At 37.1% G+C, this 72,089-nt stretch overlaps 4 protein-coding genes across 4 annotated transcripts; 2 read left to right on the plus strand and 2 right to left on the minus strand.

Moving 5' to 3' along the window:
- Positions 1-30,837: 30,837 nt before the first annotated feature.
- LOC149933493 (uncharacterized) lies at positions 30,838-33,234 on the plus strand. Its single transcript, XM_090157304.1, has one exon. It carries the CDS (start codon positions 30,838-30,840, stop codon positions 33,232-33,234), a length of 2,397 nt encoding a protein of 798 aa, XP_090013430.1.
- Positions 33,235-33,246: 12 nt separating this feature from the next.
- On the plus strand, positions 33,247-36,337 carry LOC149933494 (uncharacterized). The gene is made up of 3 exons (XM_090157305.1): positions 33,247-34,200; positions 34,275-34,356; positions 34,425-36,337. The coding sequence occupies exons 1-3, from the start codon at positions 33,247-33,249 to the stop codon at positions 36,335-36,337; spliced, it is 2,949 nt and encodes a 982-aa protein (XP_090013431.1).
- Positions 36,338-53,264: 16,927 nt separating this feature from the next.
- LOC149933495 (uncharacterized) lies at positions 53,265-55,181 on the minus strand. Its single transcript, XM_090157306.1, has one exon. It carries the CDS (start codon positions 55,179-55,181, stop codon positions 53,265-53,267), a length of 1,917 nt encoding a protein of 638 aa, XP_090013432.1.
- Positions 55,182-55,651: 470 nt separating this feature from the next.
- Positions 55,652-57,946, minus strand: LOC149933496 (uncharacterized). The gene has a single exon (XM_090157307.1). It carries the CDS (start codon positions 57,944-57,946, stop codon positions 55,652-55,654), a length of 2,295 nt encoding a protein of 764 aa, XP_090013433.1.
- Positions 57,947-72,089: the final 14,143 nt, after the last annotated feature.

The following is a 72,089-nucleotide window of genomic DNA, read 5'->3' on the forward strand; positions in this document are numbered from 1 at the left end:
AATTACTATTTGAATTTGCCCAATATTATATCAAATAACCCAATATTATTGGAATTTACTCAAATTGTCCGGATGTAAACCAAATTATTTGAATTTTTCTAATATTATTTGAATTTATTAAAAATAATAACACTTTACGACGACGGATACTTTAGGGTGGTAATTTTATTTTAAAAACATTTACAATATTTTGAAGAACACTTTGCGAGCCCTTTTCAAGCACTAGTTCCTACAAATTTAATTGCATAAATTATTATTAATACCTGATAAATTTTCATTCCTCTTATCTGTATATCATTTTTAAAAAATCTTTCTTTAATTAAAAGAAAGCTATAAAAACCATGGAAAATAAAACGTAGATTTTGGTAGAGTTTCTATAAAAAATTGGGGAAAATTAAAAACTAAAAATTAAAAACAATCTAAAAAAGGTTTTTTTAGACGCCTGGATAGTCTCGAAAATGATTATAGTCTCGTATGTTATTAACACCGAAATATTGTACCAGGTGTACTAGTCTTGTAGGGAATTTACTTTTAAACCCAAGTCGCTATTCCTAACCTAAAGGAAACCCGGCGACCAAACCTACATTCACTTCAACTACGTGGTCCTCCCTCTTGCGTAACTTTACTGGTGGGGTTAGCGAGGTTGCATAGGGTGTCTAGGGGTATGCTTATAATTAAATTGAGGATTGCCATGTGGTAGATTTACAAATATTAGAAGTTAACGTTTAATTAGGGAGAATAAAATAAAACAAGCAATTACAGTCATTAGAATAGGTTAAACAAATAAAAAAAACAGTATAATACTTTGACAATAACCAAAGCAAATCGCAACATCATTAAACTAAGATTGTCTGAGCGCCGTAGCCACTCTGAGGAATAATTAAATACTTATATGATTGGTCCGTGTTGGAGGTCCATACTTATTGGCGTCCTTATCCGCACCTCTTGGTTCCATATGGGATACGCGCACATTCACTACGATTTGGCCATTCCGACCATGAACTTATCTAGCCCCGCGAGACCGTTTTACGTTTTCCGCACTTCGCGGTCGGGGTTGTTCATCACTCTCTTTTATTTTCTGAACTTCCGGCTTTGGGGGCTCAGTTATCCTCACCTTTCGAGACAAGGTCTGACCCAGCCGGGAACTCTCTTGAAAATCCAACAACTCCCTGGTTTTGTTCCGAACCAGGTCACGTGATTCGTGATGTTGGTCACCTTTCACCCAATCGGTGACCTAGTTTCCAGATTCACTGGATGGATTCCTCCAATCTCGACCATAGCGTCCTGGCGCCCATTGTGATAACTTTGTTCCCACCGTCAGTGAAACACAAAGTGTCCGCCGTTGCGTTCCTCATAAATCTTTGGTTAGAATATTGTCAAATCTGGCGCCAACAAGACGCCAGCCATACATTACACTATAAATATGACACTTTAAGAAATACTGTACAATAGATAAATTCTCCGAACTCGGTAATTGGCAACCCTCAATTCGGACCGACAATAAAATAGTGGAGCTGGGGAAAAAGAGAGACAGGGTACGCGAAGGGGTTAAATCAAGAAGTCGGGGACTCGCTAATCCCAAAAGCGAGAGAACTGTAAAGAGAGAAAACAACGGAGAGGGGAACTAAGGATACCTTTGGCCACAAGGATTCCCAGGACACCCCCTTCCCGTGACCCGCGCGTCACCTTTGACAGGCGAGAGCGGTCCACTTTGAAGAAGGCAGAGAGCTTCTCACGAACCCCCCCGGCAACGATGACCAGCATCGTGAGCCGAGACGACCCAGAAAAACCCCATCTATCAATAAGAAGAACGCAGGGTTGAATTCGAAATGACGTGGGAAAGTAAAATTTTGAAAACTTTTAAATGGTGTGAAAAATATCTGGGGAACAACTAACAAAATTATATTTAAAGAATTGGTTGCTACAGTCTCGAATATGAATAACCATGAAATTTGTTAGCGTCGAAACTGACTAGTCTCGAAAGCTTAATGTGCGGTACTGGAATAGACTCGGTACTGAATCCCCTCCCCTCCCCCCGGAATCCCAAGACTCTATACATTGGCGCCTAACGGCGCCACGCACTCACTTCTCTCGAGGGCGGGGGGCCTTACCGTCGCCCCCAAGCCCCGTTCTTTAAATCATCATGGGTGCATATATAAACCCCACCTACTGACATTCATTTCCAAAAAAATAATTTTAACAGCAATAGCCATCAGTTGGAGTTAAATCAGTTTCAAAACTATTCCGATTCGAGTGAAATCAGTTTCGAAACTAGTTCGTTTCGAGTGAAATCAGTTTCGAAACTATTTCGTTTCGAGTGAAATCAGTTTCAAAACTATTCCGATTCGAGTGAAATCAGTTTTGAAACCATTCCGATTCGAGTGAAATCAGTTTCGAAACTAGTTCGTTTCGAGTGAAATCAGTTTCGAAACTATTTCGTTTCGAGTGAAATCAGTTTCAAAACTATTCCGATTCGAGTGAAATCAGTTTTGAAACCATTCCGATTCGAGTGAAATCAGTTTCGAAACCATTCCGATTCGAGTGAAATCAGTTTCGAAACCATTCCGATTCGAGTGAAATCAGTTTCGAAACTATTCCGATTCGAGTTAAATCAGTTTCGAAACTATTCTGATTTGAGTCTGTACAGTTTCAAGTGAAATCGGATTCGAGAGAAGTCGGATTCGAGAGAAGTCAGATTCGAGTTAAGTCAGATTCGAGTTAAGTCAGGTTCGAGTTAAGTCAGGTTCGAGTTAAGTCAGGTTCGAGTCTATTCCAGTACCGCACATTGAGCTTTCGAGACTAGTCAGTTTCGCGCTAATCAGTTTCATGGTTAAAAGTACACTTTAAAATATTTCGGTGCTATTCACATTCGAGACTATTCAGCGGCCCCGTTTTCTTAAGGCGCAGCATAATTTTTACCAATATTTAGTCTTATACTTCAAATTACGACGCATTTATTCAATTTAGCTCAAGCCCATGCAAAATAGATTTCATTCCCCTTATTAGTGCAATGTCATCCAAAAATGTAAAACTTACTTTTTTCATTTAAAAAATTATATTTGAATTGATAATTTTCCAATGTTATTTTAGGTTGAATTTTTTTCATTTTAAGATGTCAGAAACATTTTTGGTTGCCATGGCAAAACGGACCCCCAGCGTAACTTTTCCCTTAAGCTTTTTTCATGTTACATCTAGGTGTACATCTAACCATCCCCCAACTTTGAACAAAATTGGTGAGAACCACCTCGGGTCATCTCCTTGTCAGTTACAATATGATTTACTTCTTTATGGGCGCAGCTTATTAATTTCTTGAATCTAAATAATATCATTCAAAACTAAACCGTCTCGAAATCACCACGGTTATTTTTTTAGTCCAACTCGAACAATTTTTGTCTGGCTGCAGAGGACAGCCTTTGAAAAAAAATTGCCTTCAGCAGATTTTCTTCGCGGAAAATATATTTCAACTTAAACCATAGGAAAAGTCTTCCTAATTAAAAGTTTTCAAGAAATTATTTTAGGGAACATTTTCTGAAATTTCTTTAATGATTAAAATTTCATGCAAAGACGCTCCCTGGTTTGAAGAAATATTTAAGGAAACAGTTATGAGGAACCTAATGATGTTTCTAAGATAATTTAAAAATCTGTTTAAAACATCTTAACTAGTTTTAAAATTTACGTAATGCTGTTCCAAAAATCATCAAATCAAGAAATAATTGAAAAATTCATTATAACGATCTTTAGAATATGAATCTTTATATCGTTCAATAGCAACAATAATTCTTAAGCCAATATAAAACAATACTTTCCTAATAATTAACCTCATCAACAGTAGGGCTTTTTATAACGTAAATTGGCAAACTTGTTTTATTGTTTGTTTTCAAGCACTGTCTTTTAATTTAATAAGTCTTCGAAAATCTAAAAAATACAACTAAAATAAACGAGCCTTAACAATGGTGAGATTGACTTTTAGAATGTTGAGTTTACCAACCCTTGTTTAGTTTAAAGACTAATACAAATTATTTTATCGTGCAGTAATTGTTTCCACTCACAACAGCTACAATTATCACTCTGAGATTTTATACCTTGCTTATACAGGGTCTTTTTTTTTGCTCGGAAAAGTGTTTTTTTTCAAAAACTATTCATAGTACCGATTTCAAATTTAGAAGGTCAATTCTCTATACCGGGGGACATCAGTTTGAGAAATTTGAGCGTTTTCGGTAATGTTTTTCACCAATTTTGAAAAATTATTTTTCGACCACTAGGTGCGAGATAAAAAATTTCTATTATAAAGTTGTAGGCCGTCATCGAAAACCCTTAAAAATTGTTCACTCGACGAAAAACAATTTATTTATCAGTGAAAATTCGAGCTTGAAAAATTTACAAGTTGGTGAAGCCAAATTACGATTGTTTGAAACGATAATTGAAAAGGGAACAAGTCTAATACAAACGTAGTAGAGTTTTCACACTTGAAAAATGTACACGTTTGGTTTTTAAATGCAGATATTTTATTCACATAAATTTTTACAAAACATTTTCAATAATATCACCATTGGCTGCAACACAGGTTTGTGCGCGGACAATTAAGTTCTCAAACGCTTTCTCTACCATTTCTGGTGTGACGTCTCGGCAAGCACTGATTATTCGTCTAATGAGTTCCTCCCTAGTTTCAATGGGCGTGGCGTATACCTTTGCTTTAACGAATCCCCAGAGAAAATAATCCAGCGGTGTTAGGTCAGGTGACCTTGCTGGCCAATGCACTGGACCATTTCTCCCTATCCACCTTTCAGGAAACTCGTTGTTGAGGTGCTCAGTTACTTGCCGGGGAAAATGCGGAGGGGCGCCATCTTGCTGAAACCACAACTGACGTCTTTCAGCCAATGGAAGGTCGTCGATTGCGTCACTCAGTTCGTTCTGTAGAAAATGTAAATACCTTTGGCCGTTGAGGTTCGTCGGCAGGAAAAAGGGACCAATCAAACGGTTTCCAACAAGTCCAACCCAAACATTGACCCGTTCAAATTGAACCTGGTGATGATATTCAAAACCCCAATGTGGGTTGATGTCAGACCAAAGATGGCTGTTTTGATGATTAAAGGGCCCATCTCTAGAAAATGACGCTTCGTCGGGGAACAAAACATGGCGCAAAAATTGTCTATCTTCTTGGACAGCATTTAGTAACCAGTTGCTAAATTCATAACGTCTTTGATGGTCTCCGTCAATTAGTCCTTGGTGGAGCGTAGCTCTGTATGGGTGATAGCGATTCTTACGAAGAATTTTCCACACACGGTTTGCAGAACAACCCAAATCAGCAGCGGCGTTAGCGCAACTGTGACGAGGATATGCCACAAAGTACGCGAGTACATTGTTCTCGAAGTCTAAATCCGGTTGACCCAATCCGCGAAACCTAGGTTGCAAGTTACCAAATTGATTGAAATCGTGAATTGCTCGTCTTACTGTATTTACAGATGGTGCTCCATTTGGATGTCTTTCTGCGAAGATTTCAGTCACTCTTCTAAGGTTTTGCGCTGCTTCTCCATAGTAAATGGCAACTATCTCGGTACGCTCAGCTACTGAATAACGAGGCATTGTTCGAAATATTATCAAACACTGATAATAATCTCCCAAAGTTTTCCTTTAAATACCCAATGCATGTTTAGGATTGACCTATAGCCTCGTGTTTTTTAAATCCGGTCGTTTTTTTAACCAAAGTTTCAACTGGATTAGGTAATTCGGTTTCAATTATCGTTTCAAACAATCGTAATTTGGCTTCACCAACTTGTAAATTTTTCAAGCTCGAATTTTCACTGATAAATAAATTGTTTTTCGTCGAGTGAACAATTTTTAAGGGTTTTCGATGACGGCCTACAACTTTATAATAGAAATTTTTTATCTCGCACCTAGTGGTCGAAAAATAATTTTTCAAAATTGGTGAAAAACATTACCGAAAACGCTCAAATTTCTCAAACTGATGTCCCCCGGTATAGAGAATTGACCTTCCAAATTTGAAATCGGTACTATAAATAGTTTTTGAAAAAAAACACTTTTCCGAGCAAAAAAAAAGACCCTGTATAATTGATGTTCGGTAAGCCATTTCAGTCATGTTTGTTATGAATGCTTTTGACCTGTGTTATCCTTTTACTAAACAATTTCCATTAAATGTTGATTTCAAAATGGTGCTAAAAATAATTTCACTTTACCAGCTTTTTGTTTTTAAAAAAAACATTCAAGAGGAAAAGAACAATCTTACATCAACTTCATACATTCAAGCAACCTTGAATCCAATAAGTAATATTTTGACTGTACTAATCTGCGTATCATCGATTTAGACTATCAAAAAATCACCTCTCTTGAGAAGAAACTTTCGTAAAATCCCACTCAAAGCTACAAACAAAAATAATTAAAAAAGGGAAACAACACAAATCACTTTACGTATAAGAACTCTAGTCTTTACCACAACGAAAAATTATTCGAACTTCTAGACATTCAATCTTTTATGAAAACAAATAATATTTATTTGGCAACATTGCTTTATTCCTGAGACACGATAAAAAAGTGATGTTCTTCGAAACCTGTTGCTCGAGTCCAAGTTTTACTTTAACAAAATACATTTTATTTTAACGAAATTTGGGGCAAGATCTTTTTAACGGCAGTTTTTTTTAAATCGACCTAACTGGGGATTTCCTGGTTTCTACTCATATTTTTTACCCATCTCTTCTCAATATCGTATCCGCTTGGCAAGAACTTCTTCGAATCGTGTCGAGGGGCGAACTTCTTCGAACTGGCTAGGCTCATTATAATAATAATAAAATGAAGTCCTTTGGATTGATAATTGATGTATGAAAGCCAAAGATTGTTTCTTGTTTGTGGGATTATTGTCCGTGGAAAACATTATAAAAAACGCACGAACTGGAAACATTCATAAATAGTCTGATCAGACCATATTTCAAAAACGTTATATTAGAAATATTCGGATTCTATTTATCCAAAAGAAATTGGTTTATTTTTAAATTTCACAAATATATTAAAATAAATTACGGTTTTGATTTGATTTTTTTAACAGGTACGTAGCCCAAAATGTTATAGCGCACGATAAAAAAATTCAAATATGTTATTGCGTATCATTTGGTCATAAGGCCATGAAAAATCCGCCTATTTTGTTTAAGGATACATGAATATCTATCTTTATTAATTACACGATTCAAAGATTTTATTGAATACACTTTTTTTGAAATTCCTTGTGCGGTCCCCATCCAGTACTGCATTGCAAAATTTAAGACATAACTTATTGTTTTAGACTGTTTCCAACATTTTAATGTTTTTAAATTGCCCATATTAATCAAAAGTCAAACAATACTGATATTGTTTTCATTTTATGCCTTATTCCTTTAACAGAGCACTTTCTATGTAAAATTATTTTTAGTTAACGCAATCGTTATGGAGCAGAACAGTTGGTAAGAAAACCTCTGCTTACAACAGACCGACCGTCAATCCATTGTTTGAATTGTTTACGAGAAAAGGAACATTAGCACCGGCAGAAATTTTTAAACCGCGGGCAATCTACGGAAAAAGTCTAAGAGGGACAACCTCCCTATATTTATCTCATTATAGGAGTTTTGTTTGTTTGGATCTTTTTGGGGGTCAGAGATATTGAACAATGGACATGAAAGTCCTCGCCTAGAAAAATTTAAATCACTCAATTTATATTATTATCACGTACCTTATCTTTTGCAGGAAACAAATTCTATCGAAGAAAAATCGATTTTGAACATTGCATTAAAACGTAACGCCGTAATACAATTTTTCAAAATATTGGATCTTCTGAATACTGACGCCCTGAGCGGCTCGGCAGCTCTACTTTTTGACAGATATATGATCATTACCTACATATTGAAAATTAATAAAAGTAACTTTTACATCAGCGATTACAGTTACCGAGTTTTACAATTTGCACTTTCGATTCATCGGAATGTTGACATTTCTGTTATTGAGAAAATAAATTTAAGGTGAGAAAGGTTTTGGCTTCTAAATGAAAGCATTTAAATTACCAGTTTCCAAGGTTTCCGCAATAAATATGAATTTAATCATAAATAGCTATTATTATTTAATAACGGAATCGATTTTCGAGCCACAGCTTAAAGTGAGTATCTAGTTCGAAATGTTTTAATTTTTCTGCTACTAGATTTTTTAAGGCCTTAAGTGAACTAGCACTATTTAAATTAAAAAAGCTCATGTTAGCAGATTAATTTTAAATGTTAAATTATTTCGTTCAGAAATAGCAGAAGGTTCTTAAGACCATTTGATATTCTAATTCCAATTCCTTTTTTGGGATATTTGACGTCACATTCATTAACTTATTTCTTAATTCCTCGGCTGTTATTCCACTACAACCATTTTAATTATTTTAAAATTTTCGACGCCTCTTGCCATATCGGATATTTTATGGAATTTTAATCAACAGAGTGTGAAGCTTCACTTTGATTTGTGCGTTCTAAGATCACGTAAAGTGTAACCACTGACACTGAATCTTACATAATTCTTCAACAATTAGGTCTAGTTGGGTCAGTGAGGTAGCAATCGAAAGCCTTTATCCAGCCCTCAGAAGCCCTTAAATTTGTGAAAACAGAGCCCAAAAAGATAGTCATATTCACCATTTTCCCATTTAATGATTTATGCTGATCATTTCTGAACTACTTTTTCAGTTGCATTAACAAATTTTATTTTAAATCGTAAATCTGGTCAATTCGCGGGACCACACAACCAGCATACCCACAATTGTCATATTTCACTTTCGATCCAATTTAATATTCAGAATGCAAGCGCCATCTGTCTCCAAATATTTGATCTTGGACTTTGGAAACATTCTACAAAAAGCGTTGGATACGTTCGGCGGTTTTTTTAGGGCACCGCGCGTTTGTAGGATGTACATTTTAAAACTGATTTTTCACTGATTGAATGACAAGGTGATTGTTATCGTTGATAATGCACTGGATTGTTGAGAAAATGCCCTGATTTATATAAATGGACATAGTGATTAAGTTATTGTTGATATTTTACTAATTATTCCTTTTGCTGTCAAAGAGTCTTTATCAAGTTCATTATTTCCAAAATAATGATAACTCGAGAAATTCCGTTTGTCTAATAATTGTTTTAAATTAAACGTGTTCGTGTTCGCTACCTGAAAATTCGGTTTGTCTAAACATTAATTTAAATTAACCTAAGCGCGTTTCGTTACCTTATTTCCAAAACCAAGTAACTCGGAAAAAATGCAGTTTGTTTAAAAATTATTTTAAATGAAGTGTTCGTGTTTCGCTACTTTATTTCTAAAACCAGGTAATTCGAAAAACTCGGTTTGTCTAAAAATTAAATTGAAATTTACGTGTGTGGGTTTCGGTACTTTATTTCCAAAAGCAAGTTTACTCGAACAATTTGATTTTTCTACAAATATAAATAAATGAACGTGTTCGCGTTTCAATTCCTTATTTCCAAAACCAGCTTATTCGAAAAAATGCATTTCCGATCAAATCCCTTTTGGGTTTATTAAGTTAATCACAAGATGATTGGAAATTTGTTAAAATTTATTATTTAAACTATATTTAATACATCGGGGGGATTTTGTGTACTTATATGTCCGTGACATGTTGTTTAAAACTCAGGACTCCGTTTAGGCACCTTAGTTTTAGCGGAACGTGATAATCTGTGAAACTGAAAAGAGCGTAGTTTTTTGCAGTGTGACAATTTCGAATGCTTTGAAAATTTACAGACAATTTTGGCCAATTTGGTACATACAAGGAGAGTACCCGAGGTGTTCACTACCGATTTCGTTAAAAGTCGGGCGTAATGTAGACCTAGATGAGATATTAAATTTCCCAAAAGGAGACGTTGCACTACCCATTCGATTTGCCATAGCAACCGAAAATAATATATTTTTTTATTAACCCAAAAATTGTTACAATTTTACCAGATAAATGTTACAATTTAAACAAACTTGACGAAATTTACCTAAATGTGGTCAAAATTACCCATTTCATAATTTTCAAAATTAAAAAAATTCGTAACTATGACCCTGTAAAAACGAGAAAATCCCATGCTTGTTTGAATGGAGATTTTTTTGGTTGTAAGTGGTCAAAAACATTTTCGGTTGCCATGGCAAATGTAATGTGTAGTGCAACGTCTCCTTTTGGGAAATTTAATATCTCACATTACGCCCGATTTTGAACAAAATCGGCAATAAACACCTAGGTTACTCTCCTTGTTAGTGTAAATGCAAAGAATATTGACTCGAATTAGAAAGCTTAATTTTTGAAGTGCCCATAGTACTCTTCCCCCTTAAAGCATGGAACTATTTCAGCTCAGCTAAAACCTTTGTTTGTGATGTTCCAGTGGCAAGAATATGTCCCACGTTTAAAGGCAGAAGTTGTTTAAGCTTTCTTTGTCGATATAGTTTTTTTAGCTATTCATTAAAATTCAAAATTGCCGGAATATTCCCGTGCGTTAATTAATCTTATTCATATAACAGAGCAGGTTAAAGTTCAATTCGTAAGACCCGGCCCCACGACTTCAGACGTTTTGGTTAAAAATTTATATGATAAAAGGGTTTATGTATCACATTTCTATTTATAGAATTCTACTATTTCAACAATCAGGAATTACAAATTTCGTGACACAACAAATAAAATCAAAGGGAAAACAATTTCTCTCTCATGAACAGCCTTTGATAGTTTATGAGCCATTATTGATCGTCCACGAATCACCTGCATTGGTCTTTTTGTCGTTCGGATTCACTGCAGCTTTTGTTTCTTTTGCAATTGAAAACTTTCTTAAGATTTGTAGATAAAATTGCTTTTATATTTTCTTAATATATATCTCGCAGCATATGTAACATTAGTGACGGTCAAAAGTCAGCTTATAGTTTAAAAACGATTTTTGTTTCATGAAATCACTACAAAGTGCAAATTACAAGTTCGAATGTCATTCGCTTAAAGGGTTCATCAGAAAAAAAATAGCTGTTAAAGCTCTAGAAAACTGCTTTTCCAATAAACCACACTAAAAAAGGAAACGAATTAGTTGTATGACTGTTAAATTATTCTGCTTTGTCGTAACATTTTTAGACAACCCTAATGAAGGCAGCTAGGTATTTTCTAAGACGTGTGTGAGTTATTTTGAGTAAACTTGCATTTTATCAATTTTCAATAGCTTTTTTAAAAATACACTACAACTTATATGCTAGTCTAAATAGTTAGCTGTGACATTTATCGCTTAAACGTTATATTTTTTTTATATACGCTATTTTTATAGAAGTATTTAAATTTCCCTTTTTTTCCCGAAATAAACGATAAAGAGACAGTAATCAGAATTTTTTTAATACTGCTTGTGCTATTTTACGTTTTGGCGTTTGGTTGAAATCTAGAGATTGCGTAGCTAGAGAGTGTTAATGGATTGTCCAATTAAGGAACGCGCGAGGATTATTGTGTTTGATTTACTTTAATTTCCGACCGAAAACGTTGATGATACATATATCGTCACCGAATTTGAACTGACTAGAAAGCCGTGAACTGTGTTTCCCTTATTGCATAATTATGTAGATTCAAATTTAAAAACCTCTTTTTATGGAAAGAAGAGTTTTAAGTTTCATTTCTTGATTATTAACAATTAACATAATAATTTTAATTTACTAAAACTAAATTATGTAATAAGTAAGTTAATATTCTTATCACTTGATAATTCTTATATGACTTTTGACAATTTTCTTTTGGAGGTAGCTTTTAGTTGTTAAACCGCAGATCTATTGAAAATGGGGGAAAACTATATATATACTGTAGCATTGTTTTCCAATAACTTTTTATCTTGAAATTATAAGCAACATGACGCTAAAAATTATTTTTTAGACTTCAACTTCTTTATTTACTGAATTTCTAAAAAGGTTAAAATTTAAAAATTTGCCTTATTGAAATAAACGATTTTACCTGAAAATATTATTCCAAATGACATTTTTAATTAAGTCGACAAACTGTTTAATATGGCCCGAACCAAGCAATAACTTAGTAGTCGGTTTATTTTCAGTTCCTAGCTTAGTGGCCTGCCATCTATTTGTGACCCTCACAAATTATTTACATTTAGTTCACCATCTATTTGTACCCCTTAAAAGTAAATATCACTTTATTCGTCATATATTTGTACCCCTTAAAAGTAAATATCACTTTATTCGTCATATATTTGTACCCCTTAAAAGTAAATATCATTTTATTCGCTATATATTTGTACCCCTTAAAAGTAAATATCACTTTATTCGCCATCTATTTATGACCCCCACAAATTTTTTACATTTAGTTCACCATCTATTTGTACCAATTAAAAGTAAATATCACTTTATTCGTCATCTATTTGTGACCCCCACAAATTATTTACATTTAGTTCACCATCTATTTGTACCAATTAAAAGTAAATATCACTTTGGGGCTGTTCACAAATTACGTAACGCGGTAGGGGGGAGGAGGGGTTTGTGCAAGCGTTACGAATTGTTACGTGGGGGGGGGAGGGAGGGTTCACTAAAATGTTACGTAACACATCTTATTTTTCATATCGTAGAATAAAATTTTCATCACTTTCAGAAACAGTCACAATAGACCCATAACAAAAGAGGGGCCGCAGACCTGGCTTAAGTGAGACCTCTGGATGGAACATCCTGTTTGTGACGTTTTAAACCACGTGACCGCCATTGAAATATACAGGCGGAAGTAAGGAAACGGATGGTCCGTCCAAATGCTGAGTGGCCAGGTAAAAATGTTAATTTTCGGCCCCCAACTTTCATCATGGGTCTATTATTAAAAACATAAGCATTTTCATTGGTTTACCCACGTTTAAAAGAATTTCAAATGACCTTGATGTACAGTTTCGCCTATTTTCCCACGCTCGGGATGGACAAAGGTGCGAGAACGATTAGTAAAATTTTGTACCTGGTCTTATTGTACTTTATCACCAGCATATTAGTTGTTTCGTACTATAATAATATAAGGGGGTCGAGATTTGTTACGTAATTTAAGAAGAGGGGTCTTTCGATTTGTTACTTTTTGTTACGAGTGGGAGGGGGGAGTCCAAAAAGTGGTTTTTCTGCGTTACGTAATTTGTGAACAGCCCCTTTATTCGTTATCTATTTGTTATTTTTACAAATAAATAACAAGTTAAATAATCATAAATAACTTTATTTTGTTAGAATTATTTATTATATTAATTATTTGAAAATTAAAAACTTTTTATTATATAAAAATTACCTTTATTTCCAATAAATTTTGTTTTTATCAGACATTAAATTATATCTTTAACCTCTTTTAATAATGATGAATTAACAAACAATAATGGTGCTACTATTTTCAATTTGTCATTTATTAAATCCAATTAAATAGTTGTAATACAATAATTATTAAAAACACTCATTACAATACACAATCAATTTTTAGTATTTTGTGACCATTTATGGTATAATTTTGTCTATATAGAGTTATGTTAAAATAAATAAAAATATTTTGTTGGTTTTGATTATTTATTTCATAAGCTAATAAATGCTTATAATTTTGCAAAAATTATCCCTTGTTAATGTGAAGGTTAAAGGCAGATCGTTTTCAGATGAAGAAACCGATATTCTGGTTACAAAGATGTAGGAACGAAATTTTCAGAACTTCAACAACATAAAGGTATAAACGTATCTTAATCGTCTAATCAATTCAGAAAAGCATGCCGGGGATAATTTAGAACGCTATCGCGATAGCTGAAAATAACGGACGCAGTCAACGTCATTGGCTCTCAAGACAGAGAGAAATAAGTGGAATGCGTTAAAATCCAATGTCCGAATCGTTTACCGGCCGCGCTCTCGGCGATAAAACACGGCAAATTATGTCAAAACAACGGGAAGAGGTGGTAAAACGTTAAAATATAGAAAACCAGTAAAACACTGCCCGTGTGAACCAGTCTTTACGAATTTTTGCGTCTATCACGTGACGGCATAACGCTCGCTGATTGGTCGAGCCCGACGTTCCCGAGCAAACGCGCCTCAAAAACGGTCCTCTGTTTTCTCGTTTACCGGCAACACTCGCGACGGTAAAATCCGGCAAATTATGTCCGATTGTAGAGTTGTGTTCCTGTGTGCCAGAACAACGAAAAAAGCTGATAAAACTAGAAAATAGAAAAAACCAGGAAAACACTGCCCGTGTGAACCAGCCCTAACGGTTCGTTTCACCACGAACCAGTAGAAAGATGGACTACGTTAGATTTTAACCTCTTTATTCATCCTAGTAATTGTGGGAGTCACAAGCGAAAGGTGTTACCGTCTGTGGATTGCTATAATCAGACTGATATCTTGGCTCAATCCCCAGACGGTAACAACCAAGTTTCTCTCTGCTTCCCCCTTTTCCCCCATCCCCTTCGCTGCTAACTTATCTCAATCCGCAGAGAGTAATCGCAAGATTCTCAATGCTTCCCTCTTTTATACCTCCCTCCCCAATCCGCAGACGGTAACAGCAAGATTCTCTCTGCTTTCCCCCTTTCCCCTCCGCTGCTATCTCATCTCAATCCGCAGATGGTTATCGCAAGATTCTCCCTTCACTTCCCAGACTTCCCTCTTTCCCCAATCCGCAGACGGTAACAGCAACATTCTCTCCCTTCACCTTCCAGACTTCCTCCCTACCTAATCCGCAGAATTTGTTATCGCTTCCATTCGCCATAATTTTCATTCATCCCCAATCTCCAAGATTTTTTCGGCTTCCTCCTCTCCCCCCTCCCCAATCGCCAGAATTTGTTATCCCTTGCAATTGCCAGAATTAGTTTTCCTCGCGAAGATTTTTGGAGGATGAATTTTACCCATTTGCTTTCCCCAATCGCCAGAATTTGTTATCGCTTCCATTCTCCATTATTTTTTCCCCTATCGCTCGTCAATCTCTATATTTTCCTAGTGAGGGTTCCCTCCCCGAAATACTTTATGTACCCAAAATTGGACCGCAAGTTTTTTTTCTGTTTAGGGAAATCTCTATGGGAGTTTAACATTACAATAAAGCTAGTAGATCCAGTTTAGGGTACTTTTGGTCTGAAATAGGTTACATGGTGACTTTGGTCCATTTTTGGGTACTTTTCGTCCATTTTTGGATACATCAGAAAGCAGAATAAAAACGAAGAGCCGTAATTTTACCACTCTTCCCCCACCTCAATATCTATAATCCCAAGCAATGCTTTTTCCTTGTTATAATGATCTTCCAATTCCGTCTATAATTTAGTGATTCCCCTACAATTACTTAATTTATGTGTTCTAACTTTTTAAGTATAATACGTTAAAATACATTTATCATATAAATATTTTATCGACGGATTTTAATTAAGACTAATTTCCTAAGCCTAATACTATATAATACATTGTTCTCTAGAATATGATTAATAAGGACAAGTTATTTAAATTTAATTTTGTTATTTTAGAATTTTGTTTACATAATTACTTAGAGCTCGGTGTCGGTAAACTTTTAACCGTAACTAAGACACAAACGAATTTTTTCGAAAAATATTTCTTTGAATAAAAATGTTGTTAATATTTTTCGATCCCTTTTATTCGTATAATTTGATTAATACGTATATTTTTTTAAATAAAGTTATCTTTAGATGTAAATATTAGCAAATATGTTCAATAGTTTTTTTCTTAGTTCAACTATTATCCAATAATCTAAAATTCACCTAAGGTTTTTTTTTTTCAACTAAAAAATTAAATTATTCTATCACTTTTTGGCCAAAACTTTATTTGATTATCTTCCGTGAGTTTTTCATTATTTATAGTTGGTAATATTTAAAAAATTCATATTTATCAATTACCGGAAAAAAATTCTTTAGACTTTTGGTTTCTTAAAAAAACGATTTTTAAAACTTATGCGCAAGGTAGTTGAAATAAATATTTCACGTTTAATTGTTGCGATTAACCATGGCTGAAACGTATGGGGCGCCAAACCGGAAAAAAACTAAATAACTCTTCTAGGAATATTTAAACACTTCTAGGAATATTTAAACACTTCTAGGAATATTTAAACACTTCTAGGAATATTTAAACACTTCTAGGAATATTTTCAAACTTCTAGGAATATTTTCAAACTTCTAGGAATATTTTCAAACTTCTAGGAATATTTTCAAACTTCTAGGAATATTTTCAAACTTCTAGGAATATTTTCAAACTTCTAGGAATATTTTCAAACTTCTAGGAATATTTTCAAACTTCTAGGAATATTTTCAAACTTCTAGGAATATTTTCAAACTTCTAGGAATATTTTCAAACTTCTAGGAATATTTTCAAACTTCTAGGAATATTTTCAAACTTCTAGGAATATTTTCAAACTTCTAGGAATATTTTCAAACTTCTAGGAATATTTTCAAACTTCTAGGAATATTTTCAAACTTCTAGGAATATTTTCAAACTTCTAGGAATATTTTCAAACTTCTAGGAATATTTTCAAACTTCTAGGAATATTTTCAAACTTCTAGGAATATTTTCAAACTTCTAGGAATATTTTCAAACTTCTAGGAATATTTTCAAACTTCTAGGAATATTTTCAAACTTCTAGGAATATTTTCAAACTTCTAGGAATATTTTCAAACTTCTAGGAATATTTTCAAACTTCTAGGAATATTTTCAAACTTCTAGGAATATTTTCAAACTTCTAGGAATATTTTCAAACTTCTAGGAATATTTTCAAACTTCTAGGAATATTTTCAAACTTCTAGGAATATTTTCAAACTTCTAGGAATATTTTCAAACTTCTAGGAATATTTTCAAACTTCTAGGAATATTTTCAAACTTCTAGGAATATTTTCAAACTTCTAGGAATATTTTCAAACTTCTAGGAATATTTTCAAACTTCTAGGAATATTTTCAAACTTCTAGGAATATTTTCAAACTTCTAGGAATATTTTCAAACTTCTAGGAATATTTTCAAACTTCTAGGAATATTTTCAAACTTCTAGGAATATTTTCAAACTTCTAGGAATATTTTCAAACTTCTAGGAATATTTTCAAACTTCTAGGAATATTTTCAAACTTCTAGGAATATTTTAAAACTTCTAGGAATATTTTAAAACTTCTAGGAATATTTTCAAACTTCTAGGAATATTTTCAAACTTCTAGGAATATTTTCAAACTTCTAGGAATATTTTCAAACTTCTAGGAATATTTTCAAACTTCTAGGAATATTTTCAAACTTCTAGGAATATTTTCAAACTTCTAGGAATATTTTCAAACTTCTAGGAATATTTTCAAACTTCTAGGAATATTTTCAAACTTCTAGGAATATTTTCAAACTTCTAGGAATATTTTCAAACTTCTAGGAATATTTTCAAACTTCTAGGAATATTTTCAAACTTCTAGGAATATTTTCAAACTTCTAGGAATATTTTCAAACTTCTAGGAATATTTTCAAACTTCTAGGAATATTTTCAAACTTCTAGGAATATTTTCAAACTTCTAGGAATATTTTCAAACTTCTAGGAATATTTTCAAACTTCTAGGAATATTTTCAAACTTCTAGGAATATTTTCAAACTTCTAGGAATATTTTCAAACTTCTAGGAATATTTTCAAACTTCTAGGAATATTTTCAAACTTCTAGGAATATTTTCAAACTTCTAGGAATATTTTCAAACTTCTAGGAATATTTTCAAACTTCTAGGAATATTTTCAAACTTCTAGGAATATTTTCAAACTTCTAGGAATATTTTCAAACTTCTAGGAATATTTTCAAACTTCTAGGAATATTTTCAAACTTCTAGGAATATTTTCAAACTTCTAGGAATATTTTCAAACTTCTAGGAATATTTTCAAACTTCTAGGAATATTTTCAAACTTCTAGGAATATTTTCAAACTTCTAGGAATATTTTCAAACTTCTAGGAATATTTTCAAACTTCTAGGAATATTTTCAAACTTCTAGGAATATTTTCAAACTTCTAGGAATATTTTCAAACTTCTAGGAATATTTTCAAACTTCTAGGAATATTTTCAAACTTCTAGGAATATTTTCAAACTTCTAGGAATATTTTCAAACTTCTAGGAATATTTTCAAACTTCTAGGAATATTTTCAAACTTCTAGGAATATTTTCAAACTTCTAGGAATATTTTCAAACTTCTAGGAATATTTTCAAACTTCTAGGAATATTTTCAAACTTCTAGGAATATTTTCAAACTTCTAGGAATATTTTCAAACTTCTAGGAATATTTTCAAACTTCTAGGAATATTTTCAAACTTCTAGGAATATTTTCAAACTTCTAGGAATATTTTAAAGCGTTTCCTAGTTATTTTAAGAGAGACGTTTCCTACATATTTTACGGACATAGAATATTTTTCGGCAAAACGCGGGACAAAAAGCAGCGCTTGTAGTTTCCAATCGGAGAGTTGAGTGTGAACACTGTAAAGGCGAACTATGATGGTACTTGTACCGTTGATGGGATGGTTCTTGTACCGTTAATGGGATGGTTCTTTTACCGTTAATGGGATGGTTCTTGTACCGTTAATGGGATGGTTCTTGTACCGTTAATGGGATGGTTCTTGTACCGTTGATGGGATGGTTCTTGTACCGTTAATGGGATGGTTCTTGTACCGTTAATGGGATGGTTCTTGTACCGTTAATGGGGTGGTTCTTGTACCGTTAATGGGGTGGTTCTTGTACCATTGATGGGATGGTTCTTGTACCATTGATGGGATGGTTCTTGTACCGTTGATGGGATGGTTCTTGTACCGTTGATGGGATGGTTCTTGTACCGTTGATGGGATGGTTCTTGTACCGTTAATGGGGTGGTTCTTGTACCGTTAATGGGGTGGTTCTTGTACCGTTAATGGGGTGGTTCTTGTACCGTTAATGGGGTGGTTCTTGTACCGTTAATGGGGTGGTTCTTGTACCGTTAATGGGGTGGTTCTTGTACCGTTAATGGGGTGGTTCTTGTACCGTTAATGGGGTGGTTCTTGTACCGTTAATGGGGTGGTTCTTGTACCGTTAATGGGGTGGTTCTTGTACCGTTAATGGGGTGGTTCTTGTACCATTGATGGGGTGGTTCTTGTACCGTTGATGGGGTGGTTCTTGTACCGTTGATGGGATGGTTCTTGTACCGTTGATGGGATGGTTCTTGTACCGTTGATGGGATGGTTCTTGTACCGTTGATGGGATGGTTCTTGTACCGTTGATGGGATGGTTCTTGTACCGTTGATGGGATGGTTCTTGTACCGTTGATGGGATGGTTCTTGTACCGTTGATGGGATGGTTCTTGTACCGTTGATGGGATGGTTCTTGTACCGTTGATGGGATGGTTCTTGTACCGTTAATGGGGTGGTTCTTGTACCGTTAATGGGGTGGTTCTTGTACCGTTAATGGGGTGGTTCTTGTACCGTTAATGGGGTGGTTCTTGTACCGTTGATGGGATGGTTCTTGTACCGTTGATGGGATGGTTCTTGTACCGTTGATGGGATGGTTCTTGTACCGTTGATGGGATGGTTCTTGTACCGTTGATGGGATGGTTCTTGTACCGTTGATGGGATGGTTCTTGTACCGTTGATGGGATGGTTCTTGTACCGTTGATGGGATGGTTCTTGTACCATTGATGGGATGGTTCTTGTACCGTTGATGGGATGGTTCTTGTACCGTTGATGGGATGGTTCTTGTACCGTTAATGGGGTGGTTCTTGTACCGTTGATGGGGTGGTTCTTGTACCGTTGATGGGATGGTTCTTGTACCGTTAATGGGATGGTTCTTTTACCGTTAATGGGATGGTTCTTGTACCGTTAATGGGATGGTTCTTGTACCGTTAATGGGATGGTTCTTGTACCGTTGATGGGATGGTTCTTGTACCGTTAATGGGGTGGTTCTTGTACCGTTAATGGGGTGGTTCTTGTACCGTTAATGGGGTGGTTCTTGTACCGTTAATGGGGTGGTTCTTGTACCGTTAATGGGGTGGTTCTTGTACCATTGATGGGATGGTTCTTGTACCGTTGATGGGATGGTTCTTGTACCGTTGATGGGATGGTTCTTGTACCGTTGATGGGATGGTTCTTGTACCGTTAATGGGGTGGTTCTTGTACCGTTAATGGGGTGGTTCTTGTACCGTTGATGGGATGGTTCTTGTACCGTTGATGGGATGGTTCTTGTACCGTTGATGGGATGGTTCTTGTACCGTTGATGGGATGGTTCTTGTACCGTTGATGGGATGGTTCTTGTACCGTTGATGGGATGGTTCTTGTACCGTTAATGGGGTGGTTCTTGTACCGTTAATGGGGTGGTTCTTGTACCGTTAATGGGGTGGTTCTTGTACCGTTAATGGGGTGGTTCTTGTACCGTTAATGGGGTGGTTCTTGTACCGTTAATGGGGTGGTTCTTGTACCGTTAATGGGGTGGTTCTTGTACCGTTAATGGGGTGGTTCTTGTACCGTTAATGGGGTGGTTCTTGTACCGTTAATGGGGTGGTTCTTGTACCGTTAATGGGGTGGTTCTTGTACCGTTAATGGGGTGGTTCTTGTACCGTTAATGGGGTGGTTCTTGTACCGTTGATGGGATGGTTCTTGTACCGTTGATGGGGTGGTTCTTGTACCGTTGATGGGATGGTTCTTGTACCGTTGATGGGATGGTTCTTGTACCGTTGATGGGATGGTTCTTGTACCGTTGATGGGATGGTTCTTGTACCGTTGATGGGATGGTTCTTGTACCGTTGATGGGATGGTTCTTGTACCATTGATGGGATGGTTCTTGTACCGTTGATGGGATGGTTCTTGTACCGTTGATGGGATGGTTCTTGTACCGTTGATGGGATGGTTCTTGTACCGTTGATGGGATGGTTCTTGTACCGTTAATGGGGTGGTTCTTGTACCGTTAATGGGGTGGTTCTTGTACCGTTAATGGGGTGGTTCTTGTACCGTTAATGGGGTGGTTCTTGTACCGTTAATGGGGTGGTTCTTGTACCGTTAATGGGGTGGTTCTTGTACCGTTAATGGGGTGGTTCTTGTACCGTTAATGGGGTGGTTCTTGTACCGTTAATGGGGTGGTTCTTGTACCGTTGATGGGATGGTTCTTGTACCGTTGATGGGGTGGTTCTTGTACCGTTGATGGGATGGTTCTTGTACCGTTGATGGGATGGTTCTTGTACCGTTGATGGGATGGTTCTTGTACCGTTGATGGGATGGTTCTTGTACCGTTGATGGGATGGTTCTTGTACCGTTGATGGGATGGTTCTTGTACCGTTGATGGGGTGGTTCTTGTACCGTTGATGGGATGGTTCTTGTACCATTGATGGGATGGTTCTTGTACCGTTGATGGGATGGTTCTTGTACCGTTGATGGGATGGTTCTTGTACCGTTGATGGGATGGTTCTTGTACCGTTAATGGGGTGGTTCTTGTACCGTTAATGGGGTGGTTCTTGTACCGTTAATGGGGTGGTTCTTGTACCGTTAATGGGGTGGTTCTTGTACCGTTAATGGGGTGGTTCTTGTACCGTTAATGGGGTGGTTCTTGTACCGTTAATGGGGTGGTTCTTGTACCGTTAATGGGGTGGTTCTTGTACCGTTAATGGGGTGGTTCTTGTACCGTTGATGGGATGGTTCTTGTACCGTTGATGGGGTGGTTCTTGTACCGTTGATGGGGTGGTTCTTGTACCGTTGATGGGATGGTTCTTGTACCGTTGATGGGATGGTTCTTGTACCGTTGATGGGATGGTTCTTGTACCGTTGATGGGATGGTTCTTGTACCGTTGATGGGATGGTTCTTGTACCGTTGATGGGATGGTTCTTGTACCGTTGATGGGATGGTTCTTGTACCGTTGATGGGATGGTTCTTGTACCGTTGATGGGATGGTTCTTGTACCGTTGATGGGATGGTTCTTGTACCGTTGATGGGGTGGTTCTTGTACCGTTAATGGGGTGGTTCTTGTACCGTTAATGGGGTGGTTCTTGTACCGTTAATGGGGTGGTTCTTGTACCGTTAATGGGGTGGTTCTTGTACCGTTGATGGGATGGTTCTTGTACCGTTGATGGGATGGTTCTTGTACCGTTGATGGGATGGTTCTTGTACCGTTGATGGGATGGTTCTTGTACCGTTGATGGGATGGTTCTTGTACCGTTGATGGGATGGTTCTTGTACCGTTGATGGGATGGTTCTTGTACCGTTGATGGGATGGTTCTTGTACCGTTGATGGGATGGTTCTTGTACCGTTGATGGGATGGTTCTTGTACCGTTGATGGGATGGTTCTTGTACCGTTAATGGGGTGGTTCTTGTACCGTTGATGGGATGGTTCTTGTACCGTTAATGGGATGGTTCTTTTACCGTTAATGGGATGGTTCTTGTACCGTTAATGGGATGGTTCTTGTACCGTTAATGGGATGGTTCTTGTACCGTTAATGGGATGGTTCTTGTACCGTTAATGGGATGGTTCTTGTACCGTTGATGGGATGGTTCTTGTACCGTTAATGGGGTGGTTCTTGTACCGTTAATGGGGTGGTTCTTGTACCGTTAATGGGGTGGTTCTTGTACCGTTAATGGGGTGGTTCTTGTACCGTTGATGGGGTGGTTCTTGTACCGTTGATGGGATGGTTCTTGTACCGTTGATGGGATGGTTCTTGTACCGTTGATGGGATGGTTCTTGTACCGTTGATGGGGTGGTTCTTGTACCGTTAATGGGGTGGTTCTTGTACCGTTAATGGGGTGGTTCTTGTACCGTTAATGGGGTGGTTCTTGTACCGTTAATGGGGTGGTTCTTGTACCGTTAATGGGGTGGTTCTTGTACCGTTAATGGGGTGGTTCTTGTACCGTTAATGGGGTGGTTCTTGTACCGTTGATGGGATGGTTCTTGTACCGTTGATGGGGTGGTTCTTGTACCGTTGATGGGATGGTTCTTGTACCGTTGATGGGATGGTTCTTGTACCGTTGATGGGATGGTTCTTGTACCGTTGATGGGATGGTTCTTGTACCGTTGATGGGATGGTTCTTGTACCGTTGATGGGATGGTTCTTGTACCGTTGATGGGATGGTTCTTGTACCGTTGATGGGATGGTTCTTGTACCGTTGATGGGATGGTTCTTGTACCGTTAATGGGATGGTTCTTGTACCGTTAATGGGGTGGTTCTTGTACCGTTAATGGGGTGGTTCTTGTACCGTTAATGGGGTGGTTCTTGTACCGTTAATGGGGTGGTTCTTGTACCGTTAATGGGGTGGTTCTTGTACCGTTAATGGGGTGGTTCTTGTACCGTTAATGGGGTGGTTCTTGTACCGTTAATGGGGTGGTTCTTGTACCGTTAATGGGGTGGTTCTTGTACCGTTAATGGGGTGGTTCTTGTACCGTTAATGGGGTGGTTCTTGTACCGTTAATGGGGTGGTTCTTGTACCGTTAATGGGGTGGTTCTTGTACCGTTAATGGGGTGGTTCTTGTACCGTTAATGGGGTGGTTCTTGTACCGTTAATGGGGTGGTTCTTGTACCGTTAATGGGGTGGTTCTTGTACCGTTGATGGGATGGTTCTTGTACCGTTGATGGGATGGTTCTTGTACCGTTGATGGGATGGTTCTTGTACCGTTGATGGGATGGTTTTTGCACCGTTGATGGGATGGTTTTTGTACCGTTGATGGGATGGTTCTTGTACCGTTGATGGGATGGTTCTTGTACCGTTGATGGGATGGTTCTTGTACCGTTAATAGGATGGTACTTGTACCATTGATGGGATGGTACTTGTACCATTGCAGGGATGGTTCTTGTACCGTTGATGGAGAGGTACTTGTACCGTTGATGATAAGCCTCCACTGAAAGATCTAGTGTCCGAATATGCATCCTTCAATAAGCGATCTGATTTACGGGTATCCTCTGGAAAACCTGGTCTCCTAATTCCTAATTGAACTCGGATGCTTGAGCTCTTCGTGTTCTCGCCTCAAGAAAATTTATGGTCAACGGTACAAGTACCATCCCATCATAGCTAGCCTTTACAGTGTTCACACTCAACTCTCCGATTGGAAACTACAAGCGCTGCTTTCTCTCCCGCGTTTTGCCGAAAAATATATTATGTCCGTAAAATATGTAGGAAACGTCTCTCTTAAAATAACTAGGAAACGCTTTAAAATATATAGGATTTTTAAAATTGATAGGTAATTTTAAAATATTCCTAGAGTTTGAAAATATTCCTAGAATTGTTAAAATATTCCTAGAATTGTTAAAATATTCCTAGAATTGTTAAAATATTCCTAAACATGTTATTTAGTTTTTCTGGTTTGGCGCCCCATATATAAGCCAATAAATAATATAACAATAATTACCAGCGGCAACTTTTAGGAGTGTATACAGTAGCGTAACTAGGAACTCTGGGGCCCCCCTTGAAAAACGACTCGGGGCCATTTTAAAAAGCATCAATTTCAATCATAAACGTTTGGGGGCCCCCCGCGCCGCGAGGTCTGCGGGGGCGCTATTTACGCCACTGAGTGTATATCGTATAGCTTTGCTGTGTGCAACCGACACCTGTTTTCTTTGAAGGACTATGAACAACTCCTTTCTACGGGTAACTTATTTGTCTACGATAACGTCTGCTACTGTTGACATTATCTATACGCACACTATGGAAGTTAAGCGTAGAAAAAATTAACTTGGGAGAAAATGAGTAAACTTGTAAGACTATAACTCCTATATTTATTCACCCTACACATTTACTAGTCCTTACTTATGTTGTCTATTAAGGAAGTAAAATTTCCATAGCTTACTAAAAGGATATTATTTCAGAAGTGGAGAAAGAAACGTAATTAGCCTTTTCAGTTTAGTGGCAAATGCGAGAAGCTCATGAAATGCTGGTTTTTCTATAAAGCGTCTGCTTAGCAGACGAAAATCCAGCAGTTTATGAGCTTCTTGCATTTGCCACTACGTGGCTCTATGTAAACTGAAAAGGCTGATTATTGAAAGTGCGATACTTGTACCCGGGTGCTTGTAAGGACTGGTCACTCAATCGCGTTGTGGGGGCATTGAGGACCAAAAATGCCCATCTCACTGAAACGTCGCCCCGTATTTTAGTAAACTGCGCTCTGGCCAGATGTCTGTAGACTTCCGCGGCTCAGATTAGAAATAGAATTTTATGACCAACTTTATCCATTTTGTTAAAATAAAATGTATTTCACCGTTTCATTAGTCAGCATTGACACTTCAGTTTATTTCGTGATTTATCTATCCATCCTTTTCGGAATTAAGTGTAAGATACTAGCAGCACCAGATGAAAACAAAGTTATATTATTTGCTAAACCATGGTTTTTATTATAAAAAATAGTTAAAGTAGTTCACTATTATCCATGGGTAGACTAATACGAGTTTTCCATTAGTGTTTTATAACATTTTAGTCGGGGGGTACATCACAACTGGAACAACAAATATGATTGAAAAAAACAATTTGCTTTTTTTCGGTAAATATTTAATTCGTAAATATTTCGAAGAGTTATAATTTGATCTTATTTATCTTAAAAAAACAAGTGTGTACAAATTTATTTAAATAAAAGTTCATATCGGCTTCATGATAAAAAAATACATTCGGGGAAAGTAAGGCGACGGTGAATTTATTGCGATCAAGATAATGTTTTTTTTTCAAACTATATAATTAGTTGATAAACAAACTCGAGATTTTACCGTTAAATTATCTGGAAGTTTTCCGATTAATCATGGTTAACTGAATTTACCGGTTGAAACGATCAGAAAAATCCGAGTCCTATTTAAATTACTTAAAATTGGTTCTACGACTAGTCCGACATTTAACCCGTTTAAATCGTAATCTATCTATAGTAATTAATTCGATCTTCGAAAGGGATATAAACAATTTTATTTAAAGGGATGAAACTACCTTCTACAAGCGCAACTTGTATAAATAATTTAATTAAAAGATCTACCTTACGTATTTGTAGCGTCTAACAGCAGTATCATCTGTCAGATGAGGGACAGTCACAAACGTCGTCTTCAGGTACAGGTGAGATGCATTTGTCGATGACAGTAGTTGCCCTTGGCGTACGTGGAATGTCCCATTCTTGTGAGAGGTACTTTTTTCCGAGGGTGAATTATCCATCGACGGACAGTTTGGGAAGAATATGGCATGTTTAAGTTCTGATTCCCAGTGTTCTAAGATTCCGTGGCACTTGTAACATCGTACTTCATCTCCACGTTGAATATAGTAGAATCCAGCCGCCGCTAATTTTTCTTTGGTGACGTGTGGGTTTTTCAAGTCGATACGCTTCGATATCCATAGCTGTTCTAGACAAAATATTTTTTATAGTTTCAAATAATACATTCTCTAATCCAACATGCTAAGCCTAATTTTCTCAATATGGTTTTAACTGGTTACTTTCTACGCTAAAATTTATCAATTTAACCGCTTTTTCAATATGCAAATTGTTTTAAAAATGTCTAAAAATATGAAGTATATAACAAAAAATAGTAACTTACTTTCTACTTTCTACCCTACACGACCTAATTTAGGCCTAATTTTCTATGTCTAATACGTTAAAATACATTTCCAATATATAAAACAACGCCTAAAAATTTCATTTTAAATATAGTAAAATATGAAAATATAAACTTATTTTTTCTGCTCTACAGTCGGAAATCCTTAAGCCTATGCCTTAAAATAGAGTCGACGAACGGCTAAAAGCGAAGCAAAAAGCTGCGTGACCTTCCCCGACAATTCCCTAGGGCTGAAAGAACGCTATATTACGTGTAGATAAGGCTATTGAGATTAAAACCTCTAGCTATATCGAAACTGCTACTAAAACCAAAACTAAGAATTGATTTCCATTGGTTAATGACAACACTGACGTCATATGTGGAAAAACCAATTGACGCTATATCAGAATGACCCCTAACGTAATTTTTCCGAACTAATAATCGTGTGCAAAAAACCCATTGGGCTATATCAGGATGCCCCGTAACGAGATTTTCCCGAATTAATAATTTTCACGTGTCAAATATATTTAAATAGGCTTAAACAGCAACTGAAGGTTGTTTCCTATTGGTCGAGATTAATCCATCACGTGATCAAAACGACAACTAACCCTCAAATTCTGCGCACTTAACATTAAACCGTCTCGTGATCAAAGCTGCAAGTAAAGGTTGATTCCCATTGGTTAGCGACTACAGTAACGTAATTTCACAAGTTAAATATCTAAAGGGGTGCCCCACATTGTTTCACGTAATATAATTAACCCACATGAATATCTAAAACGATAAACCCATTTTTCTAGAAAACCAAGCCATCTCAATACAGTAAGGCTATGACTAACTAAAGTTACTAAACTAAAATATGGTAGTGGTCTGCATTAATTATAGTAGTTTTTATAAATTTATTTGTTATTATGTTTCACCCTAGGACTAATTTTCCCTAATGTGCAATACGCTATGCCTAGTTTATCTTACTCACATCTTCTATATGATAATTATTTTATTGATTTGCCTAAAACAAAATACTAAAATTCATTTTTTAACCCTAATTCAGATTCCTACCAGGTAGGCCGAAATTTACCGATTTTGTTCAAACTCGGGGGATTGGTAGACCTTCATGTAACTGGAAAATTCCTAAAGGGATTTTATTCAATGGGCCACGGTTTTGCCATGGCAACCAAAAATGTTTTGACAACATAAAATTGAAATTATCCCATTGAAAATAACATGGGATTTTGACCGATTCCCGCCCTGTGAAAAAAAAAATAAAAAATTGATCAAAACAAACAATTATTTAAATAAATACCACTTTTATTCAAATAAATGCTTGGTTGCGTAAAAAAACATAATTTAATAAGTTAAAATGATATTATTTTTACCAACGTTTTTTAAATAAATCGGAAAATTTGTGGATAATGAATAAACAATTCCGAGCACTAATTTTTATAAATTTTGGTATTTTAAATTTTTTCAATTTTGTAAAATGTTTTATTTATTTACGGATTATTTCAAAGTTTAGATGGCGCCATGGTTCTCAATACAGTATCATGTCCATGGTGGTATGCAATAAAGAACGCAAAATGTATTTAAAGGCTAATTATAGAAGTTTAATAATTAGTATTTTTTTCGATCGCGTTGGTTATTTTTTCTCTGATCTGCTAGTTTCTGCTTCTGTCTTAAGTATTTATAAATATTTTCCTATCCATAAACCATTTCCTAACTGGTGGACTTTGTTAAGACAAAAATTGTACTTATAATACTCTGAAATACATTTTCCAATACGTAAAAAATTAAACCTAGGCCTAAAAGCCATTAAAGTGTAAATAGCTAAAACAAAATTTCTAAGCCTAACACCCGAAAGTTCATTTTGTTTAAAATAAAGGTTTTTTTTTAATACGCTAAAATACATTTCACATTACGTAAAATTTATCCTAGGCCTAAAAGCCAGTAAAGTGTAAATAACTAAGTCTAAATTTCTAAGCCTAACACCTTAAAGTTTATTTTCCATAAACCATTTCCTAACTGCTCGGTTCTGTTAAGAATAAAATTTTATTTTCTAATACGCTGAAATACACTTTCTATTACGTAAAAATTTAAACTAGGCCTAAGAAACCAGCAAAGTATAAATTGCTAAGACTAAATTTCTAAACCTTACTTCTTAAAGTACATTTTCCATAAACCATATCCTAACAGGAGAGCATTTTGTTAAGAGTAATTTTCTTTAATATCATAAAATACATTTCCCAACACTTAAAATTTAAACTAGGACTACAAACCATCAAAGTGTGAATAGCTAAGACTTAATTTTTAAGCCTAATAATGAGTATATCAATTATACAATTATCTATTCATAAGAGCTAGAGACTGTATTACAATGAAAAAAAAACAAAAATTAATTTAAGGAAACTCAAACAATCGACTGGCATTCCTTTTCTGTTTTAAATCAACAATTTTATTATTCTTTCTTATAATTTTTTTACAACCATTTGTTTTTATATATGTAACCTGAGGTCGGCTATAATATGGACATATACCTAAAAACATCGGGAATTAAACAAAAACACCTTTTAAATTAGAATATTTATATTCACTCGTCCTAAATTTTGCAAATTTTATATTAACATATTTCATAATTAATATTTACATGAATAATTATTTTTTATATAAAATCATACAATTCTATCAGAACTTAAACTGGAACATTCTGGCATGTTATTTCCAAATACACAAACTACATTTGGGTGCTAACATTTATACTCACACAATTATATTTCGTACTAACAATTTCACCATCTTTTAAACATTCAAATACTGTCAAGTGCTCGTCGCATATTTTTGTACTTCTCAAGGTGTTAAAGAAAAAGTGGTTCACACCAGAGCAAACCTTTTTCAATTGAAAAAGCATTTCACTCCCTGAAACTGTCACTTGCTGACAATGTGTAAAATTGGGCTTACGGGATTTCAAGTAATTTAGCATCCCCGATTTTCCTTCAATTCCATCTTTCCCTATTACAAATATTATTTTTCGGTCTGAGAGAATTAAATGTTCCACTAAACTTTTCTGCCATGGTCTAAGTTCTATATCATTGTTTATTCGTTTAAGGGTTTTCATCTGTTACACCCAAGCACTTGTTAAATTTCCAAAGAGATGCGATGGTAGTCCAGATCGAGCAACGGCTTCTGCGCGGACTCGTTGTTTATCAATTTCCACTTCTACTTTGCCTAAGTTTACTTTGCGAGGGTTTAGACTGCAACGTCTAATATGTCGACTCAGTTGTGATTTAAACGATTTATTGCACGTTGAACACGTTGTACGTTAACATTTATGGGTTTTTAATCTTTAGCTGCGTATTCGTTTCTCGCAACTTGGACACTGAATATATTTGTTTGGACCTATTTGCAATATATTCAAAGGAGACAAACACGTACGTTTTACACGAACCGAATCTATTCATAAACTGTTCTCCATTTTTCGGGGGTTCTGTAAAATAGTTAGAACGCGTCCCCTCTTTTACCCCCTTAGTATTTAATTCAAAGTTAATAATATGTGCGTGTTTAAATTTATTGTATAGTGTAATTTGTGATGTAAAATATAAAATTGATAAAAATGTAAAACTTCCCTTTCCTGTAAATAATTGGTGTATAATTTGTTATTCAATTCATTTCATTTATTTTGTTTCCATTTGGCGTATGTTTAATATGTATCTGTATTGTATCAATATATTTTGCTGTTTAATTTGTATTTTGAATTTATTCGTGGGAAAATTGGTTTCCTTTATGGTAATTGCGAAATCAAGGCTACTGTATGGGAGCCACCAGTTGATAAATATTGTGAAACGGGTAGGGCCGCGGAAATTGGGCAGAGGGTTAAGCCCGCCAGCTCTTTTTCCTCTTGTCGCCATTGTATTTGGAGAGAACGGGGAAACCGAGAAATGGAAAGTTTCCAAAATATTGAAAGGAGAAAGCCCGTGTTGTACGGGGTTTTTCCGAACATAAGACTAATTTTAGCGGTCAAGGAAGAGACCAGTCGGTCTTAAGTCAGTTAGGAATAACTCTCAACAAAAATCGGTCGCCATAGAGACCACCTCTCCAGTTAGCGAGAAATTTACTTTCATTTACGCGAAGTATAGCGTTTTGGATTTGTAATAAAGTTGTTTTTGTTTAATCATGTCCTCGTCATTAAATAAGTTTAGTCGCGCATAGTATTAAGTAATTTCAGATGTTTTTCAGTCGGCATCTGGAATAAATAGTAGCTCTCCCAACTTAGAAACCCCCTTTACCACCCGATAACGTCGATAACCTTTTCTTTATGGTGCCGAAACCCGGGAGAAGGGACAGTGAGCAGTTAATCGATCGGGTATGAACTATTGTGTTTTAAACTAAAAAAAAAGAAATAAAACTCTTCAAAATGACGGGAAATGACACTAACGAAAATGCGGGAACCGGAACCGTTGCAGACGAAATAGTTTTATCGAAACCATTGTCGAAGCAAAGACAAGGTGAATTAAATCGGTTAGCGGGAGTACGAAAGACTACTCGCAAAAACACGGAACGGATTTTGCGGGATTTGAACGATCTAATCAGGTCGGCAAGATTATCGGAAGATGATCTCGAAGACACCTTAGCATTATTGGCGCTAAAAGAAGCTGATCTTCAACGATTGGACCAGGACATCATGGGTTTATTCAACGACGCAACGGCAGCGGAAATCGAGATGGAGACCACCGCAGTTCAGAAGATACAAGAGGATATCACTTTAGCGAGGACCAAGGCAGAACGGACTCTACGCAGGCTAAGAGCGGCAGGCGCCGCGTCCACCGTGTCCGACCACTCGACAACGGGAGGTGACCTCAACTCAGTGATCAACGCGTCCTTTCTCCAATCGAGACTTCCAACCTTAACTATCAAACCTTTCAACGGTGACGTAACTAAATGGCCAGGATTTATCAGCCAATTCAAGTCCGCAGTCGCCAATAAGAACATTCCGAAGGTAGATAAGTTTGATTACCTAGTATCGTATTTAGAGGGTGACCCAAAGAATTTATTAAGTGAAATGACCGCGTCAGATGAAAATTACGATGTAGCGTTAGGTATTTTAGAAGATAGATATAACCGTACCGACTTAGTTACTCATAAACTCTTTAAAAGACTAGAAAAATTGCAACCCGTTGAGGACTCTAATAACTTTCACGCATTGCGTAAATTCTATGATAGTGTTGAAATAAATGTTAGAAGCCTAAAGGCGATAGGAGTGAATGTAACAAACAATAGTGATTCTATTTGTTCTAATTTAGTAAGTTGTCTTCCAAATGATATCATACTTAAATATAGTATGAGCCGTGGCAAATCCGCAAACTGGGATATAGAAGAATTTATTAAGTTCTTAAGAATAGAAGTAGAAGGTCGTGAAACCTGTCATTTATTGGGTAATAATTCTAATGTAAAGAAAGAACGCGAACCTGATAATTCCAGACAAAGGTCTAGTTATTTTGATAGAAATGAAAATGTCAGTGGTGCGCGTCGCAAAGCGTACCCGTCAACAACCTCCACGCTCACGACCCAAGTAGGGGAGCGGAAATTGTTTTGTGTTTTTTGTAAAGCAGACGCGCATGCTACCTCCTATTGTGATAAATTCACTTTGGATGAGAAAAGAAAAATTGCGCGAGATTCCCGCAGGTGTTTCGCGTGCCTTAGATTAAACCACGAAGCTCGTGATTGCGGTCAGCGATCGCAAGCGTGTAAACTATGTCGAAAAAAACATAACATAGCTATGTGCTATCAAAACAAATGCCATAAGATCGAGAATAATCAAATCGCGAGCGCGGGAAGTAGTGAAGTTAAAGTCGCGGAAAATCCGACCGATCAAACCGCCGGTAAAGTTGTTACTCAGGTCGATTGTGAGAAGACCGTGTTATTACAAACGGCCCAAGCGTTCGTCACAAATCCCGCCTACGAAGAACCACGAGAACGAGTCCGTTGTTTGTTGGATACAGGCAGTCAAGCCTCCTTTATCAAAGAAAATATCGCGCGTCGTTTGAAATTACCAGTAATCGGCGAAAAGACCATCTCCATTCACAACTTTGGAAACGAACGTCCCGAAGAAGTCCGTAGACAGATCGTGCGCTTAACCCTCACAAACGCCAAAGATCCAAACGTCAAAGTTCCAATATCAGCAATTGTCGTCCCGTATCTCTGCAACGCAATCACCACGGTCAACTGCGTAGAAATAGAAAGTTTCGCCCAGTCAAGAGGCATCCAGTTAGCCGAAGAAGCCGCCGCAGGATCTACCCGAAGCTCGAGTATCGGGATCCTCATTGGAGGGGATTTCTACTGGGAAATCGTAAGCGGAAAGACTGAGCGATTTGGAAAGTCAACTGAAAGTTCGTTCGTAGCCATCGAAACGAAGCTCGGTTGGGCGATACAAGGCCCCGCCCCAGCGTACAACGGAGTTAGCAGTAACATAGTAAACGTCTTTAAAATAAGCGTAGAAGATATGAAAATTTCCGAGAAGCTTCAAGCGTTCTGGGAACTGGATACAATCGGAATCAGAAGCGACCAAGAGAAAGACGTAACTGAAGATGACGTCATAGAAGAGTTTAAAAACAACATCGTATTTAAGAATCACAGATATTACGTAAGATTTCCATGGAACACCCCGAAAGAGAGTTTGGCCAACAATTTGGTTATAGCAACCACAAGAATGCGCAGTTTAGCGCGACGGTTTAATTCGGATCCAATTCTCTACGAGGAATATAAGAAAATCATCGATGAGCAGATGATGCTGGGGATAGTTGAGAAAGTTTAAAATGAAACCGAAATGCCAGCGGGAACCTATTATCTCCCGCATCAGCCCGTACGACGAGAGTCCAGCGCTACGACAAAACTTCGTATTGTTTACGACGCCTCAGCCAAAGCTAAAGGCGAACTTTCTCTTAACGAATGCTTATCCAGTGGTCCGAATCTGAATCCTGATTTGCTCAAGCTTCTCCTAAGATTCCGCAATCATAGAGTGGCCATTGTATCCGACATAGAAAAGGCCTTTCTCCAGGTTGGTCTTCTGGAGGAAGAAAAACACAGCGTCAGGTTCCTTTGGGCTGAAGAAGATCCGTCAGGAAGAGTATTGGAAAACAAGTTTCAAGTACTACAGATGGCCAGAGTACCCTTTGGGGTCACGAGCTCTCCATTTCTATTGGCAGTGACAATAAAGGCGCATATTCGTAAATACGTCGCATCGGACAAAGGGGCAGTAGAATCTCTAGACGAGAACCTGTACGTAGATGATTTCCTGGGGGGAGACGATACACCGGAAAGGGCGTACGAGCTATCCAAGAGAATCTCGACCATATTGGAAGGAGCGAGCATGAACCTCCGCAAATGGCAAACTAATTCGCCAGAACTACGCGAGATGTGGGGATTGGAATCCGAACAGTCAGGAGCGGAAGTTGTCAAGTTTGAAGGTCAGGCCGCCGCAACCAGCCAAAAGATTCTCGGGTTGCTTTGGGATCCCGAGAAAGATACTTTCTCATTTGATTTACGCAAACTACTAGAAGTTCTTCAAGACACGAAGAAAACAAAACGTTACGTACTCAGTGCGTTTTCACGTATTTACGATCCAGTTGGCATCATTTCACCCTACACCGTTAGGGCCAAATTTATCTTCCAGCAGCTCTGGGAGCAGAAAAAACCATCACTTAATTGGGACTCAGAACTGCCCAAGAAATTGGCGGATCAATTCGAGCAATGGCTAATGGAGATGCCGGAATTGCGAAAAGTGGAGCTACCTAGATGCTACTTTTCAGAAGATAAAATAAAAAGCCGTCAATTGCATTGTTTTTGCGATGCCAGCGCAAAGGCATTTGCGACCATCGTATACGTCAGATATATAACACAGTCAAGGAAAATAGGAGTAGCATTCGTATCGTCCAAAGTAAGAGTCGCTCCTATTAAGAAAAAAACTATCTCTGCCTCGTCTCGAATTGATGGGATGCCTTTTAGGCGCTCGACTCGTCAACAACGTCAAAGATCTTTTCAAAGACGGAAATATCGAATTATTTCTTTGGACGGACTCGTCCATCGCTCTAAGCTGGGTCAAGAAAGAGCCTAGTATTCGAAGACCATTTGTCAAAAATAGGTCTGTAGAGATCAGGGAGTTAACTAGTCCAGATAATTGGTTTCATTGCCCAGGAGTCGAAAATCCGGCGGACATACCGACCAGAGGCACGAGAGCGCGGGACCTAGTAAATAATCCGATGTGGTTTGGAGGACCGAGATGGCTAAGCGAGGAACCAGCAAGTTGGCCGCCAGAAAGGTCAGTAACGCCGGACAAAGACGAAGAGCCGGAAGAAAATTGCAAAACCGTCTCAGCTGTAATCTGCGAAGACCCACCACGCGTCGGTAAACTAATGAACGCTCGGAATTACAGCTCAGTGAACAAGCTGTTCCGTGTAACAGCGCTCGTTCGAAGATTCACCCACAAATGCAGGAAGATAGAAACGGAAACCGAAGCGATTACAGCTCAGGAAATGAGCAACGCCGAAATTCTATGGTTACAGAGCGCCCAAAGTCAAGATTACCCAAGAGAATTAGAGGGCTTAAAGAAGGACGGAAAAGTATTCAATTCCTCTCAAATACTTACACTAAAGCCACAATTAAATCAAGACGGCCTCTTATGCGTGGGAGGAAGGTTGGATAAGTCAAATTTGACGGAAGAAGAGAAGCATCCGGTCATCCTAAATAAAAATAACCATTTATCAACATTGTTACTGGAGAGGTGCCACCAGCAAGTTATGCACTCCGGTGTGCAGAACACCATTACGCAATCAAGAAGCAGATATTGGATCATAGCCGCTAGACAATTAGCCAACGTCGTTATAAATCGTTGCACCATCTGCAGAAAGTTCAGAGCCAAGCCTTGCGAAGTTCCAGAAGCACCACTCCCAAAAGAAAGATTGGAAGCCGCATCGGCGTTTCAGAACGTAGGATTAGATTTCGCCGGGCCTATTCACGTTAAGATGGGCAAGGAACTAGAGAAAGCCTACATCCTTCTATGTACCTGCTCAGTAACGCGAGCCGTACACCTTGAAATGGTGCCTTCGCTTTCCACTTACGAATTCATGATGGCGTTCAGAAGATTAATTTCCAGACGCTCTGTCCCCAGCGTCGTCTACACCGACAATGCTCTGACATTTAAACGTGCGGACAAAGACTCGCAACTGTTATGGAAGAGCATTGACAATAAAGAAGTACGCCAATTTTTCGGAGAAAAGGGCATAGCCTGGAAATATATAGCCGATCGAGGGGCATGGTGGAGCGGACACTGGGAACGCCTAGTTAGATCTACTAAGACAATTTTGAAAAAGATCCTAGGTAGTGTCACGTTAAAATACCAAGAAATGGAAACCATTTTAACCGAGACAGAAGCGGTGATCAATTCTCGGCCGATTAGCTACACATACAGTGACCCTAACGAGCCCTACCCGCTTACACCCGCGCATTTTATCGTGGGCAAAAGGATAACGGAACTACCACCTCTAAGAATCGCTGAAGCTCATATTCCCAACAATCAGAGAGATATAGAAGAAAGACTTCGCCATCGAATAAGCGTCGGCGAGCGTTTGTGGCGCAGGTGGAAACAGGAATACCTGATGGAGCTCCGAACGGCCCATCACGTGCGCGTTCTAAGAAATGTAACGTTTTTAAAAGAAAATAGTGTCGTGCTTATCAACGATGCAAAACTTCCCAAACATATGTGGAAACTCGGAGTTGTTGTAGAACTACAGCCGGGTCGCGACGGAATCGTCCGCTCGTGTTTATTACGGGTAGCTAACGGAAACGTGATCCGCCGACCAGTTCAGTTGTTGTCGTTACTAGAGGTACCTGGTGAGGACGCGGTTCCTCATGAAAAATAATGTTTCCCATTATTTTGGGGGGAATGTAAAATAGTTAGAACGCGTCCCCTCTTTTACCCCCTTAGTATTTAATTCAAAGTTAATAATATGTGCGTGTTTAAATTTATTGTATAGTGTAATTTGTGATGTAAAATATAAAATTGATAAAAATGTAAAACTTCCCTTTCCTGTAAATAATTGGTGTATAATTTGTTATTCAATTCATTTCATTTATTTTGTTTCCATTTGGCGTATGTTTAATATGTATCTGTATTGTATCAATATATTTTGCTGTTTAATTTGTATTTTGAATTTATTCGTGGGAAAATTGGTTTCCTTTATGGTAATTGCGAAATCAAGGCTACTGTATGGGAGCCACCAGTTGATAAATATTGTGAAACGGGTAGGGCCGCGGAAATTGGGCAGAGGGTTAAGCCCGCCAGCTCTTTTTCCTCTTGTCGCCATTGTATTTGGAGAGAACGGGGAAACCGAGAAATGGAAAGTTTCCAAAATATTGAAAGGAGAAAGCCCGTGTTGTACGGGGTTTTTCCGAACATAAGACTAATTTTAGCGGTCAAGGAAGAGACCAGTCGGTCTTAAGTCAGTTAGGAATAACTCTCAACAAAAATCGGTCGCCATAGAGACCACCTCTCCAGTTAGCGAGAAATTTACTTTCATTTACGCGAAGTATAGCGTTTTGGATTTGTAATAAAGTTGTTTTTGTTTAATCATGTCCTCGTCATTAAATAAGTTTAGTCGCGCATAGTATTAAGTAATTTCAGATGTTTTTCAGTCGGCATCTGGAATAAATAGTAGCTCTCCCAACTTAGAAACCCCCTTTATTATATTATCTACTCTGTTCAGATTTACTCTTTTACCTTAAAAGCATAGTAAACGAGTTTCAATAATCAGAGTCAACATAACTTGGCAGTGAAATAAACGTTGGCACGTGTTTAATTCTTGTCTCGCTCAAAGTACCACCTTGGCCAACCGAGACAAAATAAAAACACTCGATAAAATTACAGAAACTGTCCGTACTAGTGGTACTCGAACATTTCTGTATATTATCGATAGGTGGCGGTGCGACTATTGAAACTTGCAAATTACTGAAAACAGACCAGTTGTGGACGTAATTACTGCAGTCAAGAACTTGTCTGCTTTATTTAATTATGGTTTTAAGGTAAAAGATTAAATTTAAACAAAGTAGATGATATATTTCGATCTTAACAATATATTTGATACAATGCGATCCTAATATTAGCCATTCTCTTTGAAATGTTTTATGGTTGTACAAAGGATTTTAACTCAGTAAAACACTTAGGACGCGCAAGGTCTAGCATTTTACTTCAGAGCACATCACTTGTCGATAAATAAGTCCAGTTTATGACGTTTATGGGAATATAATTACAGATCTTGCCCGTTATTTGATTTCACTACTTTTATGGCCTAGAGTAATATAGGACGTGACGTTTTTGTTTAAAGGACCTTGCAATTTTTAACCCAATGGTTTTTGGGTGGATTTTACGCCTTTTTGTTTATAACAATAGAAGTTAAGTTATTATAATACCTTTAAACGTAACATAGCAGAAATAATATTTATAAACAAAATTGGAAAGTGAACTTTCAATATATTTGATACAATGCGATTCTAATATTAGCCATTCTCTTTGAAATGTTTTATGGTTGTACAAAGGATTTTAACTCAGTAAAACACTTAGGACGCGCAAGGTCTAGCATTTTACTTCAGAGCACATCACTTGTCGATAAATAAGTCCAGTTTATGACGTTTATGGGAATATAATTACAGATCTTGCCCGTTATTTGATTTCACTACTTTTATGGCCTAGAGTAATATAGGACGTGACGTTTTTGTTTAAAGGACCTTGCAATTTTTAACCCAATGGTTTTTGGGTGGATTTTACGCCTTTTTGTTTATAACAATAGAAGTTAAGTTATTATAATACCTTTAAACGTAACATAGCAGAAATAATATTTATAAACAAAATTGGAAAGTGAACTTTCACCTTTTTGGAATATTGAGAACTGCCTAGCTCTTTCGCCAACATTGTGAACGTTTAGATATTGTTTACTTAAATTTTTGTGCTCTTTAATTCATTTTTTAATGTTAAAAAATAAGCTTGTACGATTCGTATTAAACTTTACACGTTTTGTACTGTGTTTATTACTCATTGGAATCTTTACCGCCCTCTGCCGGCACACTTCGAACTCACTGCACCTCTTTCACTTAGAAACAACCTATAAATCAGTAGCATTCGAATGTTTAATGTATTTCCGTAGGGCAAGATCTGTAATTATATTCCCATAAACGTCATAAACTTCACTTATTTATCAACAAGCCCTATGGCGGACAAACCCACCCTGACACTCGCAAGACTATTGTTGTCGAACTCAGCGCCCCTTTTTACCTACAATCCACCTATAAATATGTTGCATACATGGTTTCCAAGTATATCCGTCATAGCGGGCATTTTAACCTTTAAGACTATTTTTTCGAACACAGCGCCACGTTTTCACCTAGAATCAACCCTCAAACCTTTTGCATTATTTTTCTTAAATCGCTGGTCGCTCCGGTTTAGTACTTCTTATATGTTTATTACTCCATGGTTTCGTTACCGACTCACTGAACTTACATTTGTCGCCGTAGCTCAAGAACTATACAAGATATGAACTTCTCCTTTGGAGGGCCACAATGGGAGCCTAAGTTGAAACTGTATACCAAATTTCATTTAAATCAGTTGAGTAGTTTGTGCTCTAGAGTGGTCTGCGAGGAGAAGAAAAATTAAGCCTTACTTTGCCCCATTACTACGAAACGTCGCATCACCCCTGTTCGATGGAATTCGTATATGTTTGTCGCGTGCCTGTAACCTTTCAAACGATACATCACTTGTTTTGATACGACCTATAGTTTTTGAGATACGAGGGGGTACAATCGGCTTCATTCTGACTCGAGATAATATAGCAAGTGCTCGGGTAGGTGCTGTAACGAAAAATATGAGCCCCTTTGAACTCCTTTAAGAACTGGTGTTTATTAGCTTTTGGTGGCATTGATTCTGGGAATTCCTAGTTTCTTCCGGGTGTGCGCGCTGGTAGCGTAGCCCTGGAGGAAATGAGGGGATTCCCGGAATCAACGTCAATTGTGCGTCCCGCGAGGCTCAGGACCCGCTGGCCAGAGTCCTTCCCTCGAGTTTCGCTTTTAGGGAATTCTCGCTTCTCTTTTCGGGGATTAGTGGGTTATTCCTTCCAGTAACTTTGGAAATATTTTACAATATCCGCCCCCCCCCCCCTTAAACCAAAAATGAGGGTTGCCAAACCTTTTGTGTATCAATGTTTTATTTTTAAAATATATATCCTGTGTGTGAACCGTGCGCGAAAATTGTGTTGCGAAAACGTATGGTGGTGGGATTTTCCTCGAAAAAATCCCAATGACAAAGCTGGACTCTAGAAAAAAGAAAGATAGAGCGAGAAGACTGAATACTCAGCTACGAGCAAGGGTAAAGCGCGAATGGTCATAGATTCCCTCGTGACTCTGGAAAGAACGCGACACACTGCCTGATACCCAGGGTCGTGAAAATCTAGTCCGAGTTATAATGTTTTAACTTTAAAAATCGGAGATTGTGCTAATCGGAAATGGTGCTAATTCAGTGCCCTATCGGAAATCTTCGGGTTCCGATAACTCTCTTCAGGACGCCATGGTCGTCGCCATCAGATAGGAGCCTAGGACTCGTACTCTCGAAGAATGGATCGCCATCGCTTCAGCGCTTCGCTTGAATAACATATAAGTATCAAAAACAATTACTTAAGCTTTCTAACGGAACCACGTGGGCCGTTATTTTGTACTCCACCATACGTGGACATATGGAATGCTTGTAAAGCGTGATTATCTTTAACGCGGGCTTTGCCCTCCTAATAATTCTAGTGTGGTCAAAATTCATTTTACCCTTTCGGGAACAAATTTAGATTTGGAGTTACTTAATTTCCTTAATTAATGTTATTTTTAAGATGTCAGTTTTGGTTTCATTTTGTTTCATTAAATTTTTAAATTATTTTGGCAACCCTATAACCTCTGGTTTTTCTCATCATTTTTAATCCGTTAATTCAAATTCCCAATGACAAAGTTTTCCTTTAATTTTAATACCGCTAACCCCGAAAGTTAAGCGAGCAAGCCCGGAACCATTATGTTCAATGTGGAGGTTAAGATATGCGAATAAGCTTATTGAGCCTAACGTGCTCTCTTTTACGTACCCGTCCTATTGGGCCTAATGCCCAGCTTTTACGAACCGAATAGGCTTATCCGTGATGTTAAAGAATTATTAAAAATTCCTCTACAGTGCTCTACTCTATACCCGGACCTTGCACAGGGACTACCGTCCCTTTTGATTAAATACCGAATTTGTTATTGACTAAATCCGTTCTTGATCTAATTAGATTAATCGAATGAGAATTGGATCCAGTTGGGATCCGGTCTTGATCCAATGAGATTTGGATCCAGTTGGCATTCAAAGATATTTGGATCCCGTCTGGATCCAATTAGTTTTGGAATAGCTTTTGGTCCAAAGAGACTTATATCCGGTCGGGATCCAATAAGATTCGGATCCAAAGAGATTTGGATACTGACTGGGACCAGCAGTATAAGTGCGGAATCTGGGTGGTAATCAATACTTTGAAAAATAGATAATCTTAGTGGCATGAATTTTATTTAATTCACATTAACAGTAGATACTACACTTTTCACTTCGCTGTGAGAGTAATTTACAGTGATGCACATTTGCCAATTAATCATAGCCATAAGGACGAGAACAAAGCTATCTTTGTGGAAAATTTGTTGCATAAATAACAAATCATGCTAAGAAACGATAAGGTACTATAATGAAAAGCTACTTTTTAGGCCAAAGACCTAGGAAACCTACGATATCTGCCAAACGTCGTCTACTTTGGTCTAAAATAAAGAAACTGATAAAAAAGATGCACGTGCATCACGTGCTCCAAGTGCTCAAAACGCGGTAAACGAAAATAATTGAGGTAAATATAACATAAAAATTAACAAAACAATGAATTTTATCCCCACCCAAATCCCTTGTTTTAACCCCTGGTTCCGCTTAGATGGTAGATTAAATAAAACAAACAAATGTAATTGTCCAGAACCGAGTGACGTCACTGCAACTTAGAGATGTCTAACTATTAGAGAACCGACTAGAGTGTAGAAGGCAGGGAGCAGACTTAAAATAAGACGACGCGTAAACCAAAACCACCCAAACGAGGCTACCTTTTATAGCATTTTTTTCTAACCTTGGGCGTTACTGACTAATCCGCCAGTTTCAAATCGGCGCGTGGTCCATTGCAAAAATCGTTCTAGTTACATTCTGATTTCTATGCTGTAGAGTTTTATAAAAATGTTGCCAGTTGTTCGATAAATTTAACCATTGAAATAAAAATATATTTACTGAGATCGATATTGTTCTGGCGATCTCGCCTTACATAAAAAGTAGTAATCTAATCTCCTATCGCCTTCTATAATTAATTAATTATGTTTATACCATTGAGTTAGGAATATATACTCTAGATTCTTGAACATTCAATTGATACCCGATATGGTGTCTCGGTTGGGAACACTTTCTAGAAACACTTACGGCGGCTGTCATTTATCATTATATGGTGAGGTCATCTATTTTAGAAATAATATATTTAAGCCACCGGCTTAAGTTATTCTCAGTGTTTCTAACCGCTGGTGGTAGATGACGTCACCGTACAAGATTCCATACACGATTCCAAGAAAGTGTCCCAGCTAAATATCAATTGGATCCAAATTTTATACAATTTTATTTGATCAAATTAATTTGGATGAAACTTGGATCCAAATCTTAGTTGAAAGATTTTTTTGGATCCAAATTTGATACAATTTTATTTGAACAAATTAATTTGGATCCAAATTTTGTCCAATGCTATTTGATCAAAACAATTTAGATCACACTTGGATCCAATTCTTAGTTAAAAGATTTTTTGGATCCAAATTTGATACAATTTTATTTGTTCAAATTAATTTGGATCAAACTTGGATTCAATTCTTAGTTAAAAGATTGTTTGGATCCAAATTTGATACAATTTTATTTGAACAAATTAATTTTGATCCAAATTTTGTCCAATGCTATTTGATCAAGGTCATTTTCCTAAGGGTAACTACTTTCAATTCACTTTTCTTATTGAATCGTATGATTAAATCGATCCAAAGTAAAATATTTGAGGAAAATCTTAGTAAAAGGGGGAGAAGTGGGTGAATGAGTGAACCAGCGAAAGGTATTGGCAAACTTGTAACGTCATATATGTCACGCTTTACTAATATCTCATATTACATTTACGAATCGGACTATAGTGAATAGCTCAAAAAAATTACTTTGATAACTATAATTAATAAACAGAAAATTAGAAGGAACCCAAAATTTCATCAGAAGGAAATATTGGATGGAGCTGGTAAATCAAGCAACGTATGCGCTGATACCTTTTGGGGTATTGAAAGGGAACGAGCCCTTAGAATAAACCTTTTCCAGTCCTGGTGGTAAAGGTATAAAAAAGTTCTAACATTTAGTCATTTTGAATACCCATTTAATTCCCTTAAACGAAGAAAAAATGATATGGAACAATTTCGAGACTAGTATTTGAATACTAGTTATTTCTTTTTTTAATATTTTCTTTAAAATAACATAATGCGAAGCAATTCCAATCACCAGGAATATATAACTAAGATTAAGTCTTTAAAAATTTGATAACAGATTTTAAATATAGGGGATATTGATTAAGGCGTCAAACTATGATAACCCAAATACAAACATGGGCACCGAAAAATTCTTGCTATATGTATATCAAAACTTTGAATGTTAAATGATACTCTACGCGATCACCTCGCTTCGTTCAACGACTTCAGAGACACTCATTCGGCTATTTCCTCTGAGCGAAAACCAGCCTAATCTGACCATGTTAATGGTTAATATATTTAGTTGTGTTGAATAATAAGAAAAGTTAATTAAATAAGGGCCTATAAAGTATAAAAGGATTAACTTCTTACTGTATATGAAGAAAAATGGATAAAAGAGTGTAAAATAAGTACTTAAACACTGCACAAAAGGACTAAATTTGGGGAGCCGAGGGTTTAAATATGTTTTATGATAAACCCCTGAATGGTCTTAAATATCGGAAAAAGTTTTAACCACTTTAGAGGTCTAAAATATAACCTTTATTTTTTAACAGTGTGGAGTTTGGCGATTTTGTTGAGTGGTATCGTTTTGTTGGGAATGTTAATACTGTTAGTTAAATCGTTGGCTTCCAGAATATTGTTGATATATATATTTTTGACCACCTCTCAGTTGATTAGATCTTGACTGGTGAGTGTTGCAATTGCTTTGATATGCCGTTTGTTTTGGTAGCTTGCGTGCAGGTTTTGATAACCTGTTGACCCGCTGGTACTCAGTCTTGTTGTTGTAGTTGATACCTTTAGCTACCCGATCCGCCGTTTCCACCGATTGAGCAATGTCCAACATTTTTAAAAACCCAGCGACGTTCTTGTAACAGTTTCCCCCTGATAGTGACATTGTTGATTCCTCCCAACAGACGGTCTCGTAACATTGTATCCAATGTAGCTCCAAAATTGCAGACAACTGCTAGTTTCCGTAGAGCTGCGACATATATCAACGAATGACGATTTTACTCAAAAATTAAATATTAATTAGCAAATTCAAGTTTTTAAATGGAAGGATAGGCTTCCCTACGTTTCTTTGGTGCCTATCATAGACGTCATTTTCGGTAGATGCTTATATTGGTTGCTACTAGAGTGAGCCGAGAGAGAATGTTAAGAGTGAAACCAGAGATAAAATAGTAAAACAAAAATCTAACTAGCCTAGTATCTTAGGGCCCGGTGCAGAGACGTTTTTAAGGATCGCAAAATAGCGATTGCTCGCTAACTTAACAGAAAGGGGGCGTGGTTTCGGAAAATCGCGAGCTTCACGCCAAATCGGTGTGCAGAGACATCGCGATCGCAAAATAAACAGGAATACGTTCTGTTTATTTTGCGAGAGGTCTACGGCAATCGCTAGCCGCCCCAAAGCTCGCTAAAACAATGGCGGATTGTGGTACGCAAAGAGCTCGGGAAATAAATTGAGAAGTAAACGCATTTTACCTACTTTAATAAGATAAATAATACAACACGGTAGGTCAGAATCTTTCAAAGTATTAAAATTTGAGTTTCTAGCTCATTATCGTTTTCCGAAAACGGTTTTTGTCAAATTATTGTCAGAGCCAAGGCCTAATTACAATCATGATTTACGAAACAGAAAAATAACCCAGCCACTCTTAGCAATTTTACAGGTAAGAATAAATTATAATAGGGAATCTTATACATTACTACCTTGGGTGTATTCTAAGCCTTGGTTTATTTATAGATCCTTATTTGCTGGTAGTGTATGCAGTGGGTTTTAACTAATGAGTCAGTAATGACACGGTGAATTTGTTCAGCGCTGACAGTGTATCAAAGATCTTTAGCTATCAACCAGCGTTTATACCAATTCATCTACCGAGAAGAAACCTTTTGACAGGTAGATAAAAGATGTATTGGAATATTCAAGTTTATTTGGCATCCATCAAGAGCTTACCGAGCCAATTTGATGTATTACCTGAGGGGTCGGACACTTGCCATTTTTTTGTACGGGATTTTGTAGAGATTTTGACGATTTTATCATTACATTTTGAAGGGATTTTGGGAATTCAATGTTCATTTACCATAGAGAGAGTTAAAAGATTTTGCGATTTTAGACAAAGTATGGGATTTTGGAAAATGTCCGACCCCTCGGTATTACCTTAACAGTGTTTGTTAGTTAATTCTACACGCTTATATCATTTGTTACAATTTATACCTGGACTAAGCTATGTAAATGCCAGATAATTTAAAAACAACTTTAATCAAAAAGCAGGACCACTGTTTTACGTGTGATCAATATAGGATATTTCGCTTGAAATTGCTTTAGACAATTACCAATTTTTGTTCACTCTTGAAATTGCTGTTTTTTTATTTATTGATGTATGTTATAACTAGATTTATTTTAATTCCTATCAGCTAAGTTTTGAAATAAATATTTTCCTAAAAACCAAATGATACGGCTCATTTTCTAACAGATAATTTTTTTCGAAAATGTTGGCTTATAATAGTAATGAATCTTATTTTCATTCGTTATTTTATTGGTGTACCAACCATATTATAAAAATAAATTTTTAAAATAACAAAACCATTAAACTGTTTAATAAATGCAACCAATTTAATAAATAATAAGAGTAAGAAAATTATATAATCAGAAGAAACTAATTTTCATGCACTATTTTATTGCTTTAAAAAAGATTTTGGATAACCTCTCATTCTTCAGAAACTGATTTGCTTTCCCATCGTGGCTATATTATATAAATATATTTTAATAAAATAACGGATTTAACTATAAAAATTCTAAAACCTAATAATAAAATTAGAGTAAGAAAATTATTAATTAGAAGAGCCAGGATTTCATCGTCAAAATTCAAGCCAACCATAACCACGTTATAGCTTTTTTGGTCAAAAATCGAGTTCTCCTATTGGTCCGTGACTTGAGTATAAAAATTCGGAAAAATAACAGCGTCGCCGATTAACAGGAATCGTTAAAACGTCTCTGCACCGCGATTTCGATTGCGAGGCTCGCAAAATAAACAGCTCGCTAAATCTGAATCGCTAAATTGCGATCCTGTTAAAATTAACAGGAATCGCAAAACGTCTCTGCACCAGGCCCTTAAGCCGTACACCATTTGTGTTCTTTAAAAACTAATGTTAAGCCGAACTTTGGGATTTTCAGCAATCATTTTATCTCTTACGGAGTACACTATTTCGACATCGGAATCGAAAATATAAATCATATAATTGTTTTACGTATTAGGAAATTGATTATCAATAAACAGAAATCAATACTTTATTTCCAAAACAAACGTTAAATGTAGCTTTCGAAAAATATTGGTGGTTTTCGCTGTTTTCCGATGCACCGTAGAGTTATTGAGCGCACGCATTTTTATTTTTAATTTTTGAAGGAAGCGTGCAAAATCACGCTAGCCGCACTCCTTCAAAATATTAGGAGCGCCCACCCAAAGAATCAACACATAATTTTATACACGCATTTAATCCTAACAAAAAGGAAAACGGTAGAAATTAGGTCGGGAATATTCTCAATTTCCTTCTCTCCTCAACAATCTATGACGTCAACAATGGAAAAGATTGCGGCGAAGTCATATTTTAAAGTTAATTTTCATGTGTTAATGTGACCTCGGCAGAGGGTATAATCTCGGTTATAATAAAAGAACGAGTCACATAGAAGACCCAATAGGCTTAGTAGTCAGTTCGTGAACGTAAGAGATCAACAACTCACAAATGGAATGACCAACGTGGCGTCCCTTCGTGAAAGCGGCGGAGAGACAGCGTTCATCCTTGCTAGCTCGAGTTTCAAAAAACGTTTGTTATTCCATTTGTGATTTGTTGATCCTTTACGCTCACGAACGGAGTTGCCTATCGGGTTTTCTATGTGACTCTTTCCTTTATTATAACCGAGAAAATACCTTCTGCCGAGGTAGACTACGTCACAATCTAAATACTTGTTTTGAGTGCCATAACATATATATTTTAGAATTCAGAGCATAAAAATCTATCTTATGATGTACCCTAAATCACAAAATTCGAAATATGTCCCAGTTGACATTATCTCTTTAAAATTAAAATAATTGATAAAATATATGATAATTTAAATCGACTCTGTCGTGCCGTTATTGGAATTAAAACGTCACCCGGTTTGTTTTCCTCTCTTGATTTCCTTGCGCCCGTCTTGCCCTTTAAACTTTTTAACGGGTTAGTGTTAATTTCGTAGAAGGGGAGTGGTCGCGCCGTTATTTGTTTTAAAACGTCGCCCGGTTTCTTTTCCTCTCTTGAGTTCCTTGCGCCCGTCTCGACCTTATAACTTTTTTAATGGGTTAGTGTGAAAGTCGTAGAAGGGGAGTGGTCGCGCCGTTATTTGTTTTAAAACGTCGCCCGGTTTGTTTTCCTCTCTTGAGTTATTTGCGCCCGTTACAACCTTTAAACTTTTTTAACGGGTTAGTGTGAAAGTCGTAGAAGGGGAGTGGTTGCGCCGTTATTTGTTTTAAAACGTCGCCCGGTTTGTTTTCCTCTGTTGAGTTATTTGCGCCCGTTACAACCTTTAAACTTTTTTAACGGGTTAGTGTGAAATTCGTAGAAGGGGAGTGGTCGTACCGTTATTTGTTTTAAAACGTCGCCCGCTTTTGTTTTCCTCCCTTGAGTTCCTTGCGCCTGTTACAACCTTTAAACTTTTTTAACGGGTTAGTTTAGTTGGAATTTTTAAGTACTTCAGGACTTTTTGCTACAGCGTTTACCTTTCTTACGTACAAATCAGATCTAATTCATTAAAACTAAGACCCCGGGCGGAGCCGGGTATTAAAGCTAGTATAATAAATTAATATAAGTATGTCTCTGTGGGACATATTTTACTGAGAACTATTGTGAACACTCTGTAAAATTTATTCGTAATTAAAAATTTACGTTTCTAAAACATCTTAACACTTTACCATGTGTAACATAATCACTGATATGAATGCTACAAAAGCATTTTCTTGTGAATCCTTGTTCACAGGATATGACTACCAAAATGTGTATCTATGATAAATGGGGTGGAGAAGGGGTTAACACTCTCGCCTCGCAGCAAGATTTTGACACTGGGTGAAAACTCATAACCCATTCCTGCGTTGAGATTGTAAGTTCTCTTCCTGTTGGTTAGTGGTTCTTTTCCCATTTTCATAAAAACTTTCTGAGGTTAATGGTAATAGTAAGTGTAGGGAGCTGTTGGCTAGCGTGGTATGAACGGTTTGCTTAGCTGATTATTATTTGATCTTTTTAGGGGAGGAGCCTACTTTTCGAGCACGAAGGGAATTGGGAGCAACGCTAAAAATCTTTTCAACATAGTTAAAAATAATAATAATTATTACTATTTTTTATTTTATATTTTCAACATAGTTTTCTCCCAATGAAGAAATCAATCCAAAATAGTTGTTTGCAACAATTAATTCGATAGTCTTACGAGAACTGTAAATGAAACAATGCAGAATTATAAGAAATGCTTAGTTTGACTAAACATCACGTAAGACATTAAACAAACGGTTATAATGCTAACTTTCATTTCAATTATTATTGATCTGAAAATAATAACCCTAGAATAATTTAATAATTTTTAAAAAGTCTTAAATTAATTTTCTGATACTTTTTACATTAAAAATAACTAGCTTTAAAATATAAATTTTAAATTTGTAAAGTTTTGTTAATTTTACAAGTCAGTCTAGCGACCAACGCGAGATATTCACTTAGTTGCTGGATTTTTATCTGCAACAGACGTCAAGTTCTCCTTTGGTCAGTGGCGGTCACGGCAGCTCAGAACCTCAATAGTTTTATAATATAAATCACGCCCTAAAAAGTGACACCCGGGGTGGGCCGCGCCCCTCAGTTATGTCACGGAGGGGCTCCAAAATTTTCCATGGAAGCCCCAAACATTACCAAAACAATTTGTTGGTTTCAATTTTTGTAAATTTTACTTGAAATGTTTAGAGTGAATCACCCAAAAATGAAAACCTGGGGCTGAACCTACTTGGCCTATCATCCCAAAACATCCTGGTGGAGTGAAAATGGCAAAAAAAAAATTTTTTTTCAAATTTCAATTAGCTAGATATGTCAAAAGGTGCAAATACATCAATACTCTGTACAAATTTCAAAAAATTTCAAATTATTTTTGATCTCCCTTCTCAACTTTTTATTTCACAGTACTAAGCGACATTACAACGACACAGGTAGATTAGCGTCTAAGTAAGGTAGTTGTCTAAAAACACAGTTAATGCAATTAAATGCCTTAAAGTGTTGGTTGCACGAAAAATCGATAGTAATAAAAACGAATGAATGCGGGCTTGTTTTGAAGCCCAAGACGTTCTCTTTCCAAAAATGTCATTCTCGAAACAAATTTCCAAGCCTAAGTGTATTAACTTTGAGTCCGAAACTGACCTTTTTCGCTCCCCAATATCCTGAAATTTTCGGTGAATATTCTCCTCCGTAGCACGAGCAATTTGGGGCAAATCAAAGCTGTAGTTTTATTCCTAAAATAGAAGGAACTGAAGTGGAGGGATTCTGTTTACTTGTAGAAGTTTTCAAACCAGAGGTTTTAATCATAATATTAGGCTTATTATCGAAATAAAAAATATTTTTTTACGCGCGCGCTACGCGGCGCGCGTGACCCGACGTTTTAAGAAGAATTTACAAGGAGCCTTCGGTTTCATATCGTTTTTCTACTACGTAGGCTCTTGTATGCCTATTTCAATTACTTCTGCGTAGGACTTTTTCCTGGGTGTTAAATCAACCCGCTTTTAATCCCAGATGTAAAGAAATATATTACAGACAATTAGCCAATGATACGCTTCGCATTTTCTGACGTCATGGGTGCCGAGAAGTCTGGAAATTCGCCGAAAAACTCGATTTCCACCATTTCGACTTCTTTTTATAATAATTCAAAGACCACTTAACCGATTTTGATGAAATTTTCTGTACTTGCTATAAAATGTTTGCTCTTTCTAATGAACCATTAATTAGCCATAGCTACAATTTCGTGCAACCAACACTTTAATTATTATAGTATCTCTTGATTTCAAAGTAAGGAACAGTTACATAGTGAAGTGAGAGAAGTCACGTTTCGACTCGAACGTAGGCATTAGCTGTCGAGAAACGATGCGTGCACGGATGAAGCCATCTCGCGATTTCTGTCCACAAACAGCTTTCGCCGCCTCGGTCACTAGCTTTACGTGTCTTTCCACTGCTTGTGTGTGGCAGGGGAATTTTGGGAAGATGACAATTGGAGTCACCTTGGTCGTAATGAGATCCCTGAGCTCAGCGTCTTTCATTGCCTTGATTACGGGAGGCTCCGAGATAGGGCAGGCTGCCCAGTCGATCATATCGTAGTATTCCACGGCGTCGAAATTTAGTTTTGCGGGAACCTTGAACCTCCGTATTCGTCCACTGGGATCTGCAGCTCTGGCCTTCATCACTCGTCGAAGGCCCAGCTCACGTATTTGTGGTCGATGGTCCGTCATCATGGCCAGGAGCAGATTCTCCGGGTTAGCAAAGTACGCGTTGCGGTGAATGACGGGGTCAACAATCTTTTTGAGCTTCGGGCTGGGATATCGTGACTTGACGATCATTTGGTGAACGTGCCTAGCTCCATCTTTGCATGACGGCTTGGCTTTTATGGCAAACCACCTCGGAGCATATACGCGAATGATGAACGTCACCAGCGCTTTTAGATTCTGGGACGGTTTCTTGTCGCTGGATTCAATTAGCTGTCGTTAGCCATCGTGAGTGATTCAGAAAACCAGGGTTTCGCATTGCCAGATCGACGCTACATTCACCTTTGCTGATGCTATTGCACATTTCCAGTAAATACCGCTGATCTATGCTCAACTCCTTCGGATATACATTGGATAGTTGTTCGGTCAGCTGGACTGGTACAAATGAGAAAACAGGCTGTTCGCTACACGTCACTAGCCGCTTTCCGATAGATCCAGAGAATCCCCGCGGTCCTGTAGTCGCGCCGTCGAGTGACAGGAATAGATGGCGCAAGGGCATGAAGCAGACATACCAGCCACTGCAGAGGATGTTCGAAGGTTTCTTCCAGTCACCGGATAACGCTCCCTGTGTGTCCCGTGTTAACATTAGTGCCGTCACACCCGATGACTCTTATGGTTTCTATCTTCGTATTTCGCTCTTTGAGGATAGCGACTAATGATTTAGCTATGTCTTTGCTGGAGCCTGATGGCGGAGTCGTGTGGCTGAAATACGAAGAACCCGGCTCTGTGATGATGGTTATGTGTTCTTCCATTAGGGTTTTTCTGTGGTATTTGTTGTCGACGCCGAGAACGTCTGTCAAAGTTTTATCCTTGCGGCCATCAAAAAATAACCCCTCTATCCCTCTGTGAGTGTGCTGAAACTGGTCGTCATCATTCTGCCTGAGCTCCGCACGGGTTTTGCTGCGTTATCTGCGAATCTTGCTTCGATCGATTACTTTAGATCGGTTGTTCGGCGACACGAGACCAAGATCATGCAGAACTAATGTTGCTAATACGGCAGCTGATCTATCCGAGACTCCAGTCCGATCGCAGGCTTTAGCGAGGGAAGGCAGAGATATTGTCAATTTTTGACATTATTGATCCGGCTTCTTCTTAGACTTACCCGTAACTGATTTTGGAATGTACTCATCGACAGTGGCCCTGTCCGACGAGTCCGTTTCGTACTCGGTACTTTCGGCAGAATCGGCTTGACATTTTCTTGCATCGCCATCGTCATCGGTCGTTTGCTTTTTTATTCGTTTGAGATTCGCTTCCTCTCTTTCAGCTTTCCTCTTCAATTTTGACATCTCGTACTTTATCTAAAATCGCAAAATCTTTTAACTCTCTCTATGGTAAATTAACATTGAAATCCCTAAATCACTTCAAAATGTAATGATAAAATCGCCAAAATCTCTACAAAATCCTGTACAAAATAATGGCAAGTGTCCGACCCCTCGGGTAATACATCAAATTGGCTCGGTAAGCTCTTGATGCATGCCAAATAAACTTGAAATTCCAATACATCATTTATCGCAACTCCTAGTCTACCTGAGGAAAGGTTTCTTCTCGGTAGATGAATTGGTATAAACGCTGGTTGATAGTTAAAGATCTTTGATACACTGAACAAATTCACCAAGTCATTACTGACTCATTAGTTAAAACCCACTGCATACACTACCAGCAAATAAGGATCTATAAATAAACCAAGGCTTAGAATACACCCAAAGTAGTAATGTATAAAATTCCCTATTATAATTTATTCTTACCTGTAAAATTGCTAACAGTGGCTGGCTTATGTTTCGTAAATCATGATTGTGGTTAGGCCTTGGCTCTGAGAATAATTTGACAAAAACATTTTTCGGAAAGCGATAATGAGCTAGAAACTCAAATTTTAATACTTTGAAAGATTCTGACCTACCGTGTTGTATTATTTATCTTATTAAAGTAGGTAAAATGCGTTTACTTCTCAATTTATTTCCCGAGCTCTTTGCGTACCACAATCCGCCATTGTTTTAGCAAGCTTTGGGGCGGCTAGCGATTGCCGTAGACCACTCGCAAAATAAACAGAACGTATTCCTGTTTATTTTGCGATCGCGATGTCTCTGCACACCGATTTGGCGCGAAGCTCGCAATTTTCCGAAACCACGCCCCCTTTCTGTTAATTTGGCGATGAATCGCAATTTGGCGATTCTTAAAAACGTCTCTGTACCGGGCCCTAACTGTTTTATTTTTACACGCGCCACGCTAGCGCGTTTCTCGCATTTTTAAAGAATTGGGAATTTATTCGAAAATACTGCTATATGGATTTCACGTTAAAGGGCAGCAGTTAACTTCGCGTTTTTTAATGAAAATAAAGGGACCGTTTCGGTCGGAGGAATTCATAATCTAAGGAATGTTATAGGAACTACTAAAAGACTAAATATCTACCATTGAAAATACACATCTACGTCATGAAATTGGATCAAATATTGCAACCTGTGGTCAGGAGATAGGTTCCCCCTTCTAAAAGGACGCGGGAATTGGTGTCAGGAATACGCTTGTCCCATACTGGACCAAAGGTTCCCCTTAAAAAGAGGGGTGACTCGAGGAAAGGGTGTGAAGGGAGACCACTGAACACAGGCGCGGGCAAAGGAATACATTCTTTCCAGGAACAACACAACAAATAAAAGAAATGTGGTCTACAAATATTTACAATATTTCACACTCCCCCCCTTGAGCTATGCTCAAGACAGGGTTAATCGGTAATTTCTAAATTGTACAATAATTTAATGGCCCTTTTGATTTTGGTCCCATTGGCTAATCTGATCATGCACGATCTTACAATTCTATCACTTGGATTCCTAAATAGTTCGTCAACGATAGCTATCTTCCAACATAATCGGGGCATTCTGGGCTCCTCTACTAAAACTACATCTCCAACCTTAAGTTCAGGGGTTGAATTTGATTTACTTAAATGATGAGCAGTTTTCAGTTCTAACAAGTACTCTTTCTTCCATCTCGTCCAAAGTCTTTCTAACAGAGCTTGTTGATGCTTATATCTTATTCTTATATCTCGTCTGGAATCATGTGGAATGTCCTTTTCACTGAATTTTCTGGATGGCAATACGGTTAATCTACCACCCACAAGAAAATGAGCTGGAGTCAAAGGGGTGGGATCCCCTACTTCTTGCGAAACGAAGGTTATCGGCCTTGAATTTATTGTGGCTTCAACTTCGGTTAAAATTGTAGCTAATTCTACATTTGTCAAACTTGCGGGTCCCAAAGTTTGTCTCAAAGCGTTTTTGACGGAGCGCACTAATCTTTCGTAAAAACCGCCGACCCAAGGTGCGCGGTCAACAATAAAACGCCAAGTAATTTTCAGATCAGAAAAGTAATTAACAATTTCTGGACTGCGTTGGTTATCGAAAATTTCTTTCAAATCTACATAAGCTCGTTTAAAAGTCCTTGCGTTATCGGAATATATTATGGATGGAATTCCACGACGGGCGGAAAAACGACGAAACGCGAGTAAAAAACATTCGAGATGGATGGCGCGGGTGACTGCGCATGTAAATAAAACGATGTAACACTTCTGTCCCTTTCGGTTGTACAGAGGTCCGACGTAATCCAAACCAGTAACGCTGAATGGAGGCGCGGGAGTGGTTCGGGCTTCGGGAAGAGGAGCCATCTTCGCGGCACACGGCTTGGCGCGGAAACGCCTACACACGATGCAACTGGAAACGACCTTTTTGACAAGTTGGCGTGCGCGTGTAATCCAATAGTTTTCACGTAATTCAACGAGCACGTCATTTACCCCGGCGTGATACAAACGCGTGTGACATTGTTGAACGAGTAAATCGGAAAATCGGTGATTATTCGGTAGAATCCAGGGATGGGTCTCTTTGTACGTCAGGGAATTGGTTCTTAATCTCCCGCCGACTACAATTAGGCCATTTTCGTCTAATTGAGGGTCTAGAGATAGAATTGATGACTCTCTGTCAATTTCCTTTTTGGCCTGTAGTGTAGTAACTTCGGACGGAAACGCTTCTCTTTGGACCATTTTCACCCAGATTTGCTCGGCGCGTTGGATTTCTTCGGCAGTTAAGGGCCCAATAAGTTTTCCCTTTTTACAAATTCTGGAAAATCGGATTATGTGAGCCGTTATACGGATGACCTTGGATATAGAGCTGAATTTTTTGAGATCGAGCAACGGTTCTAGTTTGACATTAGTCACTGTAATGGCTCCTTGAACGGCGTAGCGAACTTCGGCTTTCATCTCCTCTAGGACTTCAGGGGAATACGGCTCGTGATTCGGCTTTATTCCCAATGGAATTTCATTAGTTGGTCCGGATAAATATGGAGGTCCTCGCCACCACTTGGAATTAGTGAGGAGGTCTTCCGCGCTTTTTCCTCTGGTTGGCAAATCTGCCGGATTGTCCTTGGTTGAGCAATAATTCCAACTTTTCGGATCTGACAAGGTTTGGATTTCTCGTATCCGATTTGACACGAAAGGTCGCCAGGTAGATGAATTGTCCTTAATCCAGGCTAGGACGATTGTCGAATCCGTCCACATATAAGTGGTTTCAGGTTTGTTTGATAGGGCGCCTAGTAGGTTCTTCGCTAGACGGGCACCCAAGACTGCCCCCATCAGTTCTAGGCGAGGGATTGACATCTTTTTGATAGGTGAAACTCTCGTTTTAGCGGCGATGAGAGTAGCTCCTATTTTCCGCGGTTAGTTACGTAACGAATATACGCTGCCAAACCCTTTTCACTGGCGTCAACGTAACAATGTAATTCTGTGGTAATTTGACTGTTTTCTTGGATTGTGGAGAAATAAAATCGCGGAATATTCAATTTTCGGAGGCTGGAGATTTCGGAGCACCAGCTGTTGAACGGGGTTGTCAGTTCTCCGGGAAGAGGATCATCCCAGTTGAGTTTATTTTTCTTCCGAGAATCCTCCCACTCCCATAGTTTCTGATAAAGGAATTTGGCTCGGACTGTGAAGGGAGAAAGGAGGCCCAGTGGATCGTAAACTCTCGCTAGGGATTTCAACACCCATCTCTTCGTCTCCTGTTTCTGTACCAGAAATTCTAACAGGCTGCTAATTTCAAAACCCAGGGTATCTTCTTCGTTATTCCAAATTTACCCCAGAACTTTGAGTTTATCTGGATTTAATAAATTGCTCGATGAATTATCGGACTGAATTTCGCGGCTCCACAGACTCCGGAGCTCCGATGAATTCGTATTCCATTTACGGAGATTCATCCCAGCCTGACTGATGATCATTTTGCTCTCTTCGGAAATTTTGTACGCTTTCTCTACGCTCTCCGCTCCGGATAATTGATCGTCGACGTACAGTCCTGACGTTAGGGTTCTGCACGTCTCTTCAAACTCGTGTTCGTACTTCTGGATATGATGCTTCAGGGTTGCGTTTAAGAGAAACGGGCTGCAAGTCGCTCCAAACGGGATTCTCGCGATTCGAAATGTTTTTAGTGGAACCTTCCTCGGGTTGTTGATGTCGGTTGTCCAGAGAAATCGAAGGGCGTCCCTGTCGCTGGGCTCAACGGATATCTGTAGGAATGCTTTCTCAATATCACTGGAGAACGCGACTCGATGTTCTCGGAAGTTGATTAATACGTGGATTATTTCTCGGTTTAAACTCGGACCGGACTCTAGGACATCGTTCAGGGATAAAGCTTTTCCTCTAGGCGACGACCCGTCGAATACGATGCGAACTTTGGTAGTAGCGCTACTCTCTTTCACGACGGCTCGATGAGGAAAATAGTATACGACCTTTGGAGTAGCGGAGAGTTCGACTTCTTCAATTATACCTTCTCGAAGTTGGCTCTTTAGAATGTCATCGTATTCTAAAAGTAGAACTGGATTTGTGGCTAGCTTGTTTAATAAATGGAGGGTTCTTTTCGTAGCCGCGGCTAAATTATCTCCAAGGGCGTCCTTGTTCGGTTTCCATGGCAACGGTACTTCGTACCGTTCTCCGGTGAACCGAACGGTTTGTTTGAAGGCTTCTAAAACGTCGGTGTCGTTGGTGGATTCTAATTCTTCGGGTTTAACAGCCATGGTTTCGAGATCCCAAAAGGCGCGTAGTTGACGAGAGACGAGTTCTTCTTCCGAAAGTGTTTCTGCGGAGACGCGCATGACAGTCACGGAATTTACACCAACCACAGGAGGTCCGACGCTTATTTTCGCGGGACCTCGGATGGTCCATCCGAGGACCGTTTCGATCGCAACCGTTGATTTACCGAGACGCTCGTTTTTATCCATTGCAACCGTCCAATAAAAATCGGAACCTATTAAAATATCAATTGCGGCTCCATCTTTAAATTGAGTTTCGGTACCGGAGTAATCGGCCATGACTAGACCTTTACTTCGCATTTTCCGCACTATATCACCACTCGGAACGGAGGTAACTGAGCCGCATATTTGCGGCGTTTCGAAAGCGTCAATGGAGATTGACTTAGTAGGATCGTGGACATTACGTAATACGACGCGTACCCTTCTTCTTTTCGCGTAGACGGGGGTATCACTACCGAAATGATTAATCAAAAGTAGTTCGTTTTCCGAAATCACTTCTAGATTTAGACGTCGTGATTCTTCTTCTTTTATGAAGGATAATTGACTTCCGCTGTCGAGTAGGCAGCGAAGCTGCTGGGAATTTTTTCCATCTTGATCTTGGACGAGCGCTAATGTGGTTTGGAGAAGGACAACGTCCGCTCCACTCGATATTGACGAGAGAACGTTGGTGGCTGGCTGCTGTTTAGGAGGTTGAATCCTTGCCTGTTCTGTGGGATCTGAGCTTTTGTCACTCTCTTTGGAATCGCAAAGGGTGAAATGATGCTTTCGCTTACACCATTTACACCGCGTTACTCTGGCGCGACATTCGCTAACTCTGTGGTACTCTCTAAGACAATTAAAACATCGACGTTGGCGCTGGATTATGGCTCGTCTTTCTTCCGGCGTATGCTTGGTACAGTCGGTGGTGAAATGGTTAGTTAGGTTGCAAAACAAACAAAACTTCGGACTCGCGATGACGCTTAAGGCGGAGGTGGACGACGGAAAAGCGTCCTTTTTCTTGTCATCAGGACGTGAAGATATACTTTTAGCGTCAAACTGCTGTTTTTTGACCTTGCTGTCCGTCTTTCTAGATCTAGATAGCGCCGCTACTCTTTCTCGACTCGTAACTTCACGTAAAAGAAATTTACATAGATCGTCTACTTTCGATCCCGAGTCTATTTCATGCTCTCTGTTAAACGCTATAGCTATATCTTCTGGTATTAGTTGAATTAGAACTGGTGAGAGCAGCGCGCTATACGCTTCTGTCGCAAGACCTAAATTTTCCAGACTTCGCATTTGAATTTCACAGTGATCATAAAGGTTTCTCAACGCAACGACATCGCTAGATTGTTCAACCGCTGGCATTTTTAATTAATTTTCCATATGAGCGCTAATTATAGATTCTTTACTGCCAAACTGATTTTTAAGAATGTTGATAGCGGTACAGTAATTCAAACTGGTGGTCTGTAAACCCGCGATTGCTCTAGCTGCCTTGCCATCGAGGTAGGAACGCAAATACGTGAACTTAACTGAAGAATCAATTTCCGTTTTATGAATGGCCGTTTCGAATTGATCCCAGAATTCTAGCCATTTCGTGGAATCTCGGTTAAACTTTTTGATTTCTAGTTGAGGCAGTTTCACCATGGGAGCCTGGGAGGGGTGCGATGAACGGTCGTCTTCAGTCTCGTCTTTGTCCGACGAGTTGGCCGATGGCTTGCCTCTGTTCTGAAGAGCTAATTTTCTCGTGACACTCCTCAGTTCCCATGACCTCCTCCTCTAATTTGGCGTCGTCAATGGCAGCTTGGATGGGATCGTTCATTAGTAGTAACTTTCTTTCTTTCTCGTTCAGCTGCATTATCCTCTCATCTATGGTATCCAAATTCGGAGTTCTTTTCTTTAATTCATCCTGGATAGTTTTGATGATGTGTGTGGTACCAGTCCGTAGAGTACGACGAATTCTGATTAATTTATCAACGTCCACTGTCTCTGACATGGTGGAATTTCACGTACAGTTCGCAAATTAAATTATCTTAAAATCTGCTCTGCGGCAATGAAATTTTGTAAACTATATTTGTTTTTAGTATAGTTTAAAATAAAAAGTACCTTTGTTTCGGCACATACTCAACTATACCAATTTCTAGCCACATCTATTGAGAAAGAAAGGAACTACATAGGAGCACCGTGGTATTTAATAAGTTTCACAAAAAGGATAGAGGGCGCAAGAGCTTAAAAGGGCGTAAAAAATAAACTGGCCCGACCTGCTTTATATGCTTGCGCACGCCTATGAGGTCCAGGTATAGAGTAGAGCACCGTCCTACCCGAGCACTTGCTATATTATCTTGAGTCAGAATGAAGCCGAGTTTACCCCCTCGTATCTCCAAAACTATAGGTCGTATCAAAACAAGTGATGCATCGTTTGAAAGGTTACAGGCACGCGACAAACATTTTCGAATTCCATCGAACAGGGTTGAGGCGACGTTTCGTAGTAATGGGGCAAAGTTAGGCTTAATTTTTCTTCTTCTCCTCTACACACAGAGGAAAAACGCTGTTTTTTCAACAGCAAGGTAGTGGCGTTCGTAGATGCCAGTAAAGTGCTGTTTTTATAACAGTGAATCGACATTGTTAAAATAACAGAGGAAATTACAGTTTATTTTTAAACAACCTCGCTGTTTTTGCAACAGCATTTTGGTAGATTTTTAACATCAAATGCAGTATAATAAAGGGTTACATATACTGTTCCAATAGTGTTTGCTGCGGTTTGGTTGACTGTCGATTACTGTTTTTTTTTTAAATAACTCGCTGTTGTTACAACAGCTTTTTGGTACATTTTTAACATCAAATTCAGAATAATAAACGGTTGCATATATTGTTCGAATGGTGTTTGCTACTGTTTGGTTAACTGTCGATTACTGTTTTTTTTTTTTTAAATTCATCGCTGTTGTTACAACCGCTTTTTGGTACATTTGTAACATCAAATGCCGTATAATAAACGGTTGAATATACTGTTCCTATGGTGTTTGCTGCTGTATGGTTAACTGTCGGTTACTGTTTTGTTTTCTAAATACCTTGCTGTTTTTATAACAGCTTTATGCTGTATTTTAACATCACCTGCAGTTCAATAAACCGTTGCATATACTGTTTCAATGATGTATACTATTCTAATGGTGTTAGCTGGTGTTTAGTTAACTGTCAATTACTGTTTTTTTTTAAATACCGATAGCTTCATTATTTACAATGCTCACTTTTTCTTGGGGCTGTTTGCTGTTTTAAGAACAGTAGATTGTTACTATTGTAACTAATTAGGCAATGTTTATTGCACGTTGTCTGCTGTTTTCAAAACAGTTTATTGCCCAATTAACGATAACTACCGTTCTTAAAACTGTTGAATGCAAATTTGTTACTACTCAGGGGCGGCGATATAGGGTACGCAGGGTACGCAACTGCGTGGGGGCGCAAGAGGTTTGGGGGCGCGTATTTTCGAGGACTATAAAGTGAGTAAGTTTTATAGTTGTCGCCAAAAGTAGGTAAAGACTGGTTTAAATTTGATGTAGTTCAGGCTTTAAACACGAGTAGTTTATTTAAATGCGTTACGAGTTTTACGCTACTTCATTTTAACTTACTCTTCGAAGAACTAGTTCATAACGCAAGGTACACGCCGGAGACTTTTTAGATTATCTAGTCGCGTTACGAGATTTACTCTACTTTACTTTAAGTTTTACTGCTTAGAATTAGCTCATAAGGCAGGATACACAATGGACACGTTTTTATTCTATGTTAAATTTCTATGTTGGAGAGCTTAATAAGGAGACGTGTTGTTTAAATTTAAAGTAACATATAATGTGATATTCGCAGTGGCGGCGCCAGGATATTACTATGGGTAGGCTACTTAATTCTTTAATTTGGGGCCCCCCCCCTTTACAAACACTAACTAACCAAAACTGTGACAAAACCGGTTTATTTTTAATAATTTACAAAATAAATGTACATGACTGTTTAAATGTACTCGGAAGTTATTTTTTTTGTCGATGAGCATAACAATGCACATATGGGCAACATCCTCCAACAGCATTCTCCATTTTCACTTACAATTGTTGCAAAAACACTTGCCAGTTGCCACGCTTTATTTTATCTTTATTTTGGAAATTGGGACTCGGAGAGTCGGAAAACCGCGCAATTTATCACCTGTCTAACCACGGCCGTCGATGCAACACTTTTAGAAGTAGCTAGTTTAGCAACTACAACGAATCAAGGCTGCGTTCGAAAAAAATATTAGAAATCACTGTTCAGTGTTCGCAACTTAAAAACAGCAGGCTTTTAATTCGGATTTTGATATTTCTAGTTTCGCAAATCATTTTAGGGGGCTGTTCGGGGCCCCTTCATCTGGATTTGGGGCCCCTACAAGCGAAATAAAAGTAGGTTGTAGCCTGCGTAGCCTACCCCTGGCGCCGCCACTGGATATTCGATGTAGTTTTGTCTAAGTACCGTCACGTACCCTACATCATTTTTGTTGAACAATGCTATATGCTAGGAACCAGAACCGGAACCGACAAAGCGCAAATTTAAAAACCGGAACCGAGATAGTCCGAAAACATGGAACCGTTGCATCCCTAATATCTATATACTTATATATATATCTATATACAGGGTGTTAACTAAAAAACGATACAGAGCCAATTACTCAAAATGTGTTTTATGTAAGAATTTTACATTTTTCAAGTTACCTAGAGGGTGCAGGGGGACAAATGTTAATGCAATTTTCAATGACCTTGAACCAGGTGTTCAAGGTCATTCAAATTTTATCTCGAGAACCATTAGGATTAGAAGATTGGTTCCAATTAGACATGTGTTCTACGTTTAAATTTAAGTCTAAACAACTGTGACTCGATCTAATTTGACCATTGGGAAGCAGAGAAATGTTAGACCAAAAAAAAAAGGTCGTGTGTGGTATTCAAATAAAGACACGACATTTAAGGGCTTAAAAATCAAAAACTACCAGGGATAAAATTTGAATGACCTTGAAGACAGACCTGGTTCATTTGTCCCCCTGCACCCTCGATGTAACCTGCAAATTTCAAATTCTTACATAAAACACATTTTGAATAATTGGCTCTGTATCGTTTTTTACTTAACACCCTCTATATATATATATATATATAAGTGGCGGGGGGGGGGGGCGCTACTAACCCAAGCTCCGCCACTGTTACTACTGACCATTACAGTAAGCAGCCCCCCTAAAACAGTCTGCAGACTATTTTAGTGGGGCTGCTTTTAAATAGTTATATTATAAATAAGAAAAAAATCTTGCGTTTTTAAAAATTAAGTCATCTTCTAAATTTCTTGAAATTAGAATAAAGTATATTGGGAATTTTATCAGATAATTATGACATGTTTATGATTAACACACTTTTCATTGGTTGAGTCGTAGTTCCCTATTATTGTTATTAGAGAAAGACCTTTGGGTTTGTTGGAGGTGGCTTTTTAAATCCCTTGCATTTTTCATTCGGATTTAATTTTATTTATTTATTTGAAATAAAAGAATATGGCTACGAAGCTATATTTTATAGCTTGTGTGTAGCCTTACAGGAAACATTCTGTGACCATAGGGTACCAGAAAGATATATACAAAAGGATATTTACATACAAATAGTGAACCCAAAAGTTGTGACACTAAGACGGAGATAACAATGAGCGCGTGTCACAGCCAAGGGCCCTTGGGGGCAGTGAGTTCCACCTTTCGACAGCACGAAACGCAAGGTACCAACGGCGGACATTAGTCTTGACACGTGGCTTAAAAATCTTAGCGCGATGGCCCAGTGTCTTTACTCTTGTGGAGAGTAGAGAACTGGAAGAGAGTGGAGGCGGTTAGCGCAGATTCACCAGATCACATGCTCCAGATTTGCACAACGTCGTTAATTGCGTGGCGAAGTAGCGGGGCATCAAGGCCAAGGCGCGTATCCCGTTCGTCTGGCGGTAGAGTGGCAAGACCTTTAGCTAATTTGGTGAAGCGATTACGCGCCTTCGTTAGTCGAGTTTGGTCGCCTAGCAGCGGCGGGAGGCATAGTTAATTTGCTCAAGCACCAAGGAGTTGTATAGCGTGCGGATAAGTTTCGGGGAGCGAAAGAAAAACGTTCTACGTGTCAGGCCGGTGATTGAATTAAGTTTTTTGACAACACGTGTTGTGTGGTTACTAAATGTTAAGGAGGGATCTATCCATAATCCCAAATCGCGAATGGGAGCGTCAGGGTTAAGAAGGGGGGAGCCATCTACGCGATAACGCTCGCGGGGGTTGTTGGTGCCCAGATGGTTGACACCACTTTTCTTGACGTTAAATGACATTCCGTGATTATCCGCCCATGCTGAAACAGCGGCCAGGTCTTTCTTTAGCTGGGCTCATTCCAAATCAGTCACTACCGCATATTTTAAAATCATAATTTAAATATATTAACAACATGCAATTGTGAGAAGTTTATAACACTTCCCAAAAATACTGTTTACAATTAAAGCGTAACTTTACCTCTGAAGGAATTCCAATGTGCATTTGCACTCTTCCAGGTACTCTATGTTCATCGTGTTATACCAAGTCTATCGAAGCAAAACCTTATTTACGTCCGAAAGTAGGTAACGAGAGCGACTATGAACCACGGCGATCGGTTTTAAATGTCTCTTCCAGTTTCCAAACTAGAATTTCTCATCTCTCCGACCTAAGCTGAGAGCCCGACACAGCAGTCTGACAGTGTTCAATGCTAGACTAGCACGGTTTTTCCCCGCCTGCACTCGATGTCAACTTCCCGAAAGCTTTATCTCGAAAACGAAACTACAAATAACGCCGTAGGCCTATGACGCACCCTGTAAAATATTTCCAACGGCAAAAGTAAAAAAAATAATTTAAGTTGTCACTGCATCACTGATGTTCCGGGTGGTACATTTGTACTTTTTTAAAACATTTTAGATTTTGAATACGTATTTAGTACATTTTGTAAATTTATGATAGAAAAGTAAAATTTTTGATACGTATTAAGTACATTTTTAGGAAACTTTGTACAGTTGCACTTATCAAAAACAAGGATCGTGTAAACTAAATAAAGTTTTTTCATTCAAACCACACCAACACTGTAATACTTGGTTATAAAGCACGAACTCGTCGGTCTCTTGAAGACTAGTCTAAGCTATTTAATTAGTGCTGATTTTTCTATCATTCCGCGCAATAAGGTTCGCTGTTAGGTAAATCTGCATCGCTATTTATTCCTATTAACGTTTCGCGCCACATAGTAGTGATTTTTGGAACCTGCGAAAATCTATAGGGGCACCTAAAAATTTAAGTACATAAATATCGTGCGGTTATTTAATAAATCTTGTGCCGAATATTGAAATATCACGCCAAGATTTAATAAATATCGCACTGACATTTTAAATGCTAGGCGTTTTTATGAGAAATGTTATAGTTACAGTAATTTTTTACTAACCAATAAAGCTCGTGACTTATCTGAAATAGTTTTTAAATCGCGCTCTTTTATTTTATCGTATGTCTATTTTATTGAGGCAACGTTATATTTAGTTTGAAGTAACGTGCTGTTGCTTTGGCTGCAAGGTACTGTTTCGCTTGAAGCTCAATTTGAGGCAAAGCACTGTTTCGTTTGAGGCAACGTACTGTTTCGTTTAAGGCTCAATTTGGGGCAACGTACTGTTTTGTTTAAGGCAACATACTGTTTTGTTCTAGCAACATACTGTTTCGTTTAAGGCAACGTTTGGTGTATCTTGTAGCAATTTACTGTTCCAAAGGGAGTAGTGTAATGTTTATTTTTATACCATTATATTGTTATTTTCCTAAAAGGTTACTGTTATTATTACAGCAACTATTTTTTCTCTCAAAAACACTAACACATTGTGAATTTAACTGCAAGTTGCAATAATGTATCGCAAACCACAAACTATTGTGTTTTGAGAACCCATAACTTTTAAATTAACAATATGTACTTTTGAGTGCTACATACTGTGATTGCATAAAACAGCATAATGTTGTATAAAATACTGTTAATGTTGTATATTTTCCAAAACAGCAGCATGCTTTTATTTAAACCGTAGTATTTACTATTGTTTTGACAGTAAGGGATGAGTGTGTACTGAACCAATTTAAATGCAATTTAGAATACAGTATCAAATTAAGCTCCCATTGTGTCCTTCTAAGGAGAAGTTCATATCTGGTATAGTTCTTGAGCTACGGCGACAAATTTACAGTTCAGCGAGTCGGTAACGAAACCATGGAGTAATTAACACATAAGAAGTACTAGCGATATAAAAAAATTATTGCAAAAGGTTTGAGGGTTGATTCTAGGTGAAAACGTGTCGCTGTGTTCGGAAAAATAGTCTAAAAGGTTAAAATGCCCGCTATGACGGATATACTTGGAAACTATATATGCAACATATTTATAGGTGGATTGTAGGTAAAAAGGGGCGCTGAGTTCGACAACAATAGTCTTGCGAGTGTCAGGGTGGGTTTGTCCGCCATAGGGCGGTCAAGGTCAAAATGGCCGATACTAGGGAAATAGATTAAACATTCGAATGCTACTGATTTATAGGTTGTTTCTAAATTAAACAGGTGCAGTGAGTTCGAAGTGTGCCAGCAGAGGGCAGTAAACGATGCCAATGAGTAATAAACACAGTACAAAACGTGTAAAGTTTAATAACAATCGTACAAGCTTATTTATTAAAATTAAAAATGAATTAAAGAGCCTAATGACGTCATTGTTTTCAAAAAATTAAAGTAAACAATATCTAAACGTACACAATGTTGGCGAAAGAGCTAGGCAGTTCTCAATATTCCAAATAGGTGAATTGTTTATAAATATTATTTCCGTTTTTTTTTTACGTTTAAAGGTATTATAATAACTTCACTTCTATTGTTATAAACAAAAAGGCGTAAAATCCACCCAAAAACCATTCGGTTAAAAATGGCAAGGTCCTTTAAACAAAAACGTCACGTCCTATATTACTCTAGGCCATAAAAGTAGTGATATCAAATTACGGGCAAGATCTGTAATTATATTCCCATAAACGTCATAAACTGTACTTATTTATCGACAAGTGATGTGCTCTGAAGTAATATGCTAGACCTTACGCGTCCTAAATGTTTTACTGAGTTAAAATCCTTTGTACAAACATAAAACATTTCAAAGAGAATGGCTAATATTAGAATCGCATTGTATCAAATACACCGTTAAATAAATTGGTTTGAATATTTTCAACGGTTCTTGGGACGTTCGCAAAGCATTCTGAGAAAGAAACAGCGTGGCCGTTACACATATATCACCCTGATTAATCAGTTATTGTGTGTGTGCTGGTGTCTAAGGCCTCGGGCCGACACCGATGTTTGTGTATCTCAAAAAAAAAGAAGGAAACACACTATTGGCTAAAAATGCTATCTCTCGCTCATGCGCTAAAACGTATTTTCGGCTCGATGGCCGAGACAAGTTTTCTTAGCTTAGCTGTAACGATTCTAATAATACGAAATAAGTTAAATAATTTACCAAGCTAATTAAAGAAAAAGGTCAATATAAGATAAAACGCTTTCTTAAGAATGTATAAAGAGTGAACAAATCAGAAAAATTTCCAACGTAGCGGACGAAAGGCAAGCATAACTATCAATAATTAGTTCCTAAAAACGATGTAGATGGCAGCATTACCTAATCACGGGACCATTTCAACCTCCCGACTTTAAAGTTTTCTTTCGTTCTCGTTTATATTTACTCTTTTACCTTAAAAGCCTAGTAAACGAGTTTCAATAATCAGAGTCAACATAACTTGGCAGTGAAATAAACGTTGTTTATTTCTTGTCTCTCTCAAAGTACCACCTTGGCCAACCGAGACAAAATAAAAACACTCGATAAAATTACTGAAACTGTCCGTACTAGTGGTACTCGAACATTTCTGTAAATTATCGATAGGTGGCGGTGTGACTATTGAAACTTGCAAATTACTGAAAGCAGACAATTTGTTGACTGCAGTGACGTAATTACTGCAGTCAACAACTTGTCTGCTTTATTTAATTATGGTTTTAAGGTAAAAGAGTAAATTTTAACACCAGATTAACAAATTTCTGACTTTCATAAAGTTACACTACTCTCCCAATGGAATTCAAAAAAAGTTATTTTCGCTTGCCCACTTGTCACTTTTTCAAGTCGTATTTTTTCAGTGAAAAAGACGTGTATATTTTTTTCGCGACAACGCTACGTTTTCGGTGACGCTCTACAATTTTCTTATAGCACCTAGCGGTTAAAATATAAATTTTCAAAAAACGTGCAAATATTTTTTGATTTAGATGCAATTTTGGTAGAAAGTGTCCCCCGGCACGTATAATGTACAGTACAAATTTCAACTTTCTAGAAAACATAGTGTTTAAAACAAATCACTTTTTCGAGCAAAAAAAACACCCTGTATATGCGTAAAAATCTCTTTCTATATATGTGTTCCCTACCGTATATTTGCGTTCCCTACCGTATATTTGCGTTCCCTACCATATATTTGAGTTCTCTACCATATATTTGCGTTTATATTATTGTATTATAAGAACCTTGGGAATGAACTATATGCCCCAAAGAGTTAGAAATCAGTCACTCCAGGGGGCTGAAAATCCTCTCTCCGCTTCCTTTGGCTGTACAACATAGTTAGAGAAAACTCCGCTACTCTCATTGCCGCTACTATCTAATGGAAAAAATTGAAAGAAAATAATAATCAGCCAGGCTAATACCCAAGGCACCATTTTAAGCCTAAGTCATCAAGCGACTTTTGAAACCTTTAATTCAGTGATGGCCGGGTTACAATGCGTAGGAGGGTGGTGGCAAGCCCTGCATGCCACGCGATCGAGCCAAAAGCTTCCTATACTAACTATTACCGTTAAGCTCAACAGGTTTTTATGGAAGGGGAAACCGAAGAGCTCGGGGGAAAACCCCTTAAACCAGTGGGGAGAGGACTTGCAAACTCAACGTAGAAGTTGTTCCGAGTTTCCACCCAGTGCCACAAGCAGGGATCGAACCCGGCTCCTCTTGCTGCGAGGAGAAAGTGCTAACCACTCCGCCACCCCACTTTTAAGTAGTCCCGAACTCGACGCTAACACAAATTTTGAGCTTGCGAGAGTGCGTTTAAATGTAAGTAAATCAACAAGACAAACAAATAAGTAACACATTTGTGCCATTTTTTTTAAACCCCATTGTATAAATACATAATAATATAACAATAACTTAACCTCTGTATAAACTTTAAGTGTTACTACTAACATGTTTTTATACAGAATAAAAAAAGTTTGAATTGAATTGAATAAATATTATTAAAATTTTGATAAAATGAACCTTGACGTTTTTAAGCCTTTTCACAAATCAAGAATAACCAAAAAATTTAAAAAGATTAATTCAAAGAGGTAATAAATAGTTAAAATAAAGAAAAATCAAGTTATAATAAAAGTTAAAATAAAGAAAAATCAAGTTATAATAAAAGTTAAAATAAAGAAAAATCAAGTTATAATAAAAGTTAAAATAAAGAAAAATCAATTTATAATAAAAGTTAAAATAAAGAAAAATCAAGTTATAATAAAAGTTAAAATAAAGAAAAATCAAGTTATAATAAAAGTTAAAATAAAGAAAAATCAAGTTATAATAAAAGTTAAAATAAAGAAAAATCAAGTTATAATAAAAGTGAAAATAAATAAAAATAAAGTTATAATAAAAGTGAAAATAAATAAAAATCAAGTTATAATAAAAGTTAAAATAAATAAAAGTCAAGTTATAATACAAGTTGAAATAAATAAAAATCAAGTTATAATAAAAGTTAAAATAAATAAAAGTCAAGTTATAATAAAAGTTAAAATAAATAAAAGTCAAGTTATAATAAAAGTTAAAATAAAGAAAAATCAAGTTATAATAAAAGTTAAAATAAATAAAAGTCAAGTTATAATAAAAGTTAAAATAAATAAAAGTCAAGTTATAATAAAAGTTAAAATAAATAAAAGTCAAGTTATAATAAAAGTTAAAATAAAGAAAAATCAAGTTATAATAAAAGTTAAAATAAATAAAAGTCAAGTTATAATAAAAGTTAAAATAAATAAAAGTCAAGTTATAATAAAAGTTAAAATAAATAAAAGTCAAGTTATAATAAAAGTTAAAATAAAGAAAAATCAAGTTATAATAAAAGTTAAAATAAAGAAAAATCAAGTTATAATAAAAGTTAAAATAAATAAAAATCAAGTTATAATAAAAGTTGAAATAAATAAAAATCAAGTTATAATAAAAGTTGAAATAAATAAAAATCAAGTTATAATATTTCAGTGGCGCACCCATTCGGGGGACCGGGGCCCCTCGGTCCACTCCAGAACATATGGATTTAGAATTACTCTTCACTCGAACTTTTCACAAGCATACGCCTCCCCCCTCCCTTCAAGTTTATTTTCACCTGGAAATTTTCATAAAAAAATATCGTAATTTGAAGTAACTATAAAATTTCCACAAAAAAATAATATCGTAACTTCAAGTTACTTTAATGAATCTTCCGTTTCAAACAAAAATAACCTAATTTGAAAAATAATTTACGAAATGTTTCCTAAAATAAGTTACTCTTCTCTTCAATCTATTAATATCGCCAAATCTATTATCCGTATGATAAATTATAGTGAATTATTAGAAAGACCAGATTACATTAGATAATGTTTGAAATAGAGTTACGATAAATTTAGAGTTGTGACTTTTTCAAAACTCAGTTCACGTAGAACCTCATTTTTATGTGGCCGAGATCAGTGGCGTTGCCAGGATTTTGGTTCTGGGGTACACGATTGAGAAAACAACTTAAATAATTTCATAGAACTACAGTAATTTCTCAAACTTAAATAGTTTCATAGAACTACAGTAATTTATCAAACTTAAATAATTTCATAGAACTACAATAATTTCTCAAATTAAAATAATTTCATAGCCCTACAGTAATTTCTCAAACTGAAATAGTTTCATAGAACTCCAATAATTTCATAGAACCCCAATAATTTCATAGAAATCCAATAATTTCATAGAACCCCAATAATTTCATAGAACTCCAATAATTTCGTAGAACTCCAATAATTTCGTAGAACCCAATAATTTCATAGAACTCCAATAATTTCATAGAACTCCAATAATTTCATAGAACTCCAATAATTTCGTAGAACCCAATAATTTCATAGAACTCCAATAATTTCATAGAACTCCAATAATTTCGTAGAACTCCAATAATTTCGTAGAACCCAATAATTTCATAGAACTCCAATAATTTTATAGAACTCCAATAATTTCATAGAACTCCAATAATTTCGTAGAACCCAATAATTTCATAGAACTCCAATAATTTCATAGAACTCCAATAATTTCATAGAACTCCAATAATTTCGTAGAACCCAATAATTTCATAGAACTCCAATAATTTCATAGAACTCCAATAATTTCATAGAACTCCAATAATTTCGTAGAACCCAATAATTTCATAGAACTCCAATAATTTCATAGAACTCCAATAATTTCATAGAACTCCAATAATTTCATAGAACTCCAATAATTTCATAGAACTCCAATAATTTCGTAGAACCCAATAATTTCATAGAACTCCAATAATTTCATAGAACTCCAATAATTTCATAGAACTCCAATAATTTCGTAGAACTCCAATAATTTCGTAGAACCCAATACTTCCATAGAACTCCAATAATTTCATAGAACTCCAATAATTTCATAGAACTCCAATAATTTCATAGAACTCCAATAATTTCATAGAACTCCAATAATTTCGTAGAACCCAATAATTTCATAGAACTCCAATAATTTCATAGAACTCCAATAATTTCATAGAACTCCAATAATTTCGTAGAACCCAATAATTTCATAGAACTCCAATAATTTCATAGAACTCCAATAATTTCATAGAACTCCAATAATTTCGTAGAACTCCAATAATTTCGTAGAACCCAATAATTTCATAGAACTCCAATAATTTCATAGAACTCCAATAATTTCATAGAACTCCAATAATTTCATAGAACTCCAATAATTTCATAGAACTCCAATAATTTCGTAGAACCCAATAATTTCATAGAACTCCAATAATTTCATAGAACTCCAATAATTTCATAGAACTCCAATAATTTCGTAGAACCCAATAATTTCATAGAACTCCAATAATTTCATAGAACTCCAATAATTTCATAGAACTCCAATAATTTCGTAGAACCCAATAATTTCATAGAACTCCAATAATTTCATAGAACTCCAATAATTTCATAGAACTCCAATAATTTCGTAGAACTCCAATAATTTCGTAGAACCCAATAATTTCATAGAACTCCAATAATTTCATAGAACTCCAATAATTTCATAGAACTCCAATAATTTCGTAGAACCCAATAATTTCATAGAACTCCAATAATTTCATAGAACTCCAATAATTTCATAGAACTCCAATAATTTCGTAGAACTCCAATAATTTCGTAGAACCCAATAATTTCATAGAACTCCAATAATTTCATAGAACTCCAATAATTTCATAGAACTCCAATAATTTCATAGAACTCCAATAATTTAATAGAACTCCAATAATTTCGTAGAACCCAATAATTTCATAGAACTCCAATACTTTCATAGAACTCCAATAATTTCATAGAACTCCAATAATTTCGTAGAACCCAATAATTTCATAGAACTCCAATAATTTCATAGAACTCCAATAATTTCATAGAACTCCAATAATTTCATAGAACTCCAATAATTTCATAGAACTCCAATAATTTCGTAGAACTCCAATAATTTCATAGAACTCCAATAATTTCGTAGAACCCAATAATTTCATAGAACTCCAATAATTTCATAGAACTCCAATAATTTCATAGAACTCCAATAATTTCGTAGAACTCCAATAATTTCGTAGAACCCAATAATTTCATAGAACTCCAATAATTTCATAGAACTCCAATAATTTCATAGAACTCCAATAATTTCATAGAACTCCAATAATTTCATAGAACTCCAATAATTTCGTAGAACCCAATAATTTCATAGAACTCCAATAATTTCATAGAACTCCAATAATTTCATAGAACTCCAATAATTTCGTAGAACCCAATAATTTCATAGAACTCCAATAATTTCATAGAACTCCAATAATTTCATAGAACTCCAATAATTTCATAGAACTCCAATAATTTCATAGAACTCCAATAATTTCGTAGAACCCAATAATTTCATAGAACTCCAATAATTTCATAGAACTCCAATAATTTCATAGAACTCCAATAATTTCGTAGAACCCAATAATTTCATAGAACTCCAATAATTTCATAGAACTCCAATAATTTCATAGAACTCCAATAATTTCGTAGAACCCAATAATTTCATAGAACTCCAATAATTTCATAGAACTCCAATAATTTCATAGAACTCCAATAATTTCGTAGAACTCCAATAATTTCGTAGAACCCAATAATTTCATAGAACTCCAATAATTTCAT

The sequence above is a fragment of the Leiobunum rupestre genome, chromosome 8, assembly GCF_980474605.1.
Source record: "Leiobunum rupestre chromosome 8, qqLeiRupe1.1.hap1, whole genome shotgun sequence".
Taxonomy (NCBI): Eukaryota; Metazoa; Arthropoda; class Arachnida; order Opiliones; family Sclerosomatidae; genus Leiobunum; species Leiobunum rupestre.

Excerpts from the sequence above, each read along its gene's own strand:
- LOC149933493 (XM_090157304.1), top strand. The coding sequence starts at position 30,838 with ATGACGGGAAATGACACTAACGAAAATGCGGGAACCGGAACCGTTGCA.
- LOC149933494 (XM_090157305.1), top strand. The coding sequence starts at position 33,247 with ATGCCAGCGGGAACCTATTATCTCCCGCATCAGCCCGTACGACGAGAG. Across the intron at positions 34,201-34,274 it reads AGATGCCGGAATTGCGAAAA|CGCAAAGGCATTTGCGACCA; the intron begins GTGGAGCTACCT and ends TTGCGATGCCAG. Across the intron at positions 34,357-34,424 it reads TAGCATTCGTATCGTCCAAA|GCGCTCGACTCGTCAACAAC; the intron begins GTAAGAGTCGCT and ends GATGCCTTTTAG.
- LOC149933495 (XM_090157306.1), bottom strand. The coding sequence starts at position 55,181 with ATGTCAATCCCTCGCCTAGAACTGATGGGGGCAGTCTTGGGTGCCCGT.
- LOC149933496 (XM_090157307.1), bottom strand. The coding sequence starts at position 57,946 with ATGCCAGCGGTTGAACAATCTAGCGATGTCGTTGCGTTGAGAAACCTT.